General features: G+C 34.1%; 1 protein-coding gene and 1 non-coding gene across 2 annotated transcripts; one reads left to right on the top strand and one right to left on the bottom strand.

The window, feature by feature from the left end:
- Positions 1-13,589: 13,589 nt before the first annotated feature.
- On the top strand, positions 13,590-25,003 carry LOC125370638. The gene is made up of 9 exons (XM_048376931.1): positions 13,590-13,731; positions 14,318-14,584; positions 14,702-15,006; positions 15,385-15,927; positions 16,375-16,630; positions 17,190-17,253; positions 17,614-18,280; positions 23,644-23,931; positions 24,971-25,003. Exons 1-9 carry the CDS (start codon positions 13,590-13,592, stop codon positions 25,001-25,003), a joined length of 2,565 nt encoding a protein of 854 aa, XP_048232888.1.
- Positions 25,004-46,088: 21,085 nt separating this feature from the next.
- On the bottom strand, positions 46,089-46,170 carry TRNAS-UGA. The gene has a single exon. It is a non-coding gene; the product is annotated as a tRNA-Ser (tRNA).
- Positions 46,171-67,930: the final 21,760 nt, after the last annotated feature.

Genomic DNA, 67,930 nt, shown 5'->3' with positions numbered 1-67,930 from the left:
TAAAAATAATTGTAAGAGTTATTTTGAAAGTATAAATTTAAATTTAAATTTAAATTCTACTAATAAAAATTTATAATTTCAAATTCCATATGTGGGTGGTGGTTTTGGGTGCGCACCAAAGTGTTTCTAGTGACCACAACACTGCAAGGCTTTTCAACTTAATAGGAACATGGCAACTAATCACAGAAACTAACACGGAGATGAGAGTTGCCACCCGAGTAATTCACCAAGATACTATTTACTAATGAGTGATGTTTTTCGATTTCATAAGGAAGCTTACGTCATAAATTTAGAGATAGATTTGGAAGCCAACTTCCTTATTTGTGTATCTTTGTCTTTAATTTTATTATTTAAACGTGTTATTTCCTATAAATGCAATAATTATATTATTACACATTAAGTGCTACAGCATATGAGGTCCACGTAAGTTTAGCCCATTTTAGGTTTAGCTCAATTCTCAATTATATTGTCAGCCTAAATTAACTATTCAATTATGTACAAAAAGACTTACCTAGTCTTGTCCAATTACAAATTATGCTTTAATTATCAAATTTTTAATGTACTATATCTTACATGTCAAGACTTGATTTAGTGATCCTATTCTAAGTGAGTTGATTAATTAACTAAACATGGCAAACCTCACTAAGTCTAATTAGATTTTAATTTAAGCCCAAACTTACCAATATGTCAACCTAATAGACTATAAATTGCATGCCAAAGTTTAGGATCTAAGTCTAATCCAATTTTAGATAACAGTTATTTGCCATTATTAAAACAAAATAAAGAAAGTAGTAAATCTATTTATCATAACCCTTCCTACAACTAATAAATTTAAGAAAAATGACTAAACTAAGTTATAGTGTAAAAGAATTGCATAAAAATCCAAAAATAGGGGCCAAAATTGGTGAAGAGCCGAATCGACACTACACAAAGGCGAATTGGCTCTAGGGCTTGATAACGACTGGTTTTACATCTTTTCTCGATCCTCCCTCGCATAGAAGCCAATTTAACATGCACAAGAGATAACAACATGATTAAAACTCAAAAGATGAAGCAAGAATCATAACAAAACAAATCAAATTAAGCTAGAAATCATCAAAAATAATAAAAATCCTAAAAAAAAAACCTAATAAAAGGTAAATAAAACTTCATATGGCCGATCTTAGATTCCAATCATGTAATCTTAGAAATTCAATATGATCACATAATCAAAAGAATAAATCTAACATATCATCATAATTATTCCAATCATTAGCTTCAAAATCCAATAGCAAATTAATTATCATATTCAAAATCCAACATGTTCATACTATTATATCCAAAATTCAACATGCATAAACATTATAGAAATATCTAAAACTATTAAGAACCATAGGTTTGATCACATAAATCATATAAAATATTTGAAAACAATCCTAACATGTTTCTAAAACATAAAATAAAAGAATCGGTTTAGTGAAGATAGGGATGTTAATGATATTGAATTTAGATAACTCTCAAGTTGTCACCGTTGAATGTTGATCTTCAAGTCTTTGGAGATGATGAAGTGGTGGAATCGAAGATTAGTTGAGAACCCAGTGCTACTTGGGTCTGGCAGTTCTTATTTAGTGACTTTTTCTTTTATTTTCTAAACTTATTCTTTTTTTTTAACGTCTGTCAATTCATCTAGATTGCTAGTAATCTGTGCTTAATAATTGTAGCTAACCCTAGACCTAAGATATCATATTCTATTTATAGTAGTAGGGTTAGAAAATCCTAGATGTATTTGATAAGTGTTAATTATTTAAAATAAAAATAATTGATTATCTTTCTCTTTTATCAGATTAATATCTAATAAAATAAAATAAAAACTTTTATATTCAAATAATTATCACTAAAAATAAATATCTAGTAACTATCATAAATCACTTCTAAAAACTTCTTTGCATCAATTTTAGCATTTTAAATCAAAAAGTATGAAAAACAATGTCGAATCTCAAAAAATAGCCAATCGGCACTATGTAGAGCTGATTCAAGCTGATTCGGCTGTATACATAGCCAATTGGCTTGTGAGCAAAAAGTTTGAGAAATTTTGGCAATTTGTCACGACCTGATCTGTGGACGCTAGGGATTGGATAGGCTTAATGACACCGAAATTCGTATCAAGCTTGACTACTTAATTAAATTATAATTTCATTCAAAATACCAAACACTATGTCTACTAAAACTCATCTACAAATACAAAAGAAATCATACTGATTCATCAGCATTAAAAAAATTAATATATTGTCAGGGTGTTTATCGTGCCGGATCGAAATATTAAGTCTGAATGTAAATCCTGCGGAGTATCTAAAAGTTTAAATAATTAGGAATGCAAGAAAAATAATTATATTAAGCCCAAGGAAAAAAAGAGTCGGGCTGCTCAAAGAGTAGAATTGCAGAAGACCTAGTTGTCACCTAAAACATAGATAAATTAAGACTGTTAGTTTCGAAAGTGAGTTAAAATCATATAATCTGAATTAAAAGCAACAATGTATATAAAATTATTATTTAAATAATATAGAACATTATAGAATGATAAAAATACGTGCCATATCATAATTTAGAAAAATACAATTTTAATACATATTAGGGACGAGTACCTCAGCAAAACCCTAAAACCTAAATTCTATTAGCTTTTCAGCTCTCTTTTTCCAATAAGACTGGCGTCCAGAAAGCAAAGCTCGTCTATGGTCCTTAAATCTAGTCTGGTCACTTAAATACCAATACAACTGGTGCCCAGAGAGCAACGCTCGACCAATGACGCTTCTTAGGCAAATCAAAATTCTATAAACCTAGAGAGCTGTGCTCAACTAGGATACATTGTTATGACCCCATTCGTGGGCCCGTGACCGGCACTAGAGAATGGGTAGGCGTAAGGCCACCGAATCCCGTAGTAAGCCTGATACTCACTAACTCAATCAAATCTCATATCAAATTAATATTATTAAAGCCAAAAATTATCTTAACATTAAATCTTACACAATTGAATCGGTCTGCCTGAAGAATTAGGCGAGACCCGAAACTACAAAAAATTACCACTGATACTTCTACTATTACTACTGCGGAGAATCTAAGATTTTACAAATTAACATACCAAATCAAATATACCACCCGATGATGAAGAAGTCAGGTTACTGAGTAAGAGTCGCGGAGAGACTAACAGTCACAAATCTGAAAAAAAAAATTGAGACTGTTAGTCTCGAGAGTGAGTTAAAATCAAATAATCTAGAGACTATTGCAGTCTTTACAGAAAATATTAATTATTCGAATCAATATATCAAACCTTGAACATAAATACAAATCATAATATAATCATATACCATAATAACAAAAATGAATAAATAAATAAATAAAAATATATTTTTATTTTTACGGGACGAGTGGCTCAGTAGAACCCTAACCCCAAATTCTAGTAGCCTTCCGGCTCTCTTAATCCAACAGGTCTGGCGCCAAGAGAGCAAGCTCGATCAGGTCCTTACCTCCAGCCTGAACACTTGAATTCCAACTAAGCCGGCGCCCAGAGAGCGTTGCTCGATCAGGGACCTTAACTCTGGCAAACAACTGAGCTCAGCCCAGAGAGCAATGCTCGATCAGGGCAAACAAATCCATAATAACCTTGTTACATGTCTTTGATCATTACCGGTGCGCACGCGGTCCTAATGCAACCCACCAGGTGGCATGTTCTACTAAAGCCTCATCCCAAATCACATTCAACAAATATAATAATAATCATGGTCTAACAAAATTATTAAACACATATCAAAATAAAGAATCAGAATTTCGAGGAAACAACGTGCGAGATGTGAAAAAATAATAATAACAATTGTGTGAATATAACATTAACTATCAAATTAGCGATATAATATTACTAGTAACAATATTGAAATTTATCTCAGTAAAAAAAAATTAAATATAATTATTTATATTGTGATACTAATAATCATATTAAATATGAATTTCAAGATAGCATATCAAATTAGGTCTGGCAATAGTGTAGAGATTATGTGACTTTAACGCACAGATCTAACGCGTTCCGCAGTCCGGTCCTACGCTCGGGTGGAGCGAGCCGAACAGACAGATCATCTAATCACGGAAAACAATTTATTAAAACGCTGAAACAATCGATCATTAATCCTAGGTCTAGACTCCTAGGACTGAATGTTTAAGAATCCTGATTCGGGAGGATTCTACCGAAAATCCGGTAGAACCTCCCCTACAACACGGACATTTACCCTTCGTAAAAACGGGTCCAGGACCTGCTAGAAAAACACTAGAAATATCCAACAATTTAACACAACGGGAGTCGGATCCTCAAGACTTCACTAATTTCTCGACTCCACCACACAACACAAAAATCACAACTACGGCAGGCAGTCCGACAAACTATTATTTTTAACTCACAAATATCATCTAATACATAACACAATTCAATAGACACACAATTAAACCAAGAATTCCAAAATTAATGGGCCAGAGAAAATTACCGAGACGCTTGATTGCTCGGTCGACTAGCCTCCAGCCGCCGGAGTCCGATCGACGATCCGAAAACACCATCGGACTCAAAACGACGCGCTGATGACGATCTCCGATTCTGATTTTTCGATCTGACACCCGATCATTCGGAGAGATTTGTAGACGATCTCGACCGTCGATTTGCAAACAAAGCCCGATTGCCACGAAACCAGTGCCATTGCAAAGCTTGAGCTGAGGAGAGTCGGGATATGCCCTCAGACCGTTCGTATCTCGCCGGAGCTCGCCGAAAATGTCCAAAAACCTCGGCTGCCTCCATTTTCTCTCTCCACCGTGAATCTCCGTTTCCGGCCACCATTGTCGACACCGCTACCGCCAAAATAAAGCCAAGGCTGAAAGGAGTCGATCGCCACCAAGATCATCTGGCCCACGGAGACGACGCGGCGTGCAAGGAAGTCTCGCGACTTCTCTCTCCTCTACTCACGTGCCGCCATTGCCGCCGCCTTGACGACGCCATTGGCCGGACAACGTAGCACCGGCTCCCTCGCAACGCCTCTCTCTCTCATCCCTTCTTCCCCGATTTTCTTTCTCTCCCCCGACACTCTTTTCTTTCCTTTCTTTCAATATCGACATTAGACCCCCAAACTTTTTTTTATTACCATTTGGTCCCTTAACCTTCTTAATTACTTACAATTTCATCCTGCAGAATTTCCAAAATAAATTTCCAATTTAGTCCTAACACACAATTAAATTAAATAACCAATTTGCTAGATATTTTCCAACTTAAAATTAAATACCACTAGCTAATTAAAATACCAATTTCTCCAAAATTCTTTTATAAAAACATCCTTTACAATTTCTATCATAATTCTCCAATATATAATTTTATTTATATATATGCTATATATATATATATTTGGGGAAAATTTGAATAACCAAAATATAGTTATTTCTCAATAATTTACTTAATTAATTTCTTAAAAATTTAAACTAATAGGATATAGAAAGAATGACTCCTTTATTAGTCTAATATTAAAATTCAAAATTTACATTTAAATCATTCCAACTACACCAAATAAAGATAAAATAAAATTAATTTAAATAAAAACTCATTATTAATATAATTATTATTAAATATAAAATTTCGGGTATTACATACATCATCGAATATTTCTCTATTACCTGTCTCTGATTTTTACTGATGCGCACACAGTCCTGATCCAATCCATCAGGTGGCATGTTCTACTACTGTCTCATCCCAAACCACGTTTCAATTTAGCATCAACAAAATTAAAGTAACATGCTACACAAACATTTATAATATTATTCAATCCAACAATAAATATTAAAATTAAATGACGTCAGTTATAACGAACACAAATTAATAATGTAGTATTTATAATAATAATAATGATGATGATGATGATAATAATAATAATAACAATAATAATAATAATAAATGTAATGGAAAATAAATAATAATAATAATAATATTGAAAAGAACAAAAATAAAATATAATAATTCTAATACTGCTAATAATAATAATAACAATATTCATTAATCAAATAAAATTTGCATTTAATTTCGGATAACACGTGTAGTAGATTATATGACTTTAACTCACAGTTCTGCAGAGGTTCCTCTAGCTGCTCCTACGCCTCTGGTGGAGCTGGTTGAACCGACAGATTATCTATTTATAAAAATAATTAAATTAATAAAATACTTTATAATTAATCCTAGGCCTAAACTCTTAGATTTAGATTGTCTAAAAATCTCGACTGATCTCGGCTTAGAGATTCTATTGAAAATTCGGCAGAACCTCCCCTAAAATACAAACATCTACTCTTCATATATCGAGTCCAAAACTTGTCAGAAACACTTCTAATATTCATTAATTACTTATCAGGAGTCGGGCCACCAAAGCTGCATTATTTTTCCCGACTCTGCCACACAACTCATATCACAAATATTAATTAACAGCCGACATAAATATTTATTTCACAACTCACTCATAAATAATTTGTTGGTGTCTAAATTAATTATACATAGCCACGATTATCTCCATACCTAATAATAATTACTCGCACAAATAAATTTCATGATATTTATAGTTAAACTAACAATTAATTAAATTAAATTAAATTAATTATTTATAATTAATAATTAATGGAGTTAACATCTTTTAAAATTCTTAAATAATTTTTAAAGTCCAAATAATTTTACCGAGCCTAAAAATCTAAAATTCTGCGCGTCCGGAAAGCATCGGAATACGAAAGTTGGTAAAGCCAAAAGTGTCGGAATTCGAATCTAGAAGGGTCTACACGAAGCTTGAGATACGATGAGTCCGAAAATACTAAAATCACAGCCTAGCTCTTGCTAGAGAATGCGAAATCATGGAGAAAATATTTATGCTCCGGCGACGCTGATAGGTCATAAATAGTTATATTTATTGTGTTTAATTCCTTTGTGATTTGGTTGAATAATGTACTTAATTGTAGAAATTCTGTTTATTCTGACTTAGGTAATGAAATATTAAGGATGAAGCAAAATCCAGCCTAAAGATATATTTTAAGTCATCATTTATCAAAAACCTAGTCTTTTGGAGGAAGTGCAGAAATCTGCACAGAAGATCACTGTCGACAAGGCGTGACCACGCCTTGACCCATAAGCTCAGCAATCATGCGAAGACTCATCACAACAAGGCATGACCACACCTTGCGTCCCATGAGCTGCTAAAAGATGCAAAGGAGAGCTTCGAAATTTTCAGAGTTTTCATTGTGGTGGACCTATCCCTAGTTAATCTCCTATATTTTTGGAAGTGTTGGATTAATTGAACTTTCTTCCATGTATTTAGGGTTTTAATTTATTTAGATCACTTTTAATCTTATCCTTTCTTGTAGGGATAAAATTAAATAGGAAGCTTATTTCTTTTTTATAAGGATTCTATTAGGGTTTAGGGTTTTACTTCCTATATAAGGACGGCTGGAAGTACCTTTAAACATTCATATTCTTATTCTTCTTCTACTCTCTACAATTCTTGTGAATTCTTACTCCACCATGAGTGGCTAAGTTTTTAGTTTCTAATTCAAGAGTGAATAAATTTCAATTGTGATTTTGTGAGACTTTGTGCTTAATAAAATTCTTCTTTAATTCAAGTATTCTTTATTTCTTATTCTTATTATTTATGAATTATTGATATTGATTGAACTGACGACTCAACTTTGATATTGATTTTTCTATTGCTAAACTTTGAGTTTGTGATCCGTAATTGTCAGGAATGATTGACACAAGTAGCAAGGAGCTGGCTCATGTGTCTGTGATTACGGCTTATTCGAATTACATAGCTTGCATGATAGGCTCTAGGGAAATAAAGGAACAAGGTTATTTCAATTGCAGTTATCTCAATTAAATTAATGTTGGTTTAATCATTCTCATTATTCTTAATGCTATCATTAAGTTGATATGGAACGCTATCGTGCCCAGTTGACTAATGATAAGTCTTGATTTGGTTGTTGGGTTTGAGTCAATTGTATTAGGAGAATTACACTTATTGCGGCTTTTTCGAATAAGTAGACTAAGTACTTGAATAGAAGAATTGATATTTTAGCCTATGATCATGATTACAATTGGATGGAATTAGCACTCTTGAATTGGAAATTTGTTAAGATTGATTTTTATTTACTTTAATATTCAGCCTTCATTATTTTCTGCTTATTTATAATTTTGATTCAAACATTCAAAATCCCCCCTTTTATTTTACTTTGAAAAGCTATCCACATTGGTTCCCTTGGGATTCGACCTGATTTCACTATTTCTACAAGTTAGTTTAGGAAAATCAGTAATTTATTTTGAAGGGCTTCGACAACTGATAGGCTAAATTGTGTTAGCTACAATCTAAAGCAGTGTACCTATCGATGCAGTCTAGCACTAATGGCGAGTATGAAGGTCGTATTCCTCGGGAAAGTGAAAGCCTAGAGTTACTCCTTTGTTCTTTGTTATATTAACCTAAAATGAGTGATGAATACTTTCTAAACTAACTAATAGGTACAATCTAAGTTCTAAGGGAGATGCAAGAGTAATTGATAACTAAAATAACTAAGGCAAGAGAGCAAACCCAAAGGGAACCTAAACTAGTTGGTAATCAAACAAAAGATAAAGGATTGTTGAGTCTAATTATGCTACCCTTGGATGAATTCTTAACCGAATTCGGTTCTCTCTCAAGATAACCGAATTCTTAAATCTAATAACCTAAAGTTGGAATCTCTTCCTAACGATTGATTCTTAAATTAGCATTAAGCTTTAATCCGCCTCTATTAAGTTTTGTTAATTCTTAATCCGACTAGTTAATTATCCTTATCTCTAAGCGATTATTAACTAGTTCTTGCTATTGAAAATTCCAATTGCCAAATGGACTTCTCAAACACACAAAACAATCTAAACACACAATTCACAACGTCTCATGAACAATGCATTATCTTATTAATACTGAAAGTAAGAAGAATACAAAACTAACCTAAACAATCCAACAATATAGTACTAAGCCAACATAGTAAAGAAATCCCAATGGATTTAATCAATCTAGCTAGTCATATTCATTATCAAAATACACAAGAATTCAATTACAACAATGAGTAAAGGTAGAGAAAACCCGATTACACCCTTGGATGAGAGTAAACAACCCCAAATCCTTTTGCTCAAATTGAATCGATTCTTGTTCCTCTTGCTCGATTTGAAAACCAATCAACGAACCTCGCCCAATCTTCAATCTTTGAAGGGAATTCGATTGAAACCTTGATCCAAGTCTCTTTTTCCCTTGGTTCCAGCTCAGAAAACCCTTAGAGAGAGAAAAATTAGGGTTTGGGATGTTCTCCCCCGCTCTCCTTTCTTTCTTTCCTCTCTTCTTTCTTTTAATTAGTTTCCCCTGTCGCCTCCAACATGGCTGTGTTTCCAACACGGTGTGATGTTCCTGGCCGTGTTACTCTCTGTGGCCGTGCTCCCTAAGAACTTATTTTTCTTTGATGTTTGATGCACCCAACACGGCTGTGTTGGTGCCCGTGTTAGGAACACAGCCAGTGTTGAAACCAACACGGCCTTGTTCAGCTTCCTCATGCTCGTACTTAACTTGTTTCGGCAGCTTCGGCGTCCAATTATGCTCAAATTCTTCCCTTTATCATCCTTTGACTTCTTTTGGACCTAATGCACACAAACAGACGCATAGGGTGAGTGTTGGGATCAATTCACATCCAAATGTCCATAAAATCAATCTTAAAAGCCCCATTTAGATGTGTGTATTTTACGCACATCAAATAACCCCATACTTAGCTCATTGCTTGTCCTCAAGCAATCAAATGTAAAATAAGGAAAATAAACCACTAAGGAACAACACTTAAACTGACAAACAAGCTAGAGAGCTCCTGCACATATCCTTAACAAGCGTAAGTCAAACAAAAAGAAACGAAGCAATCAATTCAATCATCACAACCAAGATGCTATTGATTCACAAAATACTATCTCAACAAAATTATTGAGAACCAACTCCTCACAAGATTCACTCTAAGTCACTCAAAATGTTTAAAGGATAGTGTTAAATCGCTCGATGCATCAAATACTGCCTTACTATATGCTTGCTCTTAAATCCTACTCCTACCACTTATGGAAAGTCAACAACCATGTCAAGAGGTCTTTATAAGGGTTGTAATGGGGATTAGGTAGGGGTAGGTAAATTTGGTAAGATGTTGAATCTATGGTGTTCTGCAATGAAATACATGACATGCACACAAGCCACAAAAATTATAAAGGATAAACAATGAACAATAGTCCAAGGTGGGAAATAGGAATCAAGTCAAAATGGGACTCACTTACTTTCTTTCTTTTCATCACCTTTGCCTCTTATTCTTCTTTTTATATATTTTTCTTCTTTCTTTTTTTTTTCTTTTTTTTTTCTTTTTTTCATAAGGGAAGAACATTCACATAATAGAGTGAATTTCTTTTTGGATTGAAGTAAGCTGCTACAAGATTCCAAAGCTATTCCCAAGATAAAAATTTCCAATAAAAACAACTCACGTGCAAAATCATAACCCAAAGCAGAATAAAACTAAGTGGTAATGGAATATGACTAAAAAAAATGGTGAAAGAAGGGGTTATCTACAGAATCAATAAACGAATGAAGGCTATTTGGCTAGAATGAAAAACCTAAGTACCTCTATCATACCAAAGTGTTAAACTCTCCTTGTGGCCCTCATAAGCATTACCGAGCACGTTCTAAAAGTAAAGACAGTAATTGGCACTCTCAACAAAAAATAAATACAAGCATATAAAGTGTATACTTATAATTTAGGCTCAATTTCTCACAAGTGTGCTTTTGAGTAGGTTCCAAACAAAAATCATCAAAACAGAATTAAATAAACCAAAGCAACTTAGTGCAAAACTCAAACTAATTATCTTACATTCTTTCGCAAAACTCAACACTATCGGTTTTACCCGATCACATGGATATAAATAGGATTTCAAAAGCAAGTCAACAGTAAGAGCATGGAAACAAAGTGAAAAATTTTCAAAATTTTACAAAAAATTGCACAAAGAATAAACAAATAACTAAGATGGGATAAATATCACCCACCCCACACTTGAAGGACACACTATCCCTAGTGTACAAAATATAAGAAATGCAAAAGGGAAAAGAACTAATACTGCCCTGACTATGGCTCCAGAGTGAAAAGAGGTGCATCATTAGGGATATCGTATACCGCTACCGTGGTAGAGGAGTGGCTGCAAATAATAAAATAAGGAATTAAAATCGAAACTGAAACAAAAATCAAATAAAATATGTAAACTAAAACTAATAAAATGTTTCAAAAATGAAATGTTAAATATTAGAGATTAAAGATAAAAATTGGGGTGCCTCCCAAAAGCGCTTCTTTTTTATGTGATGAGTCTTCTTAGCTAGACTCATGGTGAAAAGTAAACGGGCATGATCGACGACCATCCATCCTTCTTCCAAGCAAATGGCTTCAAGTATCCGCTTAAAGGGATAATCGTCAACTCCTCTCCGGACCGCTGTCAAGCCGCCAAGATATGATGGGCAAAACTCGCTCCTCGTATAATTGAATGTAGTCATGATGCTGTAGGGGCTCTTCCAATTTGAAAGCTGGAGTTTCAACAATTGGAAGGATCGATGGTTGGGCAATTTCTTCAGGAGTGTTGATGGTTTTCTTTAGTCCTTGGCTTGGTTCACTTGCTAGAAGAAACTCGAGCTCCTCCAAGACTTCTTCATTGGATAACTCGTGCTCATCTTCCATCATCGAAGGGACTTGTGGAAAATCTACCAACAATTCCTCTAACTGCAACTCAGCATCATCAACTGTACATTCCTGTTGATAGTCTTTCAGAGGAATTATGTTCGCCTCTTCCTTTTCTGGTTCCATCTCCATGTTCAAGAAATCGTCCTGCACAGAAGCATCATCGTCAAACATAGTAGATAATCCAGAAAAATTCTCACTGGAACGTAAAGTGATGGCGCTCAAGTGTTCCTCGGATTCAGTAGCGTTTGATGGAGTTTCCAATTGCTCTTTAGCTAGTAACTTGAAGATCAAGGCTACTTGATGCTCCATGTTCTTAATTAAGGCTTGTTGACTTTCAAGTACCCTCTCTGTTTGTAGGAATCTATTATCAAGACTTGTAATGAACCTCATCATCAGCTCCTCCGACACTAACTCTTCATCTTGAGTTGATGGTGCAAGATTAGGCTGCTGAAATTCTGGTAGTTCTTGGCCATCTAAGCTCCATCCAAAGGGTGAATGAATGCTCAACTCTTGATTGTAGGTGCTTCCATACGAGTCAATTGGCCAACTTCCCATATAATTCACCTGTTCATAGTTATAAGAACAATGAGCAACATCACTATATAATGGACAATCATTACTCAAATGTAAACCACAACAAAATTCATAAAAAACTTGAGATGAAAGGATAGGAGTGGAGAGTTGATCGGTAGCCCTGCAAAATGATTCCACTCGAGCTTCTAAAGATGCACGGGTATCCCAATCTTTAGCACTCTCTTGGTTCCTGATCCCATTTTCCAATGCGTCATACAAAGAGTTTGAGTTTAGCATTGAACCTCCTTATCATTCACTATCTGAATCATAAACTTAAACTAAATAAATATGTACAAATAAAATAAAAATAAATAAAAATAAAAATAAAAAAATGGCTAAATTAACAAATAGCAAATTTTCACTCTAGTTTTCAAACATTCCTCGGCAACGGCGCCAAAAACTTGATGTGTGCTACTTGTGTTAGCTACAATCTAAGGCAGTGTACCTATCGATGCAGTCTAGCACTAATGGCGAGTATCAAGGTCGTATTCCTCGGGAAATTGAAACCTTGATCCAAGTCTCCTTTTCCCTTGGTTCCAGCTCGGAAAACCCTTAGAGAGAGAAAAATTAGGGTTTGGGAGGTTCTCCCCCGCTCTCCTTTCTTTCTTTCCTCTCTTCTTTCTTTTAATTAATTCCCCCTGTCGCCGCCAATGCGGCAGTGTTGGTGGTCGTGTTCCCAACACGGTGTGGTGTTCCTGGCCGTGCTCCCTAAGAACTTATTTTTCTTTGATGTTTGATGCACCTAACACGACCGTGTTGAAACCAACATGGCCATGTTCAGCTTCCTCATGCTCGTACTTAGCTTGTTTCGGCAGCTTCGGCGTCCAATTATACTCAAATTCTTCCCTTTATCATCCTTTGACTTCTTTTGGACCTAATGCACACAAACAGATGCATAGGGTGAGTGTTGGACCAATTCACATCCAAATGTCCATAAAATCAATCTTAAAAACCTCATTTGGATGTGTGTATTTTACGCACATCAACAACCCGTTCAAATTTGGCGCCATTGCCGGGGAGCCTATTTTAGTTTCTCATTGATTAATTTATTTGTTTATGACTCATTCTTCTCAAGATATTGATTGCAGTTTAATCCTGAAATTGAGAAGACAACGTGTCGATTAAGAAAGGAGACCAAGCAAAGAAAAAGTTGTCTCATAGAGGAGTTGGAGATAGATTTGGCTATTGGTGACACGTCTATCTTTCAAGAAGTTACAGAAAACATGGCGAACAGTACTCTCAAAGAGCTAGCTGCACCGGATTTAAATCAACAACCTTTATGCATCACATTTCCTAATATTGCAGTTGATTTTGAATTAAAATCTGGTTTAATTCACTTACTCCCTTCCTTTCGTGGATGTGCAGGTGAAGATCCTCATAAACACTTGAAAGAATTCCATATTGTATGCTTCGGAATGAAACCACATGGTGTGACCAAAGAGCAAATAAATCTTAGAGCTTTTCCCTTTTCTTTAAAGGATAAAGCAAAAGATTGGCTCTATTATCTACCTTTCGGTTCAATAACAACATGGAACGAGATGAAAAGATTATTCTTAAACAAGTTTTTCCCTGCAACAGCAGCTGCCAACATCAGAAAAGAAATTTGTGGCATAACACAGTTCATTGGAGAAACGTTGTATGAGTATTGGGAAAGGTTCAAGCAATTGTGTGCTAAATGCCCACATCCTCAAATCTCTCTGCAACTCCTAATCCAATATTTCTATGAAAGATTATTGCCAATGGATAGGAGCATGATTGATGCAGGAAGTGGTGGAGCTTTGGTAGATAAGACGCCTGAAGAAGCCAAGCAATTAATTTCAAACATGGCCGAAAATTCTCAGCAATTTAGTACAAGGGCTTGAAGCTACAAGGAGAGTTAATGAGGTAAGCACTAAAAATCTTGAAAATCAAATTTTTAATTTAACTGCTTTGGTTCGTCAAATGGCTGTAGGGCAATTACAAATGGCACAAGTCTGTGGAATATGTTCGTTGCAAGGACATCCCACCGATATGTGTCTAACATTGCAACAAGACTCAATGCAAGAAGCTAATGCTCTAGGCGGATTTACTAGTCAATCTCAAAGGAAGTATGGCCCCTTTTCTAATCATTACAATTCTGGATGGAGAGATCACCCGAATTTGAGCTATGGGAACCAAGGAGGACAACAAAAGTATCCTTCCCAAAATTTCAATAGACAACCTCAAGCTTCTAATTCAGGTATGTCCTTGGAAGATATTGTTACAAATCTTGCTAACAATAATCTTCAATTTTAACAGGAAACAAGGTCAGGCATTCAGAATTTAGGCAATCAAATAACTCAATTGGCTATGTCAGCTAGTAAATTGGAGGCCCAAAATTCTGGAAAACTACCTTCACAACCAGAAATAAATCTAAAGGAGAACGTTAGTGCAATTTCTCTAAGAAGTGGAAAGGAGATTCCTTCAGGCTCGATTCCACTTAAGGAAAGTGAACTCAGCAAGGAAAATGAAGAAGAAGCTTCTTCCAAGACATCACGTAGGGTAAAATTTGATCCTCCCCTATCTCTTTCATCTCACACTCTAATGCCTCATTTTCCTAGCAGATTAGCAAAACCAAAAGAAGATGAGCAAGAAAAGGAGATCTTGGATACATTTAGGAAGGTGGAGATAAATATCCCACTATTGGATGCTATCAAACAAATCCCTAAATATGCAAAGTTCTTGAAGGAATTATGCACCAACAAAAGAAGAATGAAGGAAAAGGAGAAAGTAGTGGTAAGTAGGAATGTGTCAGCAATCTTGCAAAAGAATATGCCAGAAAAATGCAAAAATCCAGGTATGTTTTCATTACCTTGTGTTATTGGTAATACGAAAATTGAGCGTGCCATGTTAGATTTGGGAGCTTCCATTAATGTCATGCCATTTTCTATTTATCAAAATTTAAAACTAAATGACTTGCAAAAAACTGGTGTAGTGATTCAATTAGCTGATCGTTCTTTCATTCATCCCCTTGGTGTTGTTGAAGATGTTTTGGTGCAGGTCAATGAGCTCATATTTCCTGTCGACTTTTACATTTTGGAAATGGATGGTAATTCTTCATCAAAATCAGCTTCAATTTTGTTAGGACGACCATTCATGAAAACTGCTAAAACAAAGATCAATGTAAATGAGGGTACTCTCTCCGTAGAGTTTGATAGAGAGATTGTTAAATTTAATATTTTTGATGCAATTAAATACCCTAATGATGTACATTCTCTTTGCCATATTGATGTAATTGATCCAATTGTGCAGGAAGTTTTTGCAGAAGAAAGTGTTGATGACGAACATGAATTAGATGAAAATTTAAATTTTGAAAGAAATGATTATGAGATTGGTGAAGAAGAACTATTCTCAGTAACAATATATGAACCCACAAATCTCAATGCTGAGATATCTAATACTAATGACAAAATGTTACCTTCAATTATGCAGGCACCAAAACTAGAGCTGAAAGCCTTACCGGATCACCTAAAATACGTGTATTTAGGTGACAAGGAAATATTGCCTGTTATCATCTCAAAAGGACTAACAATGAAACAGAAAGGAAGATTGATTGAAGCTTTGAAGGAATATAATGTTGCAATTGGTTGGACATTGGCTGACATAAAAGGCATTAGTCCATCAATTTGCATGCACAGGATTTTGCTAGAGGATGATGCTAAACCATCAAGGGAACCACAAAGGAGACTAAACCCAACCATGAAAGAAGTTATCATGAAAGAGATACTCAAGCTATTAGATGCAGGTATAATCTACCCAATCTCAAACAGTAAATGGGTAAGTCCAATTCATGTTGTCCCTAAGAAAACTGGAATGATTATGGTAAGGAATTCAGACAATGAACTTGTACCAATGCGTGTGCAAAATGGTTAGAGAATGTGTATAGATTTCAGGAAGCTTAATCAAGTAACTAGAAAAGATCATTTTCCCCTACCTTTCATTGATCAAATGTTAGAACGATTAGCGGGAAAATCTTTCTTCTGTTTTCTTGATGGCTTTTCAGGATTCTATCAAATTCCTATCTCACAGGAAGATCAAGAAAAAACAACATTCACTTGTCCTTTCAGAAACTATGCTTATAGGCGAATGCCTTTTGGCTTCTGTAATGCTCCAGGTACATTTCAAAGATGCATGATGAGTATTTTTTCTGAATATATTGAGAAATGCATTGAAGTGTTTATGGATGACTTTACTGTGTATGGGGATTCATTTGATGAATGCTTAGAAAATTTAACCAAAGTTTTAAGGATATGTATAGAGACAAACTTGGTTTTAAATTATGAGAGATGTCATTTTATGGTCACCCAAGGCATTGTATTAAGGCATGTGGTCTCCTCTAAGGGTATAGAAGTTGATAAGGAAAAAGTAGACATAATTGCAAATTTACCATACCCTACCAATGTTAGGGAAGTGCGTTCTTTTCTAGGACATGCAGGATTTTATCATAGATTTATCAAGGATTTTTCCAAGATCGCTTTGCCATTGACAAATTTATTGCAAAAAGAAGTTCAATTCGAGTTTGGGAAAGAATGCAGAGAGGCATTTGTAAAACTTAAAGATTTGTTGACAAGCACGCTTATTATTCAACCACCTAGATGGGAAAATCATGTGCGACGCAAGCAATTATGCAGTAGGAGCAGTTCTAGGGCAGCGGATTGAGAAGAGAAGTCATGTTATCTATTATGCTTCCAGGACGTTAAATTCCGCACAATGTAATTACTCCACGACAGAAAAGGAGCTTTTATCAATTGTCTTTGCTTTAGATAAATTTCGATCTTATGTGCTTGGTTCTAAAGTTATTGTATATTCTGATCATGCAGCTTTAAAGTATCTTTTAGCAAAGAAAGAATCAAAACCAAGGCTAATTCGGTGGATTTTGCTTCTTCAAGAATTTAACTTGAACATCAAAGATAGAAAAGGAGTGGAAAATTCTGTTGCAGACCATTTGAGTAGGTTGATAAGAGAAGAAGATGACCTACCCTTCAATGACAATTTTCCTGATGAACATTTGTTCCAACTCAAGGGTATGATTCCTTGGTACGCAGACATGGTAAATTACTTAGTCACAAGAAATCTACCTCATTGTCTTAGTAAGTCTAGGAAGGCAAAGATAAAGAGTGAATATAAGTATTATGTTTGGGATGAACCCTTCTTATGGAAATTTTGTTCCGATCAAGTGATTAGGAGATGTGTGCCTGAAAATGAATTCCAATCTATTTTAACATTTAGCCATGATTATGCATGTGGTGGACACTTTGGACCTAGACGGACTGCTAGGAAAATCTTAGATTGTGGTTTATATTGGGAAACTTTGTTTAAAGATGCATATCAATTTTGCAAAAGTTGTGAGAGATGTCAAAAAGTAGGAGCACTAACTCGAAAGAATAAAATGCCTCAAGTTTCGATTCTCATATGTGAAGTATTTGATGTGTGGGGGATAGATTTTATGGGTCCTCTATCCTCTTCTTGTGGTTTTTCATATATACTTTTGGCGGTAGATTATGTATCAAAATGGGTGGAAGTTAAAGCCACCAGAACTGATGATTCTCAAACTGTTGTAGGTTTTATCAAGGCTAATATCTTTAACAGGTTTGGAATTCCAAAAGCAATCGTCAGTGACCAGGGAACTCATTTTTGCAATAGATCGGTTGCAGCCTTGATGAAGAAGTATGGAGTAAATCATAGAACAGCCACCGCATATCATCCTCAAACCAATGGACAAGCCGATCTTTCCAATAGAGAAGTCAAATCCATCTTGGAAAAAATGGTGAGTCTGGGAAGAAAGGATTGGAGCCTTCGTTTAGATGGTGCTCTTTGGACATACCGCACAGCTTATAAAACTCCCATAGGAATGTCCCCTTATCGGTTAGTCTTCGGAAAAGCATGTCATTTACCGGTAGAAATTCAGCATAAGGCCTATTAGGCAGTTCGACAATGCAACATGAACATGGATAAAACAGGAATGTCAAGGCTACTACAATTGTAAGAATTAGAGGAGTTGCGATTAGATGCATATGAGAATTCGAGAATTTACAAAGAGAAATCCAAATTACTCCACGACAATATTCTTATAAGGAAACAATTTAAGATTGGTCAAAAAGTATTGTTATATAATTCTCGATTGAAGCTTATGCCTGGTAAGTTTCGTTCTCGATGGCTCGGTCCATTTGTTGTTACTAATGTGTTCCCCTATAGTGCAGTGGAAATTAAAAGCTTGGATTTGAACAAAATTTTCAAAGTAAATGGTTATAGATTGAAAATATTCAAAGAGGGCGAAATTGTTCCATGTCTCGATAATTTTCCCCTGGATTACCCCACTTATCTAGATGACTAAGACCTTCCCTCACTCCATCGAGTAAAACAACATTAAACGAATTGCGCTATTGGGAGGCAACCCAAATGTCTTATTTTTTTTTTTTACTTTTTATTTTATTTTCTAATTTTTTTAATGAAAAATTTCAATTTTTTTTGGCAGGAGGCAAAATTTGGATAAGGCGTGACCACGCCTTGTTTCAAGCTGTCTTCTGTTTTGTTTTGAAAAATTGCACCTCAAAATTACAGAAGCTCGCTTCTTACAAGGCGTGACCACGCCTTGTTTCAAGCTGTCTTGTATTTTGTTTTGAATAACTGCACCTCCAAATTACAGAAGCTTGCTTCTTACAAGGCGTGACCATGCCTTGTTTCAAGCTGTCTTCTGTTTCATTTTGAAAAACTGCACCAAAAAAAAAATACAGAAGCTCGCTCTTTACAAGGTGTGACCACGCCTTACTTCACACACTCTTCTATCCATTTTTTATATTATTATTATTATTATTTTTAATTTGATTTCAAAAAAAATGAAGAAAAAGAAAGAGATAGTGCGAAGGTTCCCCAACAAGCCCTATTGCTTCCTCTTTATTTTTTTTCCTCTGTGCAGCAACAACGACTATTCACAAATCGATCATGGTACGCCTTAAGACTACCGCCCGAAAGAGAACCTCCACTCACCGGCGAAGTAAAGCGACATCCTCCAATTCCGGCGACGCGACTGCAGCTCCTCAAACAAAACATAGCGAAGCATACCACCCTTTAGATGCGACCGCCGTTCCTCAACCAAACCCTAACAATGCAGACCCACCTACGGAGACGATACCTTGAGAGTCTAACGCGACAGTCTCGCCCGACATCGGCGAAACCACAGCCCCACCCACTATCGACGCAAGAGTTCGTCCCGTAGCAACGGACCGCTCGGGGTAAAATCTCTTTAAAGTAACTCGCTTAGGGAAAGGGAAAGTTGTCCTACCACCATCTGAAGACGAATTGACTGGATTCTTAAAATTCACTACTAAAGCGAGAAAGGACAGGTACGCTGATGTACGAACGCGAGCGATTTACCCAAGTAAGTATGTCGACACCCATTCTCTTGAGACACTGGATATAAAATAGGATTTTGATACTTTGATAGCTAGTATGTGGTGGAAAGCCTTAGTGACTGTTAGATACCCCACATTTGTTAAATTGATTAGAGAATCTTACACATCCTTTCAGTTCGAGACACCAGAGAATTTCACATTTGATAGTCCTAGGGTTGTGCGATATAGACTCCTAGGCAATGAATTTAAGCAATCCATTACTGAATTCAATTTGGCCCTAGGATATATTGACATTGAATTTTCTCTAACCAGTCAATACAAGAGCTCTGCCATAGATTTTGTTGATAATTTTGATCAGGCAAAACTTTAGAAGATCATGTCTTCTAACCCAATGCATTACGATCCTAGCAACTCCAAAGGTGGGTATCTTAATAAACCTGAATGGGTTTACATGCAACGATTTTTAGCATTCAGCTTTTCTAGTAGAAAAGACACAGCCAATGTATGTAAAAGAGCTGAACTTTATTTTATTTGGTCCATGTTGCATAATAACGCAATCAATTTGGGTTTTTGGTTGGCTTCCGCGAGTTCAAATTTAGCCGACTCAGTAAAAGCATTTATGCTTAGGCTTTTTAATTACTCATTTGGTTGTTCGCCTTCAATTGCTTGATCTCGATAATACTAACTTACATATTGCTTGCGAGATGGAACCATTGGACATCGCCTGCTTGATAAAGATGCACGTGCTTGTGGAGCATAATGGGGCGTACTCTTTCCAAAGGCCTTCTTTGCACGGTCAAGGCGATCCTCCAAGATCTAGGAAATGATCTTGCCCAACAAGCAGTCGTCGTGATCCAGAGGGTTCCACTGAACCAGATTTTGAAGCTCGATTGGACAAGATGGAACGACAAATTTCAAAGATAGAGAGAAATTTAGACGCCTTAATGAAACACTAGGGAGTTCAACCCCCCTGCCCTCCATCACCATAGACTACTCCACCCAAGTGGCTCGCAAATCAGGGGAGTTTCATATTTCTTTTCATTTCTTTTATGAACCATTTTCTTTTTGATACATTGAGGACAATATATAGTTTAGGTGTGGGGGAGGAATATGATAATTACATGATTTTCTTTTCTTTTTGAAAATATTTTTTTTATGCTTATAATTAGGTATCCTTTAATTCATATGTGCTATTTTTTTTTTGCAACCTTGAGTTTTATTTTGATAACCTGGAATACCATGTAAGTTAGAAATACATTTTTTGTTTGAATTTCAATGCATGAAAGGGGATAAGCATGATTAGTGTTTCTTTAAAACTATCCGAAAGTATCTCATTAGTTTATTGATTGAAAAATGCACAAGACTTGATACAAATGCAAACATTCAAGTGAGCTTTTGAGCCAAAGAGCAGTTCATTATATTTTGCTCTAATTATTTTTTCTTATTGAGTGTTATCAAACTAGTATGATTATTCTAGAACTTGCTTCTGAGTTCTTGTTGAGACCACATTTTTGGTTTGATGCTTTAATATGATAAGGGCAATTAGGATTAACCTATCCTTAGACTCTTAAAATACCTACCCTGTTGATTTCCCTTTTAGTTAGCCACTTTGAGCCTATTTTCCATTTTCTTTTTTATTTTTAACATATGTTGTTTAACCTAAAACCTTTTGTTTGCTACCTCTATTTTTCTACCCTTGTCAAGACAAGAAGGGAAGTGTTGCATGGTACAATTGAAACAAAAAAAATAGAAGAGACAAAACAAAAAAAAAAGAGAAAAAGAAAAAAAAAGAGGGAAAGAAAAGAAAAAAAAGTGAGAAAAGAAAGTTGATATTTATTCCTTTCATGAAAGAGGATAATTGGAGAAGTATTCATCAAATATATTGAATTGAATTATTACATGTTATTTCTCCAAGATTTTTAGTGCTAATATAAAATGTGGGAATAAATCTCAAAGTTTTTGTAGTATGTTTCGTGGATGTGGCATAAGTTATCATGCAAGAATCTAATCTTTTTGTCTTGATTATGAAACATCTCAGCTCTTCCTTTATCACACCCTTTCCTAAGCCCCCATTACAACCCTTGTAAAGTCCCTTTGATTTTTACATCTAATTCATGTATAGTGATGGAGACTTCATTCATTAGCAAGCCTATGGTAATAACATGCTATGTTTTGATTCCGAGAGTAAATGCACCCTAAACACTTTGAGAGTATTGAGTGAAACCATGTGAGGGTGTTAAGTCTTGTTGCTTTGATTTTGATGAATTATTGAGATACTTGTTCTTTTTACAAAATTTATCCTATGAGTGCTAATCTCTTGATTGTCATTATTATTCAGCTCATTAATGTATGTTTAACTTATTCGGTATTTGAGGAGACTAAAAGAAATGAAAGGAAGGTTAAAAGGAGAATTGGTATGTTGAATTGAAGTATGCTTGAGGACAAGCATAAATTAGGTGTGGGGGAATTTGATAGGTTATAAATAGTTATATTTATTGTGTTTAATTACCTTGCAATTTGGTTGAATAATGTACCTAATTGTGGAAATTCTGTTTATTCTGACTTAGGTAATGAAATATCAAGGATAGAGCAAAATCCAGCCTAAAGACATGTTTTAAGTCATTATTTATCAAAAACCAAGTCTTTTGGAGGAAGTGCAGAAATCTGCACAGAAGATCACTGTCGACAAGGCGTGACCACGCCTTATAGCCCATAAGCTCCGCAGAAATCTGTGCAGAAGACTACTGTCAACAAGGCGTGACCACGCCTTGAGTCCCATGAGCTACTAAAAGATGCGAAGGAGAGCTTCGAAATTTTCATAGTTTTCATTGTGGTGGACCTATCCCTAGTTAATCTCCTCTATTTTTGGAAGTGTTGGATTAATAGAACTTTCTTCCATGTATTTAGGGTTTTAATTTATTTAGATCACTTTTAATCTTATCCTTTCTTGTAGGGATAAGATTAAATAGGAAGCTTATTTCTTTTTTATAAGGATTCTATTAGGGTTTAGAGTTTTACTTCCTATATAAGGACGGCTGGAAGTACCTTTAAACATTCATATTCTTATTCTTCTTCTACTTTCTACAATTCTTGTGAATTCTTACTCCACCATGAGTGGCTAAGTTTTTAGTTTCTAATTCAAGAGTGAATAAATTCCAATTGTGATTTTGTGAGGCTTTGTGCTTAACAGAATTCTTCTTTAATTCAAGTATTCTTTATTTCTTATTCTTATTATTTATGAAATATTGATATTGATTGAACTGACGATTCAACTTTGATATTGATTTTTCTATTGCTAAACTTTGAGTTTGTGATCCGTAATTGTCAGGAATGATTGACACGAGTAGCAAGGAGCTGGCTCATGTGTGTGTGATTACGGCTTATTCGAATTATATAGCTTGCATGATAGATTCTATGGAAATAAAGGAATAAGGTTATTTCAATTACAGTTATCTCAATTAAATTAATATTGGTTTAGTCATTCTCATTATTCTTAATGCTATCATTAAGTTGATATGGAACGCTATCGTGCCCAGTTGACTAATGATAAGTCTTGATTTGGATGTTGGGTTTGAGTCAATTGTATTAGGAGAATTATACTTGTTGCGGCTTTTTCGAATAAGTAGACTAAGTACTTGAATAGAAGAATTGATATTTTAGCCTATGATCATAATTACAATTGGATGGAATTAGCACTCCTGAATTGGAAATTTGTTAAGATTGATTTTTATTTACTTTAATATTCAGCCTTCATTATTTTCTGCTTATTTATAATTTTGATTCAAACATTCAAAATCCCCCCTTTTATTTTACTTTGAGAAGCTATCCACATTGGTTCCCTTGGGATTTGACCTGATTTCACTATTTCTACAAGTTAGTTTAGGAAAATCAGTAATTTATTTTGAAGGGCTTCGACAACCCGTTCAACGCATTATCACCGACCGATGAGAGAAAGCTGCCCGGAGGGAAATTGTCTAGGGGGGTTTTTGATGGTTGGGAGTTAGAATCCGGTATTGAATTTGCAAGGAAACGATGGGATGAGGCTGATTTGACAGTGGCAGCAAGGAGGAGCAATTCCCTCCTCAAGCTCGACATCGACGGAGAAGAAGAAGAAGAAGAAAAGAAAAAGGAGGAGGAGAAGGAGGATGCCGGCGTAAAGGAGTGGATAGAAGGAAGTTTTGGTGGTTTGTTGGAGGTACAAGCGGCAAAAATGGAGGTAGGGAGGAGGAGAAGTCAACGACAAAGGAGAGAGAGGAAAAAGAAAAAGGGAAATGTGCACAAGGGCCCATTTTGTAATTTTTCCAATAGAAATTTATGTTTAGTTCCCCCCTTAAAAAGACTTACTAGAGTAATATCCCCATTATTGTTCATTTTAATTATTTTACATACACATATATACTTACATCTTTAATCTAATATCCTAACAATTGAACACTAGTTTAAACCCATAATAATAATTATAATTATATAAAATAAATAAATCTTTAATATTTAGTATAAATCAAATCTAAGTTAAATAGAAAATAAGTATTTTTAATAAGCCTAGTTTAAATAATATTTAACTCACTCACTTAAAATCACAAAACTATATTGAAATTTACTCAAATTCAATATATTACAATTATTGGATAATAATTAGACGATACTCATATTATTCGGTTTTTAAAATAATTCTTCGATATTTAATTACTCATGAAAATATTAACTACGGGTATTACATAATTTAATTCCTAAACTTGAAAAAACTACCGTTTTACCTCTTAAAGTTAATTTTTTCTAACAATTGAGTCCAAATTGATGCTAGAAAAGTAAGTTTAATTTAATTATTCTCAACCCTAACTTGGAGTCGCCGATCTCCAATCTCTTAAGACTCGAGAAATGCATTAACTTTCATCATTAATTTTTCCATTATTCCCTCGATATCTGAATCTGAAAAATGAGTGCTAACACCATAATTATAAATATTATAATTATTTAACTATTAAAAATAATTTTAAAATAAAAATTATTTATTATAAAATATAAAAAATAATTATATTAGATCAACTTAAAGTAAGTTATCATTAATAAATCTTGATAAGGATAATAGTGTTCAAATAAATAAATAAATCAAATAAGCTATCAACTGATAAGAAAAAACTCTGAAATAAAGTTGATACAATCAACAATTTATGGGGACTAAATTAGCTATATAGTTGTTGTTTCTTAAGTCTTTACCAAACACTTTAATATAGCTGCTCAGTGAGAAAAAACTATCAGCTGCATAAAACCTCTTAACTAAATACTCTCTAATTATTTTACTCACAACTTATAAAATTTTACTTTTTTTCAGCTATATAAAATTCTAGTTTAGAAAAATGAATTGGAGTTAACAATTCTCAGTTAGAATCTTAAAAAAGAAAACCTTATTTTCTCTAGGATATACATTAATATCGACGGGGGACTAATTGTGAATACTATTTTTACTCATATACTATTGTCTAGCAATCAAAATGTAGTTTAGCTCTATTGAAATTTTGAAGTAAATTAATATTAAAAACAAGAATTAAAACAATTGATACATTTATTGATGTGTGTCGTGAGCACCAAGATTAAATTGTTGATCTCACTAAAACTATAGTAGAGGCAAGTCCAGGTCGAACCCTAGAGACTAATTCTTTACTAATATTATTAGAGTAACTATAGTTTGAAAACTAAAACAAAAAGAGGTTTTATTGAATATGATTGCAAAGTATATTGAAATAAAAACTGAAAATAAAATAATATACAACTTCAATCCAACGGAAATTGATTCGATTAACTTTTTAAATTGATCATTGACACTTAGAGTTTCCATTCCATTATTACTTAATCAGAAATTTATCTCAAGCAAGAATAAATCCTAATAATTCCTACACAAATTAATTCAAACCCAACATCCAAATTAAACTTTATTTCTAATTTACTTGGTATTAAGCAATCCTCATATAATTATGAATAACATTAAAATCTAGGAGATGACTAAGCTAATTAATAACCTACCGAGGGCGATGATTAATTAAATCGTTCCTAATTCTTTTAGATTAGCACGTAATCTAGTTGCTTCTAAGTTAAAGTTCACAACAATTACGGATTATGATATCAACAAAGCATTCAATCACTATAGATCTCTAACTAATTAGCCACTTAATTATATATTTAAGCAATTATAAACAATTATAATAAAGAAATAAAAGACAATTAAAATAAAAATAGAGTTTAGATTAAGAACTATGTCTCATAATGATCAAATCAATATGAAGATGTTCGCTTGAATTGAAATAAAGAAACTAACCATACATAGTGATTAGGAACTAACTAAAAGTGGAAAAGAAAATAGTTTAGCTACTTCTCTAAATGCAAAAGCTGCTGCCAAAAATACCAAACCTTAAGTTATAGTAATCTATTTACAGGACAATACAAGAAAAACCTAAAAGATAACTCATTAATGTGTCTCTTTCCATTCGTTACTTTGCAAGCTGTTTTAGAATCTCGTAGAAATCAAATTTGGAAAATTGTAGCTATTGCAAAGTAGTTCATTTTAGGCTTTCACCTTAATTTGATCTTTATAGCTCTAGATTAAACCTAAACACTAAAACTAACCCAAACAGAAACAGACTACATAATTTCTGACTTCGACCTAAGTTTTCGCATCCTTAGCAACTTGATATGGAGTTGAGTCCTTTATAAGAATTATAGCTTATGAATACTCTACATAGTTGATGAATACCACTTTTCAATTCTGGACCTTTAAGATTATAAAAAATCTCACTAAAACTCATGCAATCAAATTTGCATAATACTGAAATTCACTATTTTCTTCCAATTAAGCACAAACTCCTTTAAATAATTCATACATACATAAAACAACCTAATAAGCTCTTAAATTTAAAATCAATAACAAAATCTAAATATAAAGAGAATAAATATATTGACTATTATGTTCTTATCAAATTCTCGCACATTTAGCTTTTGCACGTCCTCGAGCAAAATTGAAACTACAAAGCAAAAGGAACAATTATAAATCATAAAAAGCTACATTGTAAAACATCACAAACTGCATAGATCATTACTATTAATATTCTTTAAGGCACTATACCTACTAAACTTATATTTGCAGCCATAATATTCTCAGTCCATTCAAAATCTTGCAACTAACACAACTAAGACATGCATAATCTATTCATAAACTAATCTTCTTTATTATTACAAACCAGAAAGCAAATAAGGATCTTGCTTTTTTTTTTTTTCTAAAGAGTGAGCACATTTTCTGTGTTTTCTCACTTTGAGCAATGCTTCTTGTCACATGTGTTTATGGATTTTTTTATTTCCACCATATGCTTTACACATCAACTTATTTTTATTTTTCTCCTATTTACTTAAACCTGAATTTAGAACTAGCTCAAGAGAATTGCATCCAAACAAATCACACAATCTTAAATCATGCTTCATCACTCAATTCTCCAAAAGAAACTTCTCAAGAAATATTATTTCAATCAATTACTAAGATTCAAGTAAATTTAAGCCATTTATAAGAGATTTTTACTAACACAAGCCAATGGTATTTATTAAAATTAAGTCCATTTAGAACCCATACAACAAGTAAAATTCTAATCAATAGCTAAAAGTATAACTCATAATTGCATGCTACACATGACATATTTTCTATTTAATAAAAAACTCCTAGAAAATATAAAACAAAAGCACATAAATCAACCAATAAAATTCTTTTCTACACTTAAATCTTACATTGTCCCCAATGTAAGGCACAAAGTCTCAAAAGAAATAAAAATAAAAAAAAAACATGTAAAATATAAAGAGTTAGGAAAAGAAAAATCAAATCTAGTTTTCCTTGGGTTGCCCCCCAAGCAGCATCTTTTATTAACGTCATTAGCTCGACACAATTATACTAATCACTCCTTGTAAATAGGATCTTTCTCTTCTTCACTTGTGCATTCATAATAACCTTCATAAAATGGCTTGATTCTATGCCCATTAACCTTGAACACTTTATTATTTCTAAGCTTCTAAGCTCAAATACACCATAAGAAAACATATTAGTAACAACAAAAGGTCCAATTCAACAAGAATGCAACTTACTAGGCATTAACTTCAATTGTGAGTTATATAATAATATTTTATGCCCAATTATAATTTCTTTTCTCACAATCATCTTATTATGAAATGCCTTGGTTATCTCATTCTTTACCACTTTCGTAATTTGAGAATTCAATCTCCTTTGAGGCTAAATAGTTGCTTTAGATCCCTTATCCAAAAGAATTTTATGCATGCAAATGGAGGGGCTAATGCCTTGTATATCGGTTGTAGTCCAGCCAACAGCTCTCTTGCGACCACGTAGCTCTCTAATCACCCTCTATTCTTGTAAATGTTGTCACGACCCCACCAGTGGGCCCGTGACCGGCACTAGGGAATAGGTAGGCTTAAGGCCACCGAAACCCGTAGTAAGCCTGACACTCACTGATTTAAACAAATCTCATCTCAAATTAATATTATTAAAACCACAAATTATCTTAATAGCTACATTCTACATAAATACTTCGGTCTGCCAGAAAAACTAGGCGAGACCTGAAGCTCAGAAAATTTACAACTGATACATTTACTATTACTACTGCGGAGAATCTAAGATTTACCAATTTACATACCAAATCAAATACATCACCCGATGATGGAGTCAAGATATCGAATAAGACACGTCCGAATACGAACTGAAAAATATGTGGAGCATCTCGGGTTAGAGTGAGTTAAAATCAAATAATCTAGGGACTATTGCTTCTTCTCATAAAACATAGATTATTCAAATCATACTATAATCATACCCTACTATTTCCTTCACATAAAATATTAATCATTCGAATCAAAATATCAACCATGCACGTAAATACAAATCACATTATAATCAAATACCATAATAAATAAATAAATAAAAATATATATTTACTTTTACGTGATGAGTGGCTCGGTAGAACCCTAAACCCCAAAATCTAGTAGCCATTCGGCTCTCTTAATCCAATAAGACTGGCGCCCCGAGAGCAATGCTCGACCAGGGACCTTACCTCCAGTCTGGTCACTTAAGTATCCAAATAAGAAATCTAGTAGCCATTCGGCTCTCTTAATCCAATAAGATCGCCCGAGCAGCAATGTTCGGCCTGTGGACCTTACCTCGTCACTTAAGTATCCAAATAAGCCGCTACCGAGAGCAATGCTCGACTAGGGACCTTACCTCCCATGAATTTACAAATCAGCCCGAGAGCCGCCATGCTCGACTGTGGCAAACCCATAAATATCTTATTACATGTCCGTGATCATTACCGCATGGCAGTCTGATGTAACCCATCAAAGTGGCATGTTCTACAAGCCACATTTCCCAATTCGCAATCATCACATATAATAAATATCATTATCCGATGAACTCAACCAACACATATCGGAAATAAAGATTAAAGATTTAAGGTAAAACAACGTGCAATTTGTGAGGGAAAAATAATAACGCTTATCTTATTATAACATACTAATAATAATATTTATATTATTTCAAATATTAATAATCAAGTGAAATCATTTATCTTGCGATACTAATAATCATATTAAGCACAAATTCTAAATAGCATATTAAAATCGGACTAGCAATATGGCGCGCAGATTAAATGACTTTAACTTCTCCAAAGCCAAGCGCCCTGGGGTGGAGGAAGAGCTGAATTATCTAATAACAAAAGACATACAATTAATAGACATTCAAAATTTTTCCTAAACTTAGACCCTAAGGTCGACCGCCTAGAATTAAATTGGACTCGAGGATTACCGAAATTTGACAGAACCTCCCTAAATTACGGATATTTACCCCGTAAAACGGGGTCCAGGGACTGCCAAAACATATCAAACATGCTGGAATTTAATAACACGGAGATAGACCCACCGAAGACGCATTAATATTTTCCGACTCCAAAACACCACAATCCAAACAATTTAATTTGATTTATTTTTAAACTACCCAACATAAAGCAATTAATAGCCTCAATAACATTCTAATATTATAACAAAATTTTTTAGAGTCTAAAATAAAATTATACCGAGTTAAAAATTGAAATATTTCACGCGTCAGGAAACACTAGGGTTCAAGCCAGGTCAATCACAACCCCGGATCGTCGAATCGCCTTCGAGAGCGAAAGTCCAGAGTACGAGGAGTTTTGGCGAGGTAGGTAGGAGCCGGCGGATCGGGGCGAAAGTCGGCTGCTCACGACACTTCCAAAGGTCCGGGATTTTCGGAGGAGGGTTGCTTCCGGGGTTTTTGGGGATGGGGAGTCCGATCGGGCCGGTTACTGGAAAGGATGTCGGCGGAGGCCGAATCGACGATGGCCCTCTTGCTCGTCCTGCGGCCTGCCGCGCGGAAGGAATGAGGAGGGAAGTGCTGCTGTGGCGAGCAGCGAAATGGGTGTCTTAAATGGCGAGGAGAAGGGACGGTCGGCGGGGAGAGGAGAAGGGAGAAAGGCGTGAAGGCGTGGGGGTGAAGGGGAAGGATAAGGAAGGAAGGAAAGAGAGAGGAGGAGAAAAAGGAGAGATTTTTTATTATTATTATTATTATTATTTTTTTAAATATATATATATATATATATATATATATATATATATATATATAATTATTATTATGTACAACTAGGGTTACATTCTACCCTCTTAAAAATCAATTACATTTTAAAGAAATGGCCACACTCCTAAGGCGATCGAAACTAATTAGGAACCTCTCTCATCTCCAACCCGGCTTCCGAAACTTTTCCTCGGCAGAAATAAACCACAAGACCCATCGACAAAACCCTTAAATAAAAGCGAACACGAAATCCGCATGATCCTCACTACACTCCTCGGAAACCAAATCTTTACTTGCTTCCTTGCGAGGATCCAACACGAGCAAAAGATCGAAAATATACTTCCTCAACTCGGACCTACGAACAACTGGATTTAACCTCGGAGAACATTACTAATACTTGGCGGCAAGTCCAACTTACATGCCACCTCACTAACTTGCTTGAAAGCAAACCAAGGGTTCTCTACAACCTTATTTTCTTACCAAACCACATCACTTATGATATACCATCCATCTAGATTCCATATAACCGAAAAACTCATGCCATCCCGACACAGATTCCTCTTTGACTGAAATCCAAAAGCCTCCCTTATAATCTAACATGGCCCATGACTCTGAGACTCACTCTCTCAACCGACTCGACTCATCCGGAGAATTCTCAAGCTAACACTATTTACTTTGAAAATTACATCTTTACTTACTTTATAATCATCAACGATAAAAACTTTATTATCTTAGAAAATACTTTTATAAAATCGTAAAATCTCTAGCCATTTTTTCTTTATATAAAATTCTACAATATCGCTGCAGTGATGATGCCCCCTATCAACAAGGGTTGCAATGCACGATGTATGATGCATGTCCTAAAATGAATTTATGTATGCCAGTTGAAATGCCATAATGCATTCTTACGGGTAGGCGCAATATTGTATTTTAAAACACTTGTTCTACTTAGAAAAATAAATAATGTTCGTTTAAGTTTCTCCGGATTTCCGAGCATCCGAAAACACTCCCGCCACCTTTCTTAAGCTTCTTTAACCACAATACTCAACCATAATACCGACATCCGCTCGACTTCCGGGAACCTTTACCTTAGCGCTACTCAGATAGCGATGCACGATAGCGAGGGTCCATACACGGTGACACGCGCTACTAAAGCCTGCGGTGCCCACGCGACCCACAATCAAAGCTTCAGCGTTGACCGCACTAATCACTTGAAGAAACATCACGAGTCTATCGCTTCGGATCCTCCCATCGCTACAAAGCACATTCTCGGCAAAGTAGCAAGAGACAAGCTTCTGAGAAACTCTCAGCAAGCGAGAGGTGGCGAAGAAGGAGAGATTTTTTTATTATTATTATTATTATTTTTTTAAATATATATATATATATATAATTATTATTATTACAACTAAGGGTGTTACAAATGTATTAACTTGCTTGGAATAATAATTGGAAGTGTATTATTTTTTTCCAAGTACATATACTTCAAATGGTCTGGTATAGGCTTCAATTTTACATTCGGCGTCTGCACCACAAAAGACAATAACTTTTGATGCGAAGATGGTATATCTAATTTCTTAACTTTATACCTCTTTAGAGCTGGTGGTAATGATTGTAAAGCCATAATTGCTTCTTCTACTTCAAGATTTAGCTCTAATTCATTCTCAATTTTCATTAGATTTTGATTAGGCACCACTTCAAGCTCATCCTCTTCATTCAAATCAAAAGTATCCTGCGCCAACTTATCAATAACATCAATAGAGTAAGCAATTAGATCTTTTGTAGAACATTTCATAGCATCAAAGATATTAAATTTAATAATCTCGCCATCAAATTCCATGGTGAGTATTCCATGTTTTATGTTAATCTTTGTTTTAGCTGTCTTGAGGAAAGGTCGTCCTAATAAGATTGGTGTCGAACTAGATGATCCAATATCTTCCATTCTCAAAATATAGAAATCAACTAACTAGCTCATTAACCTGTACCAAAACATCCTAAACTACCTCTTCAAGGCCTGCATTAGAATGGTCAGCTAATTGAATAATCACACTCGTTTCTTTCAAAAGACCGAAGTTCATAGATGCATAAATAGAATATGGCAGAACATTAACTGACACACCTAAATCTAGCATGCAGACTTAATCTGAGTGTTAAAAATAACATAAGGGATAGTAAACATACGTGAATCCTTGTACTTCTTAGGTAATTTTCTTTGAATAACGGCATACACATTTTCTCTCATATTTATGTTCTCATTACTCTTCAATCTTCTTTTGTTGGTGCATAACTCCTTGAGGAACTTATCATACCTTGAGATTTGCTTAATAGCATCAAGCAAAGATATATTTACTTCTATCTTTCTAAAGGTTTCAAGGATCTCTAAATCTTTCTCTTCCTTCTTTGATTAGCTAATCTACTAGAAAAATGAGGTACAATAAGGTTAGAAAAATAATTGATAATTTTTTTAGAATATACCTCAGCATTTGCATTCGTCACATTAGAGCCGAGGTCTCGTTTTGGAGCAATATCTTCAACAATGCTATCCTTTTCTTTTTCTTGTCTCTTCTTATTTGCATCTTGTAGGGTCTTTTTCTTTATTTCTCTTCCACTTTTTAATGTAATGACACTTGCATTCTATCTAGGATTCACCACTATTTGAGATTGTAAGTTGCCCAAACTTTAAGCTTCAAGCCTACTCATTGTGGTTGCAAGCTGACAAATTTGTTTCTCAAAATTTTGTATGCTTGCCTTGGTTCCTGTTGAAATTTCATAGTATTATTAGTAAGACCTTTCACAATAGCATCTAGAGACATACATGAATTTGGAGCTTAAGCTACTTGTTGTTTATTTTGGAAAGGAGGTTGATACCGCCCTTGACTAGCTTAATTCCCATAACTTAAGTTAGGATGATCTCCCCATCCTGGGTTGTATGTATTAGAGTAGAGGTCATAATGGCATTATTGTTGTCTTGGAAAATTACCTATTACATTAGCTTGTTAGACACCTTCATCCTCTTGCAAAGTTAGACATGCATCAGTATAATGTCCCGACATAGCACATATCCCACATACCTTTGCTGCTGCTTGTATATTACCTAAAACCATTTATCTAAACAAAGTAGTTAAATATGAAATTTGACGTTTAAGGTTAGATGAACTTACCTTATTCATCTTCTTAGGTGTATGATCCATCCTCATGCACACAACGACTCGGAAGCGGTCAGGCAACGGTGAGCGTCGTGGCAAGATAGGATGCTTGGACAGGAGGCGGCTTCTGAGGGCTTCTAGGATGGCGACACTTTAAAAGTGCAACGGGATACATGAATGAATCAAATTACACATCGAAATGGGACGAGGAATGGTTGATAACATATATGTAAAAAGTTGGAACTAATCACATGAGGCGCCTTTTGGTTGTTTGGCCGTGGAGTTGGAGGAACTCCAAAGTTAAACGTGCTTGGTTCAGAGAAATTCTAGGATGGGGGACCTCTTAGAAAGTTCTCGAACTCGCCAAAAGGATAAAATCGTGAAGCTAATGGGGGCCAAAGCGGACAATATCTCATGTGATCTGGTTCCGGATCATTACAAATGGTATCAGAGCAGGACCCCTCTAGTAGATGTGTGGTTCGAGGACTAACCAGGTCGAAGCTGGTGGACATGTGACAGCCTGACCTAGAGAGCAGTCCGACGAGGGCGGAAAGTGAATGCCGGGGCAAAGATAGGATGTCTGGACAAGGAGCGGCTTCTGGCAGGCTTCTAGGATGGCAACACTCTAAAGTATGTCGGTACATAAATGAATCGAATTGCACATCAAAATGGGGCGGGGAATGGTTGATAACATATATGTAAAGAGTTAGAACTAATCACATGAGGTGCCTTTTGGTTGTTTGGCCGTGGAATTATAGGAACTCCAAAGCTAAACGTGCTTGGTTTAGAGAAATTCTAGGATGGGGGACCTCCTAGAAGGTTCTCGAACCCGCCAAAGGGACAAAACCGTGAGGCCAGTGGGGGCCAAAGTGGACAATATCTCATGTGATCTAGTTTTGAGTCATTACAATGCTAAATTGTTGAGAGTTTGTTGCTATGTTAGCAATTAAGTTCCTTGTCGCTTTTGGAGTTTTATCTACTAATGCACCTCCACTTGCAGCATCAATCATACTTCTTTCAATTAGCAATAAACCCTCATAGAAATATTGAATCAACAGTTGATCGGTAATTTGGTGCTGAGGATAGGTAGCACACAACTTCTTAAACCTCTTCCAGTACTTATAAAGAGACTCTCCATTATACTGCCTAATACCATATATCTCTTTTCTTATGTTGGTAGCTCTACAGTTAGGGAAGTACTTCTCCAAAAATAGCCTTTTCATCTCGTTCCATGTCTGAATTGATCCTGAAGGAAGATAAAATACAAACAATCCTTCGCCAAATCTGTCAATGCGAATGGGAATGCCTCTAGCTTAATGTGCTCTTTAATAACATTTTGAGGTTTCATACTTACACACACCATATGAAACTCCTTCAAGTGCTTATGTGGATCATCACCTATAAGACCACGAAATTTAGGCAACATATGTAGTAGTCCTGATTTTCATTTAAAATCAACTTCTAAATTAGGGTATCTAATGCATAAGGAATGCTTATTAAGATCAGGAGCAGCCAACTCCTTCAAAGTCCTATTATTATTCATAACCATCTCTTCCTTTTTTGAATCACCAGATGAATTGATGGAAAGTAAGTCGACTAAACTAGGAGATGCAATAATTGCTTGCTCAGTTTTTGTAGTTATCAATTTGGCTTGCCGAGCTGCTTTTCTCAATCATTTAGTAGTCTTTTCAAATTTTGGATCAAATGCTAAGCCACTAAATTGAGAAGTTCTAGTCATAAACAACAAAATAAAAATAAAATAATATATAAAAATAAAAAAGTATAAAACTTCAATAAAATTAATAAAATGAAAACTAGTCCCTAACAATGGCGCTAAAATTTGATGCATGTTGTGAGCACCAAAATTAAATTGTTGATCTCACCAACGCTATAGTAGAGGCAAGTCTAGGTCAAACCCTAGAGACTGATTCTTTAATAATATTATTAGAGTAACTATATTTTAAAAACTAAAATAGAAAGGGGTTTGTGGAATATGATTCTAAAGCAAATCGAAATAAAAACTAAAAACAACATAATAAACAACTCCAATTCAAAGGAAATTAATTTGATTGAATTTTTAAATTGATCATTAACACCTAGAGTTTCTATTCTATTATTAACTACTTAGCTAGAAACTTATCTCAAGCGAGATTAAATCATAATCTTCCCTACACAAGTTAATTCAAACCCAACATTCAACCCTTATTCCTATTTTACTTGGTAAGTAAGCAATCCAAATATAATTAGGAATAACATTAAAATCTAGGAGATAACTAAGCCAATTAGTAACCTATCAAGCGATGATTAGTTAAATCATTCCTTGTTTCTTTTAGATTAGCACGTAACTTAGTTGCTTCTAAGTTAAATTTCACAGTAATATGGATTATAATTTCAACAAAGCATTCAATCACTAGAGATCTCTAACTAATTGGCTTAGTTATATTAAGAACCGTATCTCACAATGATCAAATCAATACAAAGATAATCCTTTGAATTGAAAAAAAAGAAATTAGCCACATATAATGACTAGAAAATAACCAAAAGATGAAAAACAAATAGTTTAGCTACTATTCTAAAGACAAAAGCTACTGCCAAAGATACCAAACCCTAAGTTATAATGATCTATTTATAGGGCAACACAAGAAAACCCTAAAAGATAACTTATTAATGTGTCTTTTTCCATTCTTTACTTTTCCAGATGTTTTAGAATCTCGTAAAAATAAAATTTGAAAAGTTGTAGCTCTTGAAGATTAGTTCATTTTAGACTTTGAATCACCTTAATTGGACCTCTGTAGCTCTAGATAAAGCCAAAACACTGAGACTGACCCAAATAGAAACAAACTACACAATATCCGACTTCGACCTAAGTTCCTGCATCCTTAGCAACTTGATATGGAGGTGAGGCCTTCATAAGAATTATAGCTTCTCAAGTCTTTTACATCTCTTCTTAAACCCACTCACTTAGGTCATGCATGAAGATGAAAAAACTATTAAACCAAAGGATCTTGTAGATCAATCTATAGTATCCTAATCAATCCTCAATCCCTAAGATGTGATCAATTCATAAATAGTTATCTATAATAAATTTATGAAAAAAATCTCAATCAATTCATTAACTTATCAATTGAAATAGATGATTAAGCAATCAAAGGAATAAAAAAACTCATTGGAAAATATTTAATTGTATAAACTTTGAATCAATCCATATAATACAAATTAGGGTTTATCATAATCCAAATAGCAAGAAGATTAGTTCCTACACATTGCAATAAAGAAATGAAGATTAGAAAAAGAAGATCTCAAACTATTCATAGATGATAGGTGATGAAAATCTCCAATCTCTAATCTTCAATCTTAGAAAATAAAGGTGAAAATAATGTTCTTCCTTGAAAAAGTACCCAATCAAAGCCTAAGAAAATGAAAGAAAAATGAGTTCTCTAAGAATTTCTCTCTCTAGAAATGAAATAAATATGGAACCCCTTTCAAAAAACCCTAAAAGTTCCTTAAATAGTTAAATTTAATGATCCACATAGGTAGCTAAATGGTCGTGTGGCGTCCATGACTTTTGTAGCTTTAGTATGTGTCTCTTTCTGTTCTTTACTTTGTGGGCTATTTTAGGATCTCATATAAATTGAATTTAGGCTTATATTATGCATCAACATTGTAGCTCTTGAAGATCAGTTCATTTTAAGATTTTGAATTACCTTAATCAAACCTCTTTAACTCTAGATAAGGCCTAAACATTGAGACTGACCCAAAAAAAAATGAACTGCATAACTTCTAATTTCGACCTAAGTTTTTCATCCTTATCAATCTAATATAGAGTTGAGCTATGCATAAGAATTATAGCTTAGAAAGTCCTCTCCAAAGTTGATGAAGACCACTATTTCATTATGGACCTTTAAGATCACAAAAAACCTCACTAAATTTAATGCGACTAAATCTGCGTAATATTGAAATTCACCATTTTCTTCCACATGGGGGAGCACATAACCTTGTAAGTTTCCCATGTGGAATCTTATTGCAATCTGCCATTCATAATCGACACGGGAAGGCCACACGGCCATGTGCTCCCCGTGTTAGACTAAACTTTGGATAAATATGCCTTTTCTTTGCTCGATTCTCATGCTTTTCGATTCCATTCAACTCCTTGACATGTATTATCCTTAAAGCGCCTAAAAGAATTGAAAACCAAGCTTGAACAAACAAATCAAACTCAATCAAAGGTAAAATTAATATAAAATAAAGCTTAAAAGTAAGTGTCTTTCAACACTTCTCAAATTTTCCCACACTTGAGCAATTGCTAGTCTTGAAGCAAATTGAATGGAATTACAAACAAAGAAATGACAAACTCTTTCTCCAATATCAAGGTTAATCATTTATATCATCACAACCTAGAATCATTAGCCAAGAATCGATCCTTAAACAAAATACCAACATCTAGGACAATCTTATAATAGAAAGCAAAGAAAATTAAAAACTTGATATCTAAAGTTAGGGACATGAGCATTCCTTCCAAACAACTCAAAATTTCAAAAAGAAAAATAGAGATAAAGATTTCCCCTAAGCACAAAACAAATTCTCATAAAGCACAATTACTTATATCTCTATTTTTAGAGATCTCTACATATTCGAAATTTTCATTCTAGCACTTTGACGCAAGTGTACATATTAGTGAAGCTGCCCCCCAATTACTCAACTAGAGTCATAAATCCAAACAACTACTCATATTCTCGGATTTTCTTTAATTTATTTTTTCATTTCGAACCCTTATGAGAATAGCATAATAGAATAAAAAACTCTTAACATTGTATAATTTTTTCAAGTTCATATTTTTTTAGACATCTCAAAAGAATAAAAAAAGTATAAAGAGGTATTGGATGTGTCCACTCGATAAATTAAGAGAAATTTAAAAATTTATACTCATAAACATAACCAAAATTTCAAGATATAAAATAATGCGACAGTATCAATCAAAAACCTAAGCATTGATACCAAGTTCAATTCATCATTCAAAGCCAAATCAACTAAACCACAATTCAATAAACTAATCAAATTAATTATTTTGAACCTATAAATTCGAAAGAGAAAAAATCATAACAAGTAATTAATTAAACTCAATAAACTTATAGGAAATCAATCACAAATGAGAAAAGACAATAATAAACCTTTCTCCACACTTAATCGACACATTGTCTCCAATGTGTTTGGTATACACCACAAACAAAAAATGAAGGAGGAACTGTCCTGAACCGAATCATTTTTGTTTTGATTCCAGAATCAACAATAATTCATGTCATATCTACTTCCATTTTAGACATAGTATTTCTTGAGATGATCCAAGTTAATTGGCTCAGAGAACTCATTTCTTTCTAAGTCTGAGATCTTAGCGGTACCTTTAGACAAAATATTGTTTCCCACGAGACTATACTGTATTCAATGACAACTTTACTAAGATAATAAATCGCATACTCGCACATGGTATGCTATCATGGTATGCCTCCTATGGCTTCCTCATCTATCTATGGCTATAAGTATAGGATCAGCTTGCCATCCTTTCGCGACTTTTAGTATCCACAGGCTTCATCATGTACTCTTTAATTCCATCGAAGGCCTTCTGACAATGCTCATACCACACAACGGGTTGATGTTTCCTCAAGAGCTTGAAGATAGGTTCACAAACCATTGTGAGCTTAAAAATGAATCTGCTAATGTATTGTAAGCGTCCCAGCAAACCTCTGACTTCTTTCTGCATCTTCGGTGCTAGCATCTCTTGAATAGCCTTTACCTTGTTCGGATCGATCTCTATACCTCGCTGACTCATTATGTGCTCTAACAGCTTCCCTAATATAACTTCGAATACACTCTTTTTTAAGTTGAGTCTCAGGTTATACCTTTCCACTCATCCTAAAAACTTATCAAAAGCTTGGAAATGCCCTTCCCTTATCTCGGACCTTAGCGTCACGTCATCTAATACACCTCCACCTCCTTATGCATCATGTCATGAAACAATGTAGTGGCTTCTCTCTGATAATTTGTTCCTGCGTTTTTTCATCCAAAATGCATAACCTTATAGCAATACATTCCTATTCGATGATAAACAACATCTTCAGCTTATCCAGCACTACCATCATGATCTGATTATACTCGGAGAACCCATTCATAAAGGAGCACATCACATTCGAGGCAGCACTATCGACTATTACATCTATGTAAGGAAGGAAAAAGTCATCCTTAGGGCATGCCTTATTCAATTCCTAATAACCCATGCACATCCAGAACTTACCATCCTTTTTCGGGACTAGAACAATGTTTGCCAACCATTCAGGGTAGTCTACCACATTAAGGAAATTGGTCTTAAACTAATCGAACTCTTCTCATATTTTCTCTGCCCATTCATGCCTTAATCTTCTCATCTTTTGTTTAACTAGCTTGATGTGTGGATGAGTCAGAATATGGTGCTTTGCTATTTTCCTATCTAGACTTGGCATGTCGTCATAAGACCAAGCAAATACCATTTTTATTTTTCTATTATTCTTTTGAGTTCTCTCCTCTCCTCAAGAGTTATATCATAAACTATTAAAATGTTCCATAGATTTACATCTGTGCCTAAATTAAATGAATCAATTTGTATAGAATTGATGTCAAAGATGCACATGTCATTATTATCAAAATGCACACTGCCATCAGAAAAAAAATCACACAAGTAAGCAAAATCGTTCATATCATTGATCTTAGAAATGAAAAAAAAACATCATCCTCATAAATGTCGTACGTTATTACATCATCATCATCAAAGACATGAACAATATTATCCTTTATAAAGAAGCTAGCTCTTCTTGACTCATTTTCTCCAGTGGGGCGATTAGTGCTTCCAGCTTTAGCTCCTCATCTCTTTACAAGAGTATCGATCGCCCAGTAGGGCTTGTACTCTTAGAAAAATATATTTTTAGAGTCTTATCCTTTAGTTTGCCCTCATCTTCCTCTTCAGAATAACCCCATCCATGCCGAGTCTTCTAACCTTTAAAGTTCGTCAGCTCCGCGATACCTTCCTGATTCTTTTCCAGCCCCATTCCAGGCATGAAGTTAATCTTCTTGAACATGCTGACTACTTTAGGATCCATGTAGTCCTCATAGAGAATAGCAACTTGGAATCTAGTAGGGACATCTAGCTCCTTGACAGCTTCTTGGATAGTCGAGACAACCTTATCACCTTCAGCATTGATAATGACGATCTCACCTTCATGAGGGACTTTACCTTCTAATGCATAGTAGAAGAAACTCCTCCTAGGGCATGGAACCAAGGCCTTCCCAATAACATTGCAAAAGTTAGTGGGATGTCCAGGACTGTGAACTACACCTAGGATTCGATAAGACCCTTCTTCACCAATGTTGAAAACATTCCTTCCATATCTTTCTTTATTTCATTATAGGCCCTTATAACTATATCTAATGGTTTCAGGTCTTTCGTAGTCATCCCTAGCTTAGGGAGCATGCAAGAAGGATAAGTTGATGGCTGAACCATCATCCACCATCACACATTGAGTTATCTTCCCTTTGACCTCTATTACTATGTAAAGAGCCTTGTTGTGGTCTTTTCCCTCAAGTGGCAGGTCCTCATTCGAGAAAGTGATCATCCTGGTAGTCTTGTAAGATACGGTGTTGATCATTTCCTCAGGGGTAGCTGTTGTGCTAATGCTTATACCAAATCAGGCCTGGATTAGAGCCTTTCTATAATCTGATAAGTGCATCAGCAGCTTCCAAATGTCAGTTATTTTCTTCTCTTTCTTCCACTGCTATAATAATCCAGTATCTCCATCTTTAGGTGCTTGCTTATCTTGCTTCAGTTCTTGCACTCCAACTTCCTTACCCTTACCCGCTGGCTCAGTTTCCTTATTAGAGTCGATGTCTACCCAGATTTTCTTAGCCTCGGTGTCTTGGACTTCACACTCATCTGTAGAGCTTTACTAGATGTCGATAGTCATGATCAACTTCTTTTCCCCTTCTTTCCAAACCTTCAAAAGACAAGGCTCACAAGTTGCTTGATCATCATCTGACCCCCAACCACTTTGCATAATATCCTCAATTCAAATGTCGGTCGAAGGAGGCCTTGAATATCGAACCTTGAAGTTGAATTTGCCTGAAGGCTGCCCTAGTAGGTCTTCACACTCATACCAAGGAAGTTGCTCAACTTGCCATCCCCCATAGTAAATCAAGTCTTAAATCTCATAAATGAGACAGTTGCATTGGTATGTCACATGCCCAAAAGCTTGGTAATACTCACAATACTGGTCATTGTGAGGCCTAGGACTGTCCTTTGGCAATTGAGACTTTATTTTTTCACTCTATTTTAGATGACGGAACACCATAGACAGTGGCACTCCCATCTCGGTGAAGGCTCTTTGTATGTGGTTTGTTTCTGGTTCTGGCTTGGGGTGGGGTATGTCTTTGAAAGAGTTCATGACCTCCTCTTCACTGAAGTCAAGGTTGATCATGAACACTTTTTTTAGGGGTTGTGTGTTGATACAGTTTGATAAAGGATTTCTACTAGTGCTAAGTTGGTTAGGATCAGCCAGTTTTCCAGCATCGATAAGGTCTTAAATTTCATGCTTCAGCCAGATACAGTTGTCAGTGTGGTGGCCGGGTTCTTGGTGGAATTTATAGTAGGTGTTGGGTTTATAACCGGGTGCGTTAGGGTTTGGTGGGTTCTTAAGGATAGTTGATTAGAGTAATACCAGAGCAATGCCATTTTATACTAACCTCTCGAAGATTTTAGAGAGAGGTTGCTTGAAGTTGGAGAACTTCCTCGGTTGTTGCATAATGTTCACATCGAGGGTCATGCTCCCTCCAGCTTAGTAATTCGCCCTTCCACCGGTTCTCATAGTCTTTCTTTTGTCATTTTCAATTTCTTTTACCTATAGCCTATCGTCGTACGAATTTATGAAGGTCTTTGGGTTCATCATCTGCAACCTCTCTTGGAAGAACATCTTGGACCACCATACAAACTTGGAAGTGTCAATTTACTTGGTTGACTCGAGATCCCTAATTGACACTTCCAAATGAGTAATATAATTATATTTCACATAAATCACGCCATTCAGCTTTGATGAATTTTTTCAAACCTTGGTACTAGTTTACAACGAGTCCTTTAAGGGACAGCGCAAATAGCTTGACAATTTGGGTTCTACATAGCTGAGTAGTTCCCATGATTGTTACATATTGTTTCAGATGAGCTTTCGGATCATCAGTCCCATTGAACTTGTTCATCTCGGGCATTCTAAACCTTTGATTTCCAGCATGCCTTGTATTTTTTCAAGCCTAGAGCTCAAGCCACTTACAGCTTCATCGGTGGTGGTCTCCCTTTTAGCTTGGTTTAGCATAAATTCATCAAAGTTCCAAAATTTTTGAGGCATTCCCCTCCTAGTTAGGTCCTCAGCATTGGCATCAATAGCGACATAGTAGTCTTGGCAGCAACTACAATCTGGTCAACAGTAACAAGGGGATTAGCTGATGCAATAGGAGTAGCAGGTGGGGCTTGATTTGTAGCCATCCTAGCCAAGAGTTGTTGGAGCTCTTCCAAAATCACACCCCTCAAATCATCGATTAAGGCATTCTTAAGGATCTCAATATCTTGCTTGTTAGCTCTTTCATTTTCCATTTCAGATGTAGCTTCAGTAGCTCGACGCCTTGGTCTTCCAAGGTGTTCTAATACGGCTCGGATTCTCAAAGAAATTGGTACTCTTTATAGCCTCCCACTATCTTGCTTCTTCCGACCCATAAGAGAATCTATATGGCTAAAAAGTAAGGGGGTTAGTGTGATGCATGATGCACGTGTGATGCACAAGGACGAAAAAAGGTTAGCAAAACACATTAATATACAATTCATCTTTCCAACCTTATTACTTCTCCACACGGTTCATGGTGAGTCTTTCTTCCCTAGAATTTTGTGTTTAAACTTTCTATCAACAAGGGATAGTAAGCCCAACACGCATGGCATAAACTCTCAAAGCAGATTTAAGACAAATAAGGTAATGTTTCCCAATATAAGCATAAGAGCCTACATATTTCGGGCTTAGGGCCTGATTCCACATGTTTTAGGCCAAGGCCTTTAATAATTAGGCTTTAGAAACTTATAAGGAGAAACATCTCATATAGCAAGCAACGAAGTTCCTAAGGGAGATTTCTACGGTCATTACCATGGGCTGAGTCTTTGGTAAGGATAAAGGCTCCTATAAGTAAAGAGTAGTCTTCCTTGGCTCGTCTCTGCACTCAATGGTCCATGTGATAAAGGAAATTCAATCATTACTTGTGAGTGATAGTTAGCTAGTGTCACAATTCTCAAGTATGAGTGGAACCAAAGAACCACTAATCGACGTCATCGGGGTTATAAGGACCAAAGTGTACACTGTGTGAAAATAGTGTAGTGATACAAGAATAATCCGTTAAATAATAAAATTAAAGACAAACTAGAATTAGCTTCTCTTAACCCCAGCGGAGTCGCCACTATAGGCAGTGGTTTCAGGCGTGCACCTAAGTGTCTTTAGCGACTATGATACTGCAAGACTTTTCAACCTAATCGGGAACACGCTAACTAGTCATTGAGACTAGCACGGAGATAGGAGTCGCCACCTGGGTAATTACTGGGACACCTTTTCTAATGAGTGGCATTTCTCATATTCCACAAGGAAGCTTATGCCACAAATCCATATATGGATCTGGAAGCCAACTTTCTTATTTATGTATCTTAGTCTTTAATTTTATTGTTTAACAAATTATTCTCTATAAACACAATAGTTCATATACAAGCATAACAAATAACACATATAGCTCACTTAAGTCTAGCTTATTTTATTAAACAAAGCCCATGTTAAGATTATTAATCTAATTTACTAGTTAATTATGTACAAGTCCCTCCTAGTCTAATCTAAATATAAGTTATGTTTTACCAAGCCTATATGGACTACTTATTATGATAAGGTCCAATTATGTGATCCTAAACCTAGTACAACCCAATTGCCTTAACTAACGCATGACAAAAACTCACTAGGTCTATATTGATTTTAGATTTTAAGCCCAATTACAATTAGTTAGTCTAGTGGACTATAATCTTCATGTGACATCCAATTTTAAGGCTTAAGTCTATGTGGTCCTTTTTTTAGCTAATCAATCATACTATACTTATTTAATCACACAATAAATAAAAATAAGCAAAAATAAGATGGAAGAAAATAAATCTAATTATTACAACCTGTCTACAACTAAAGAGAGGAATAAGAAGGCTTAAAACTAAGTACAGTACATGTATAACTCAAGAAATACATCAAAAACTAATAAAAATATGAAAATGAGGGCTGAGGTGAGCTAAGCCAAACTGTTGTGGGTGTAGAGTTGATCAACTCAACATAAAGCCAATTGGCTCTGCATTGAGCTAATCGGCTCTAGGGTTTCTCGAGGTTGGTTTCCACAGCTTTTGCAATTCTTACGTCCCAGAACCAATTTCATATGCACAAAAGATTAAAAAATTAATTAGAACAAGAAAAAGATAAGATAAAAGATATAAATAACATTAGATTAGACTAGAAATCCTAAAAAAAGTCATGCAAATCTTAATAATTTGAACATACAGTAGACAAATATGAAAATTTTCATACTTTAATTATATAACCCTAGAAAAGTAATCTAATGACAAAACTATAAAGGAAATACAAATCCAATCATATAATCCTAATCATTTGACTAATCAGATTCAAAACCCTATGTGTTCTTATTATCAGATTTTAAACTCAATAAAATCAACAACATATTAATCCATAAGAAATCCTAATCTAATCACATTAAACATAGAAAATAAAAAATAAAGGAAACCTTAATCATATTTCTAAAAAAAATAGAAGATAGAAAAACCAGTTTATTGGAAGAGTGTTGTTGATAATGATGGATGTAGGGGAATTCTCAAGTTGTCAACATAGTTGAGTTTTGCGAGTCTCAGGAGACGATGATGTTGTTGAATCGAAGATCGGTTGGGAATCCAGTGCTGGTTGAGACGTGGAAAAGCTTATCTCATTCACAAAAAGTTTCCAAATCCAGGGTTCTTTCTTATTGACTTTGCTCTTTAGTTACCAAATAACTCTTTGCTTCAAAATGAACGTCTGTTTATTATCACAATAGCTTCTAATCGATATTCTTCTCCCTTAATCTTAGGACTTCACTTTTTATTTATAGATGTAAATTTTTAAGAAATCTTAGAGGAGCGAATAGATTTTAATCACATTTAAAACTCTTTTTAAAGAATCAATTTTTCTTTATCAAATAATTATTAACAATATCCAATAAATAAATCAAATCTTTAAAACTCAAATAAATCTCATTAAAATCTATTAATTATCCTTAAATACTTTTTAGAAAATCATTTTGGATGTAAAAGTGTCGAAAAACAACGTTGAACAAAAAAAAAAATACAAATCGGAACTGTGTCGGCTCTGCACATACCCGATTGGCTCCACTTGCAAGGGTCAGAAAAGCTAATTAAAATAGAAAGCCTACAGTTGGGCTCAAGTTTTAGTTTGTAAATTCAAGAACAAAAAATAACGTCGACAGCAGGGTTCGAACCTGCGCGGGCGAAGCCCAACAGATTTCAAGTCTGTCTCCTTAACCACTCGGACATATCGACATTTCTTGATATAGATTCTTATAAGAATATAATTACTATGAGGCTTTGCCACAAAAAAACTTATATTTTAGCTAATTATTTTTATTAAATAATTAATTATCTGTACAAAGATTAGTGACGGACATAATGTCAAGAAAGAGGTTATGCTAGAAGAAGATAAATATAATTTCCAAGATATTTTAGCTTCGGTCACTAATTTAAAGATGTGATAATAATTTCTTAAAAATATTATTCTCATATTGAATTACTTTATATATATTTTTGAACTGATGAATATTTATGTTTACATGATTGGGTTGAACATATATGACTTGTAATTTTTGTAGTGGCCTATGAAATGAAAGGTTCTCTATAAGACAATTTAATAATTGTAGGGATAGTTCTTATTCTAAATATTGTCATTTTGCACTTTTTTAACAAAATAAGTATTAATTCTAGATATCAATATGATGTCAAGTACAACAATAAATGAAGGCAGAAACATGAATAAAAAGATAAAATAAATAAATTATGATATTCGCAACAGTAAATTAGCAAGGAAATAAAGATTCACCTGAATATGATACTCGTCTTGTTATTATTGCTTTCCTACTAAATTTTTATATTTTGCTAGGAATAATTTCAAAGAAGCTCAACTAGATTACGAACTGGGCAATTCCTGCAAATAATAAAAAATTACAAAGTTGAAGTTTTTACACAGTATTATAAAAATATTGAAGTATTTGAATAACATTGAATGTCTATCATTATTTCTATAAATAGACTTTCTTATACAAATAGAATTCTATTTTTGTAATCCTTTACATCTATAAATAAGTATAAAAATTAATAATATAATATATATTAATAGTTCTCTATTATACTCTTTTTATTCTTTATTATTATTATTATTTATTTTACAGTACATAATTGTTAAAAGAGGTTAAAAGTAATTTCTTTTATTTGTGGAGATAGATTAACCAAAATTAAAATTGTGGTTAAAGGGCACTTTGGTTATTTGAATTGATTTTAAAATATAAATAGGACATGTGTCAACATATAAAAAGTCAACATATCAGATTATCCTAGGGTGTCGCGGTTTCGAACGCACACCCAAACGTTTTTAGCGACTATAGCACTACAAGGATTTTTAATTTAATCGGGAATATACTAACTAGTCACAGAGACTAGTACAGAGAAAGGGAGTTACCACTCGGGTAATCGCCAGGATATTTCTTCTAATTGCATGGTATAATTAGATTTCTTAAGGAAGCATCGCCACATCCAGAAATGGATCTGGAAACCAACTTCCTTAGTTGTGTATTCCCACCTTTAATTTTATTGGTTAATAGCCTATTTCCTATAAATGCGATAGATAAATTTTACACATAACAATACAGCATGACAAAAGTCCTCCTAATTCTAGCCTAATTTTAGTAGTCACGCCCAATGCTTACCACTTTTTAACTTAATTACCTACTTTTTGTATACCAAAGCCTCTTTTAAATACTTATTCAGATGAGTCAGATTGTTATTAAATATGGCAAAGCTCATCTAAATCTAATTCAATTTTATGATTAAGTTCAAGTTACCATTTCTTTAGCCTAATGGACTACCGATTACATGCCAAAATTTGATTTTAAGCCTATATCTAATGTGGGTTGATTTTTATTTGGCAATCACACATCAATAAGATGTTGTCCAATATTTACAGAGTATAAAAATAAAGAAATGAAAGCAAAAAATAATAAAATTACATTCTTCTTACAACTACTGACTGGAAATAAATGAAAACTAGCTAAAACATGCGAAAATCCCACAAATCAGGGCAATCTAGATTTGAACTACCGATTAGTCAGATGTAGAGCCGATCACCATGAGCTTAGTCGGTCGGTAAGATGGCATTCGGCGACAAATTTCAATAGTTTTATGATTTTCAAAATTTTTAAGCTCCAAAAACATTAGATATATAAACATGCATAAAAAATCATAAAAACAATTAGCAAAATGTTGAAATCAAATGAAATAAAGCAAGAAAGAATCAAAATACAAAGATTAAACCCTAATATATGAGAACAAATAGTAGCAAGTCAAATAGGCAGTGATTTAGCTAAATAGAAATAGAGATGAAATCTAATCACTTAGCATCATGTCAAAATAACTAATACTCAAATGAATATCAATAATGAGGGAACTAATAAATCCTAAATATACTTATGACTAAAAGTACAATTGGCTCAAACAGAAAAATATCAAATGGCAAATGCAAATAAGGAAACTATTCTAAGACATAACAAAATGATAGTTTTCATTAAAAAAATAGATAAGAATATTAATAGATCTTAATCATAGCAAAATCCAATTAAAATCCCCAAACATGCCAATATGATTAATTATCATAAAAACTAACAAATATAAACCCTAATCATATGAAAATCATCAGAATGATACTCATATGGTCAATATCATGAAAAATCTAAATCTGATAATGTGAGGCATATATTGAACCTAGATCTAGCATGTAAAACCTAATCTTGAAAATCTAACAGATATAACTAAGTTAATAAATTAAAAAATGAAGCAATAATCATAAGAAAATAAAATAAAGCATGATAAGATAATGAATAGAGGAACCCTCAGGTTGTCACTATATTATGTAGATCCTTAAGTCTCAAGAGTAGATGAAGAGGTTGATCGAAAGATTGGGTAGAGATCTAGAGTGTTTAGTGGGTTAGTGTTTGCTTTTCTGAAATCTCGATAAGCTCACCAAAACTCACCAGTTGTTCTGTATCCAAGAATTACCAGTCCCCCTATCCTAGGATTTCCTTTTCTATATATAGAGAAGATGGGGGAAAGCTCTAGAGGCCAAGATAATCATCCATTTAGTTATCGATAATTCTTAAAAATTATTGATAATTAAAGGGATTTCTCAAAACCCTTTTAATCAATAAATGCAGACTTTTTAAACAATTAGGATAATTATCGATAATACCTATTTAAATAGAAAATAATCCTAAAGCTAAATAATTGTCAATAAAACTCTTCTAGAAAGTTAATTTTAATAAATATTAACGTCTAAAATTGGAAAACACCAAAACAACAATGTGAAAAAATTGAGTTTTGGGCCAATCTACATTGTGTAGAGCCGGCTAGCTCTGTGTGGAGCGATCGGTTGTATGTAGAGCCGATTGGCTCTAATAGTTGGCAAACTTCTGAAATCTTTCAATTTAGTCCCTGTAGTTGACCATTTGACTAATTTTGATACCAAAACTGACTATTCTAGTCAATATAGTCCAATTGGATTTTGAAAAATAATATTTGGCTTAGTTACTTGTAGCCCTAATCGAGATCCTGACTTTTTTCAACTCCGTAAGACTCGGGAGGAATAATAATCTTTCATCATCGAACTTTCTAAAACTCTCTCAATATCTAGATTCAAAAAAAGGGTGCTTATAGTTTGCCCTCGGTTTGTCTCGATTTATAAACATATAATAAATAGAGACAAATCATAAATATCAAGAATACTATAAAATGATATAAGAGTTGTAGCTTCGCTTTATAGGCCCGTGACATCTTGAAGACCTCCCTCCAAGTAAGCTGTGTGAGAAAAGTTCCTCCAGCTTTCTAGTGTAGATTTTCTATATGGCTTTGATTGAGGGACTTCACCCGTCACATATTCACTATGGACGATGATTTCTGGGATGCACCCAAGTGTCTTTAGTGACTATGGCATTACAAAGCTTTTCAACCTAATTAGGAACACGCTAACTAGTCATAGAGACTGGCGTGGAGATAGGAGTCGCCACTAGGGTAATTCACCGGGATACTTTTACTAATGAGTGATGTTTCTCAATTCCATAAGGAAGCTTATGCCACAAATCTATGAATTCAGAAGCCAACTCCCTTATTTGTATATCTTTATCTTTAATTTTATTATTTAATGGGCTATTTCCTATAAATGCAATAGTTATATTTCTACATATTAAGTATGCGACTTTTCTTGTAATTTTCATGCCCAAAGCCAATTTTACAAGCATAGAAACTCAAAAAATGATTATAAACACAGAATAATGAAATAAAAATGGGCAAAACAAATTAAAACACATGGAAATTACATAAACATAAAGAAAAAGAAAATAAAACTAGTAGAGGAGCAAAGCATCTTACATGGCAAATTCTAGATTTGAACATATAGCCCTAGGACTCTCATATAATTACATAATAATTCATAAAAGGACATAAATCATATAATCCTAATCTTTCTAATCTTTAGATTCCAATCTAGCACATGGCATATTATCATATTCAATTCCCAGCATAGATCATATTATCATTTTTAAAATCCAATAAAATCAAAACATGTTAATTCAAGAAAAACTCTAATCTAATAATGTAAATCATATGGATCATACAAAATCACTAAAGAAACCATATCCTAATCATGTTTCTAAAACATAAAATAAAAGAACAAGTTTGCAAAGATGGGGATGCTGATGATGTTGGATTTGGAGAACCCTCAAGTTGTCACTATTGAATGCTGATCTTCGAGCCTTTGGAGATGATGAGGTAGTGGAATCGAATATTGGTTGAGAATCCAGTATTGATTGGGTTTGAAAAATCTTTTGTCGTTCCAAAAATAAGTTTCCAAATCTTTAGTTCTTACTTAGTGACTTTCCTTTCAACTGAAGCTTTAATAATTGATGTATGTCACTCTCGTAATTAATAAGTGTAGCTAACCCTAGACTTAGGCCATTGTCAACATCCATTTTCTAGATTTAGATATCAAGGGAGTTATAGAAAATTCTATGATGAAAGTTACTACCTTCTCAAGTCTCGAGAGACGAAGGATGGGCGAAGCCGAGGTTGGGTTAAGGTTAATCGAACCAAAATTTCCTTTTTAAAATCAATTTCGACTCAATTGTCAAGAAAAATGAAGTTTTGAGAGCCAAAACAATGAATTTTGCAAAATTAAGGACTTAATTGCAAATTCTCATCAAAGTTCCCTTGTGTAGAGCCAATTAAGGTTTTTTCCTTCGACATCGTTTTTTATTGATATTTTTACGTCCAGATACAGATTCTAGAATGTAATTAATGATAATTCATGGACTTTTTATTCAAGTCTTAAGGGATTAATATTAGATATTTATCAACTTGTTTTCTAAAAAGTCTGAGATTATTAGTTCCTTTAGGATTTCCTTTGAAACTCTATAAATAGAAAAAGATATCTAGGGTTAGGGCTAACAAAAGAGGACAATAAAAAAACTGGAATTAACAACCAAAGAGAAAAGACAAAAGTTAAGATCGATTTGATAAAAAAAGAAAAAAACTTACATTCATTATTAGGCAAAGGGGTTTAAGTCACTAAGAACTAACTTTTTTTTAGAAACCTTTCTTGAAGTCGATAAAAGCTTTTTCAATACCACATCCAGCACTGGATTGCCAACTAATCTTCAATTCAATTGCTTCTTCATCACCATCAACTATAGTGACAACCTGAGGGTTCCCTAACATGCATCCATCAACATCACTTTATGATTAATATGATTAGATTAGGGCTTCTATGAATCTGCGTGTTATTGATTTATTGGGTTTTGGAATCTGATAATAAGAACATTAAGATTTTCAATATGATAATATGCCAGCATTAGGATTTTGAATTTGATTAATCACATGCATAATATTATATGATTAGATTTCTATTTTCATTATGATTTTATAATTAAGTTAGTTTATTAGGATTATATAATTAATCTACCATCTTTGTTTATTGTGTTTTTAGTTTTTAAGGTTTTTGTTTAGCTTTTAGAGTTTCTGGTTCAATCGATTGATATTTGCTATTTTTATTTATTTTTATTTTGTTTCTCGCACATTTTAGTCATTATTTACCTTTTGTACATGTTAAAATCGGCTCTAGAATGTGAGAAATACACAGAAAATTAAAAAAGCCAGCTTGGATGCCCCAGACCGATCGGCTCTAGAACGTGAGAAATACACAGGAAATAAAAAAAGCCAGCTTGGATGCCCCAAACCGATCGGCTCAATGTAGAGCCAGTTGTCTATATGTTGACCCGATCAACTTTATGTCTTTAGGCGATCAGCTCTACACCTTTGCCCCAATTTTTGGCTTTTTGCGAGTTTTTGATGTATTTTCATCGATTTTGTGTACTGTATTAGATTTTAGAGCTTTTTTCTTTGTGATTTTAGTTGTAGGCCGGGTTATAATAATTAGGTTTATATTTCTACTCTTTATTTTTATTTTTTCATGATTTAATGCATAATAAATAATTGTAACATGACTATCTAATTAAAAATGGACATTTAGACTTTATGTTAAAATTGTACCCAACATGAAAATTATAGTCCATTAGGCTAATTAATATTAATTGGGCTTAAACTCTAGAATTGAAGTAGACTTAGTGGGCCTTGCCATGTTTTAGTTAGGATTGGGCAATATTAGAATAGGTTCACACAAAATGGGGCTTGTCATAATAAGTAGTCCAGTAGGCTTAAAGGTTGGAAATCAGAACATAACTTGTAATTGGGCTAAACTAAGTGGGCTATGTACATAATTAATTAGTAATTTAGTTTAACAACTCTAATGTAGGCTCGGCTTGAATAAAATGGGCTAGACCTAGATAAATTATGTGTATTATTTAGTATGCATGTGTATGAACTGCTGTGTTTATAGGAAATGATTTATTAAATAATAAAATTAAAAACTAATATACATAAATAAGGAACTTAGCTTCCAGATCCATTTCTGAATTTGTGGCGTACACTTCCTTGTGGAATTTGAAAAATACCATTCATTAATAAAAATGTCCTAGTGATTATTAGGGTGGCGACTCCCATCTCTATGCTAGTCTTTATGACTAGTCAGCGTGTTCTCAATTAGGTTGAAAAACCTTATAGTGTCGTAGTCACTAAAGATACTTGGGTACTCACTCGAAACCACCGCCCACAGTAGCGATTCCACTAGGGATAAGAGAAGCCGATTCTAGTGTATCTTTATCTTTAATTTTATTATTTAATAGATTATTTTTGCATCACTACACCATTTTTCATACATTATGCTCTTTGGTCCTTATAGCCCTGATGGCATCGATTAATGGTTCTTTGGTTCCACTCGAACTCTAGAATTGCGACACTAGCTAACCATTACTCACAAGTAATGAGTGAATTTCCTGTGTTGTATGGACCTTTGAGTGGAGAAACGAGCCAAGGAAGAACATTGTTTACTTATGGGAGCCTTTTATCCTTACCCTATGACTCAACTCATGGTAATGACTGTATTAATCTTCCTTAGGAACCTTATTGCTTGCTATATGAAATGTTTTCCCTTATAAGTGTCTAAAGCCCAAATGTTAAAGGCTTTGGGTAAAAAATGTGGAATTAGGCTCTAGGCCCAAAATATGCAGGCTTTTATACTTTTACTAAGAAACATTGTCTTGTTTGTTTTACATTCACTTTGAGAGGTTATGGCATACGTGTCGAGCCTACTAGAATCAACGAAACACGCAAGGACAGACTCGACCTTAACTCCATAGTAGCTAAAGAAACTAACATAGGTCGAAGGAAATCTAAACCTAGGCTCTGATAACAACTTTGTCACGACTTGATCTGTGGGCCCGTGACTAGCAATAGGGAGTGGGTAGGCTTAAGGCCACCAGTCCTATATTAAGCCTTACTAAACGATATTCAATAAAGTGCATATAAAAATGTAATATTAATCTGGTCTGGCATGCCTTACACAAATCTCTAACTGGTCATTGATAACATTTCACATTTTGTTATAAACCAGGTTAAAAATAACATATCAAAAATACTATTGCGGAAAATCTAGAATTCTTAAATTATTCAACATACAAAAGTTTGGATTCATTACAATAGGCATATGATGGAGAAAAAAGTCGGGCTGTCAAAATACAGGACGATGAAGAACTCTAACTGTCACCCAAAATAAAAAATTTAAAATTGAGATTGTCAGCCTTGAGAGTGAGTTAAAATCATATAACCCTATAACTATTGCAGTCTCCTCAATATAATATTTATTAAATTAGTATAACATGTCGTTTTATATTAAAGTATGTGTCATGCCATAATTTAGAAAGGAAACACATTTAAAGACTTATGGGACGAGTGGCTCAGCAGAACTCTAACCCCAAATGCTAGTAGCATTTCGGCTCTCTTATTCCAATGAGTCTAGTGCCCAGAGAGCATTGCTCGACCAAGGACCTTCCTCCGGCAATCAAGCTTTCACAGCCTAGAGAGTTATACTCGACTAGGAAAAAATCCAAAAATAACCTTTGTTACATGTCTCTGATTATTACCGGTGCGCACGCGATCCTGATGTAACCCATCAGGTGGCATGTTCTACTATCGCCTCATCCCAATGTCACAATCACAATATTTATAAAAAAATCATAAATAGAATAATGACAGGCCAACATAAATTACTCAACTAAATAAAATTACTTATAATAACGATAATGACAATCATATTAAATATTAATCATTAAATATCGTATTAAATTTAGACATGCTAATGGTACAGTGATTATATGACTTTAACTCACAGTTTTGTCGTGCTCTGCAGTCCGCTCCTATGCCTCGGGTGGAGCTAGGGGATGGACGAATTATTTATTCACGAAAACACTCAGTTAATAGATATTCTTAAATTTTTCTAGGCCTGGACCCCTAGATTAAACTGCCTAAAAATATTTCAAACTCGAGAATTCTATCGAAAATTCGGCAGAACCTCCTCTGAATTATAGACATTTACCCCCCATACAACGGGTCCAGAACTTGTTAGAAATATTTCAAATATTCAGAAATCAACTAACGACAGTTGGGCCACCAAAACTATATTATTTTTCCCGACTCCGCAACACACCACAAATCACAATTAACTAAATCCAATTAAATTTAAATTATTTATAATTAATAATTAATAGCAACAATATTTTTCTAAAATTATAACATAATTTTTGACATCCAAATAAAATTATACCGAGCCGAAATTTCAAAATTTTGCGTGTCCAGAAAACACTGGGGTCCATAAGCCAATCCTGCCCACAATGTCGGAATTCGAATCCGGAAGCGTCTACGCGAAGCTCGAGTTTTGGGGAGTCTAAAAATATAAGAGTTTTGACTAAAGTCTGCCGAATCGGGGCCAGAGAGTTTCAGCTCCGGCAAGGACGAACAAGCTGCTGGAGGGATTTCACAGTTAAGAAGCTCGACCTAGGGGTTTCCGGTGGTCGGGAGCCCGATTCTGACGTAGACAGTGAAAAGGAAGAATGGTAGATGTTGCTTCGACAGGAGGGAGGCTTTTCAGCGTCGGCAGCGGAAGGGAGGGAGAAGGGGAAGGTGGCACGGTGGCGGGAGGAAGGGAGGGGGCGTGGCTGATCATCATCTTGGCGAGCATGTAGAGAGGAAGAGGGGGGAAAAGGGAGAAGATGGGAGGAAAGGGAGGGGGGAGGAAAGAAAAAGAGAGGGAAAATTATATTTTATTATTATTATTATTATTACTATTAATTTTATTATTTATTTTATTTTAATATTCTTCGGGTATTACAATTATGAAATGGAAAATGTGTGTATGCATGTATGAAATGTACTAACTAATATCCTTTTGGGTTATCATCAGAGGGACCACGAGAGTTTGTAGAGGCAGGTGGATGACCGACAATATCAAATTATGGCCCAACAGTATAGGATTGACACCTTGATACTTCAGCTGTCTAAGCAGACTTAGGGGATGGATACTGACTCTGACAACGAGATGGGGGATTCGAAAGAGAACCCCGACTTTTGATTTCAACACCATTCTTTATACTTGTCTCTTTGTTAATTTTGTAGAACTTTGACTTTTGATATAAAGATTTAGGCATTTTAATTCATTCTCCATTATCAGTTTCATTTTAATTTTGCACATTCTATACTTATATACAATGGAATCCGAGAAAATGCCAAAAAAAACCTCAAAATTGGCCCAAATTGCATGATTTAGACCACAAAATTGATCAACTTTGTGCTAATCCAATTTGGCTTTGCAATGACAAAATTGGAATAAAACACTGATTTTTGGATCTTTGAATACGCGTGCACCCCTTATGCTTCACCATATGCAATTCTCACTTCCAAAAGTAAAAAACATGACTCAAAAAAGTGCCAAGAGCCTGCAAATATTTCTTAAAACCCTGACTGGTGATGAATGGATCAAACTTGAAAATTTTCATTTTTCTTCCTTCAAAGCCATCAGCATACCAAGCTTGATTATGGGTGTCTTTTATTCTGCTGTCAACTTTTGGTGCCCAAAAGGCCATGTCTTCATATTTAATTGAAGAGTTCTCTGTCATTCTTGGAAGCCCTATAGATTCTTCTTATCTGATTACTTTGCCAAAGCCTAATGATCCTTTTCCTAGCAAATTAGTGGAACTATTTGACATGCCCTAGCCAAAGTACTTTTCTATTCTAATAGTGAGTATATTACCCTTACTTCTCTAATCTCTTGTTATGAGAGAAAGGAAAGGGGTACACTCGCTTGGATCTAGATGCCGGGCTTTTGCCTTTATGCCCAATTTCTGTTGATTTCTCCCTAGAGAGGGAGATATCAGGATTGCTGGCATCATTGATCAAATGGAGCATGGAGCATACCCAATTCCCATCATCTGGGTTAAAACCATTATTGGGTTAGACATGTATAAAATCCATCAACGGTTTGGTGGCAACCTCATCCTTTTGTAGGTATGCAATAAAATCTCTTTTCTTTTATTATCATTTTTGCCTAAGACACCCTTTCAGGTTTTCAAGTTAGCAGGCTTTTGAATTAGCTTTTGCCTAAGTCGCCCTTTCGGGTTTTTAACTTAGCATACTTTATTTTTGCCTAAGCCAACCTTTTGGATATTCAACTTAGCTTTTCTCTTCTTTTTTCTTTTTATTTTTATATTTTACAAATTTAGTTGCACGAAAAACTTCAGATACTAACCATCTCGATGAACATCGATAAATACGAGCCGAAGCACGTGCAAGTTTGATCCATTATTACCTCACGGAACCATGATGGCTAGATTTCTTAGATAAAAAGCATTGCAGACACACTCATTCATTAGACTTGCCCTTGTGGAGGATTAAGCATGTCATGCTCATGGTGTATGGTGATTGTGTACCCTTAATCGAACTACAGGCATCCACCTTGTACACACCTTAAAGACTTTGCCGCTAGTATGGGCAGAAGCAACAGATTTTCAAATTCCCTCCTGAATTTTAAAGTTTCCCACTAAGAGAGGATTTTCTAGTTAAGATGGAGAGACTCTAGCCCCGTCGAGACATAGAGCTCAACCTTGACTTCGAAGGTGATCTGACCACTAATGATAATTTCAAAGCTTGGGTCGAGCTTCAAATTACCACTTCTCCTAGATTTGCAAGGTTTAAGAGGACCTGAGAGCTAGCTGTTGATTCTAAGAATACAAATATGAATGCAATGAGGAGGAGAAGATGAAAATATGCTTATTCTAAGATATCATTTACTTTCCTTAGGACTTTTGCTAGTTTCTCTTTCAGTTAGTGCGTAGAGTAATAAATAGACATATCTATGTTTGATAAAACTTCTAAATAATTTATTCATTTAGTATAGGCCCAAATAGGCACATTTTGATTTCTTATGATACAACTCTTGTCATCAGGCAATCTTATTCAGATTTTCTAGTTGATTATTTTCTCTCATTGCTTTATTTTTACCTAACTAATCCTTTTTCAGGTTTTCTGATCAGCAGGCTACTTTTTCTATTATATTTTTATTTTATTTTTATATATAATATTTATTAAGATGATCGAGGTTAATTGGTCCAGAGAAATCGTTTCCTTCCAAGTTTGAGATCTTAGCAACACCCTTAGGCATAATTTTCTTTACCAAGTACGGGCCTTCCTAATTAGGCCTGAACTTCTCTCTTGGGTCAAATGTAGTAGGTCTCGTGTGTTTCAACATTAAATCATCGGCTCTGATCTGCCCTGACTCTACTTTCTTATTGAATGCTCTGACTATCTATTTTTGGTACAATTGCATGTGGTATAGGACTTTCATCCTTTTCTCATCAACTAGAGCGAACTGCTGGTATCTCTGCTCAACCCACTGATATTCTAGTATTTCGGCCTCTAATACAACTCTCAAAGATTTTAACTTCAACTCAACTAGCAAGACCGCTTCAGTCCCATAAATCAAAAATTATGGAGTCTATCATGTCAACGTCCGCTAAGTTTTTTGATATCCCCAAAGCGTGAAAGTAACCGAAATGACTAATCCTTATGATTCCATATAATCTTCAAAAGTATTTTCTTCAAGTTCTTGTTGGCTGCCTTTGCTCCTCCATTTGCTTGAGGTCTATACGGAGAAGATTTGTGATGTTCCATCTTGTATTCTGCTAACAGGTCTACAGCTTCACCCATAATTTGCATGCCATTATCTGTTATAACATGATATGGGACCCCACATCTATAGATCAAATTCCTTTCTATAAACTTGGGCATTTGTCTTGCCCCCATGGTAGTGAATAACTCGATCTCAACCCACTTAGAGAAATAATCAATTGTCACTACTATGTATCTATGACCAATCGAATGAGGTTTTATCTCTCTGATAATGTCAATTTCCCAAGACACAAAAGGCTATGGGGATATCAAATTGTGTAGCTCAATCGGAGGTATATGACTCAAGTCACTATACAGTTGGCACTCACGACATTTCCTTATCAAAGCTATACAATCCTTTTTATTGTTAACCAGTAATAACCTTGATGCATAACCTTTTTGCTTAACACTATGTCGTTCAAATAAAGCCTGCACACTCCTTTGTGCATCTCTTCTCTGACTACTTGTGCTTCTGCCTTAGTAACACATTGAAGTTAGACTCTTGAAATCATTCTTTTGTATAGCACTTCTTCATAGTTGAGGTAGTTTCTAGCCTGTATCCATAGCGCACACCTTTCCTTCGTAGTCACCTCCTGAAGATATATACCCTGTTTTCTAAAAATCTTTTTAAATCCTAAAATCAAGGCTTCTCTTATGGTCTCGTATGGACTTGTATTATTCGGTCTCCATGATAACAAGGTGCTCCTAACTTTATGATCACTAACGGCTTCATTGGAAGTTAAGAAGGGTTGTCCCAAATCGACGATAGGGTAGCCAGCGCATCCGCCATCTACTTCTCATCTTATGACAAGTGTATGAATAAACACTTAGAGAAGTTGCAAACTAAAGTCTTGAGATAATTAACATATGGAATCAACCTTTCTTTTTTCATGTCCCATTCCTGGATGGCTTGTTGAATCACTAGCATGGAGTCCTTGTAGACCATTAGTTGCTTCGGTCCTACTAGCACGATAACTTCTAATCCAAATAAACACGCTTCGTACTCTGCCATGTCATTTATCACTTTAAAATCCAATCTTTTGGACATTGGCAGCATTTCTCCTTCGGTGTGATCAAAACTACTTCTAACCTTGCACCTCTTGTGTTTACAGCTCCATCAAAGCACATCTTCCTTTCTTGAATCTCGATTACCCCATATTTTCATCAAGAAACTCTAGATCTCAAGACTCATCTCCTTCAATTACATTTTGAGCTAAGAATTTTGTTATTACCCTCCCCTTGACTACCTTCTTGGTAACATACTTGATGTTGAATCCCGTTAGGAGCACTAACCATCTAGCCAACTTTCTTGTAAAAGATGGAGCTTCAAATAGTTATTTCAGTGGTCTATTTTTAAAATTGCTTGTACCCTATAAGATTGGAAATAGTGTCTCAACTTCCTTATAGCCCATATCATGTTTAAACACATCTTTTCTACGAGGTTATACTTTGACTCACAAGGCAACAATTTCTTACTCAGATAATAGACCGCATGCTTCACGTCATTAGGTCCACATTGTGCTACCATTGCTCTCATGGCTTCTTCTTCTAAAGCCAAGTACAAAATTAATGGCTTTTGATCTTTCGGTGGCTTTAGTACTGACAGCTTCATCAAATATTCTTTAATTATGTCGAGGCTTTCTAATATTGTTCATTCCATACAACTGGCTGATCTTTCCTCAAAAGTTTGAATATAGAATCACAAACCGTCATGAGCTTGGAAATGAACCGATTGATATATTACAGACATCTCAGAAACTCTCTAACACCTTTCTTTGTCTTCGATGCTGATGTCTTTTCAATAGCTTTAACCTTGTCCAGATCGATCTCTATTCCCCATTGACTTACTATGTGCCTTAATAACTTCCCTGATGTTACTCCGAATATGCTCTTCTTTGGATTAAGTCTTAGGTTATACATTTTCACTCATCCTAAAAACTTATTAAGAGCCTGAAAATGCCATTTCCTTCCACCTCTTTATGCATCATGTCATGAAACAAGGTAGTGGCTACTATCTGATAAGTTGCCCCTACGTTCTTTAGTCCACAAGGCATAACCTTATAGCTGTATGTCCCCCATTTGGTGAGAAACGATGTTGTGAGCTTGTCCACTACTAATGATCTAATTGTATCCAGAGAACCCATCTGTGAAAGAGTACATCACATTCAAGACAACACTATCGACTATCACATCTATGGTGTGGAAGAGGAAAATTGTCCTTAGAGCATGCCTTGTTCAGATCTCAATAATCCACACACATTCTAACCTTATCATCCTTCTTTAGGACTGGAATGATGTTTGCCAACCACTCAGGATAATCGACTACGTCGAGGAAATTGGTCTTTACCTGCTTAGTGACTTCTTCTCGTATCTTCTCTATCCATTCTGGCCTTAATCTTCTCATCTTCTACTTGACCGGCTTGATGTGCGGATGGGTTGGGATATGATGCTTTGCTATCTTTCTGTCTAATCTTGGAATATCATCGTATGACCAAGCAAATACTGTTTTTCTTTTTTCTGTTATCTTTTCAAATTCTCTCCTTTCTTCAAGAGTTGTATCATGAGCTATCAAAGTATTCCTTGGATTTGCATCTGTATATAAAATAAATAAATCAATTTGGACAGAATTAATGTCAAACATGCACATGTCATGATTATGAAAATGTACACTATCATTAGGAAAACATCCTACAAGTAAGCAAAATTATTATTTATATTATTAATCTTTTGAAATAAAAGAAACTTTATCCTTATAAAGATTGGACGTTATTACATCATCATAAAATATATTGACAATGTTTTCTTCTATCAGAGTAGCTAGCTTCTATTGACTCAGCTTCTTAGGCAAAGCGATGAACTCTTCCAACTTTAGCTCCTCTACCTTGGTAATGAATTTCTCACTGACTTCCTTAATGCTCAGTTCGATCATCTTGTCGACAATCAGACTATTAAACATCTCAATTCCCGACATCTTAGCCCCAGCTACTGTAACAGGTTTTCTTAAAGTGGGGCTTGTACTCCTGACAATTATGTCTTTTAGAGTCTTACCCTTTAGTTTGACTCATCTTCATCCTCACGGTAACCCAGCCCGTGTCGAGTCTTCTAACCTTTGAAGTCTGACAGCTCTAGGATACCTTATTGGTTTCTTCCTAGCCCCATTCCAAGCATGAAATCCATCTTCTTGAATATGCTAGCTACTTTAGGATCTAGGTAGTCCTCGTAGAGAAAAACAACTTGAAATCCAATAGGGGCTTCCAGCTCTTTTACTGCTTCTTCAATGGCTGAGACAGCCTTACCACATTAGGCGTTGATAGTCTCTATTTTTCCTTCATGAGAGAACTTGACCTTCTGATGCACAGTGAAAGATACTCCTCCTAGGGCATGAAACCACGATCTTCCCAATAACATTGCAAAAGTTACTCCATCTAAAATTCAATAAGACCTATCTTTACCAATGCTGAAAAAGTTCTTTCCACGTCTCTCTTTGTTTTGTCATAGGCTCTTATAGCCATATCTGATTGTTTCAGATCTTTTGTAGTCATCCCCAACTTAGGGAGTATGCGAGAAGGACACATTAATAGCTGACCCATCATCCACCATCATAAATGTAGTCCTTTTCCCTTAACCTCTACAGCTATATAGAGAGCTTTGATATGGTCTCTTCCTTGAGTGGCGAGTTTTTATTTGAGAAAGTGATCATCTCGGTGGTCTTGTTAGTTACCATTTTGATCATCTCCTCGGGGGTAGTTGTCATGCTAATGCTTATATTAGACAAGGCCTAGATTAAGCCTTTTTATAATCTGATGAGTGCATCAGCAGCTCCCAAATGTCAACCATCTTCTTCTCTTTCATCAGTTGTTCTAACAACCCTGCATCCCTGTCTTTAGGTGCTTTCTCAACTTGTTTCAGCTCTTGGACTCATGTGTTGTCACTCTTACCCATTGGCTCGGCTTCTTTGTCTGAATTACTGTCTACCCAGATATCCTTGGCTCTAGTGTCCTATACTTCACACTCATCCCTAGAACTGTACCGGATGTCGATGGCCATGGCTAACTTCTTTTCACCCTCCTTCCAAACCTTCAAAAGACAAGGCTCACAAGCTGCTTGCTCATTATCTGACCCCCAACCACTGGATACAATATCCTCAATCTGAATATCGGCCGAAGGTGGCCTCAAATAGTAGACCTTGAAATTTGCCTAAGGGCTGAACTAGCAGGTGTTCACAGTTATACTGAGGAAGTTGTTAAACTTGCCATTCCCCATAGTTAATCAAATTCTGAATCTCGTGCTTGAGATAGTTGCACTGGTCCTTCACATGCACGAAAGCCTGGTGATACTCACAATACTGACCATTATAAGGTTTAGGACTGTTCTTTGGCAATTGAGGCTTGAGTTTCCTACTTCATTTTAGGTGTTGGAACACCATGGATAGTGATGCCCCTAGCTTGGTGAAGGTTCTTTGCAGGTTGTTTGGTTATGTCTTTGGCGTAGGATAAGATATGTCTTCGAAAGAGTTCATAATATCCTCTTCACTAAAGTAGAGATGATCATGGACACTTAGTTTAGGGGTGGTGTGTCAATGTAGTTTAGTAGGGGGTTTCTTCTGGTACTAGGCTGATTTGGATCGGTTAGTTTTCCGGCATCGATAAGGTCTTGGATTTCGTGTTTCAGCCGGATGCAGTTGTCTATGTGATGCTCGGGTGCTTGGTGGAATTTGCAATAGGTGTTAGGTTTGATGGAATTTGAAGCCTTTCAACCCATCCAAGAAGAATATTTCGCACTACCATACAAACCTAGTCCTTTTCAAAGGGCTTGTTTTTCATCAACCCAACCTTATTCCTCCACCTGGTCAAGAAATTAGAGAATGACTCATTTGGCTTCTATTTAGTGGACTCAAAGTCTCTAATTGACACTTCCAACTGAGTATTATAGTCATATTATTTGATGAAAGAGTTACACAGATCACGCCATTCAGCTTTGGTGAGTTTTTCAAGACTATGATACTAGTTTACAGCAGGTCCTTCCAGCGATAATACAAACAGCTTGACAATTTAGGTCATACTCAATTGAGTAGTTCCTATATATTACTTCAGATGAACTTTTAAATCACCAGTCCCGATGAACTTGTTTATCTTAGGCATCCTGAACTTTGCAAGTTGCTTTGTCTTCACCTGTCAATACCAATTCTTTGAAAATATAGGTCGGGTCTAAACCTTTGATTTTTCCAACATGCCTTGCATCTTGTCAAGCCTAGCGCTCAAGCCACTTACAGCTTCATTAGTGGCAAGTGCAGTCTCCCTTTTTGCTTGGTCAAGCACAAAACCGTCAAAATCCTAAAAGTTCTAGGGCACTCATCTTCTAGTAGGGTCTTCAACATTGGCATTGGCATCAGCGACAATTGTGACAACAGTAGCAGCGGCAGTTTCAGTGGTAACCACAGCTGGATCAACAGCAACAGGAGGATTAGTTGGTCCAATCGGAGCGGCAGGTAGGACTTGATTTCTAGCTATCCGAGACAAAAGTTGGTAGAACTCTTCCCAAATCACACCCCTCAGATCGTAAAATGATAGCATTCTTGAAGATCTCAGCATTATGCTCGTCAACTCTTTCGCTAGCCATTTCAGTTGTAGCTTTGGTAGAGGCTTGACGCATTGGTCTTCCATAGTGCTTTAGAACAGTTTGAATTCTTGGATGGGTACTCTTTCCAGCCATAGACAAAGGCCATATAAAAGTAATTAAATAAACGACATAACTGATTATATCAAGATTAAATTCAATACTGATTAAATTTTTAAATTTTAGGTTTCTTAATAATATGAGTTGTATTTATAAATTAATAATAAATATACAAACAATATGCATTGTTTTAAAATTAAAATTATTATTTGATCAAAAACTTATTAAGTAAATATCAACTATGTTTTATAATTAATGTGAAAATATAATTAATCTGTTATTTTTAAAAATAATTTCGCATGTAAATCAGAGTAATTTTATGAAAACAGAATAATTAGTTACTTATTAAGATTTAGCTGAATAAATATTTGTCAAAAATCTTTTAGGGTTTTAGTGCATATAAAGTGCTAATATTTAATTAATGAATTTTCTTTTTATCATTTGAAGAGGAAGTCAACTTAAGTTTATAGAAATTGAAAAAAGTATTACCATTGATCAAATATTTTACATACTGTTTCTACCATTTTACAGGTTAATTACTTTAAAATGGTTTGATTACAATTTACAAATAAAAAGAATCCAAAAAAAAAAACTAACCGGAAAACTTAACAATTTATATATAAAAGTTTTAAACATAAGATATTTTTAATACATGTTATTGTTTTAAGGAGAAAATTATTATTACTTTTTTAAAGATTGCCATAAGTTATAGATCTAATTCTGCATTTTTAAAAATAAATTAATAATTCTTTAACGTTTATTTCCATCAACTATTATCTCTCTTCGTCTGTTTCTCTATTAGTCAATTTGGTCAAAAAAATTCTTAAACATATTATTAGATATTAAATTTATTTAAAATTAAATTTTTATTAAATTTGAGTAATAATAAATTTAATTCTAAAATAATTTTATCTTAATTTTTAGCAAAGATAATTATATTAATATTTTTAACTCTAGTTACTAACTAAAAATATTTTAAATTTTGATTTGGTGTTTTAAAAAAAATTGCTCTTTTTCCCACTTTATTGTTTAATTTATTTTATCTTTTTCATTTTTATCTTTTGTAATTATTTTTTTCATATTTTTTTAGTAAAAAATATATAATTAAATAAAAAAAGACATTAATCATTATAAAAATAAAACTACATCGCTCTATAAAATGACAAACTAAATGACATCGCTCAATCATTGGTAACAATGTAGCTCGATCTCCGGCACTAGTAGTATTAGGTTTGGATAGATTTAATTCTTTATTGTAATTAAATTAGAGAATCTAAAAATATAAAATTTTAATTATTGCTTCTAGAAATTAAAATTAAATTTTAAATTTAAATAAAATTGATATTTAATAATAAATTTAAAGACTAGATAATTTTAATTATTAATTAAATTTTTTAACTGAATTGACTGATAAATAAAATATAGAAAAAAATAATAGTGAGAGAAATAAAAATTTAAAAAATATTAGTTATTTTAAAAATTACAGAATTAGACTTATAAATTATAACAATTATTAGAAGGTAGTAATGTTTTTTCCTTATTCTAATATATAAATTTTTTTATTACATATTTATTTTTAATACACTATTAATTTTATATTTTAACTTTAAAAATAAGTTGCGATTTCTTTCACTTTATTTTTCTTTATTTTGTTTTCCATTTCTAATTTTTCGGTTTGATTTTATCCCCAAGAAACCCAAACAAAAGGTTAAGCGTCATTGCTTGGAGCCTTTGAAAAGACAAGAAGCCGTCTCCCGTGTCAGGTTCTGTAGACGCAATTAATGCTCTGAGTACCACTGTCTTCACTCAAATAAATAAGCAAAAATATCTAATAAGTTATATAAATAAAGATATTAAACGAAATAAAAATAATAGCAATCCAATTTAAGGTCTATCACTTCAGAAATTATTTATGTGCATCGGTGGAGGTGTCTCCGGTTAGATTAGTCGAACAATGGGCACATTTTTAAACCACATAAAAATATTTAATTTAAAACTTGTATTTAAATTATTTTATGAGTCATTCAAAGAAGAAACAATTTAAAGCACATCGGTTATTAATTTTGTTAATTTTAACTTTAGAATTTATATATATATATATATATATATATATAAACTTAATTTTGAAATAAAATTTTTATATATATTATTTTTGATATATTAAATTTAAATTTATGTGTAATTTTATAATTTTTTATTAATTTATTAATTTTTAATTAAAAACTGAGTCCAATTCTAAGAAATAATATATTGATTATATTATATGAACTAATAAATAGTTTTTTAATCGGATAATAATATTAATTTTATTCTAAAATTAATATAGAAATTATATTTTAATATATTATATTAATTATTAAATTAATTTTATAATTAAATAATAATTTTAATTTTAAAAAAATATTTTAAATAATATTTTTTATATATATTTAATAATAAATTAATTTTTTAATAATATATAATATAATTCTAATCCTACAAATAGTAATATCAATTATGTTGATATATTAATTTTATATAAAATAAAAATTAATTAATAAATAACTTCTAAAATAATTTTTATACTATTGTATTAGTAAAATTTTAAGATTTTAAAAAGATTAAAGATATTTAAAAATAGTTAGTTTGCTATTATTTTTAATATTTTATAAATTAATGTTAAATATTAAATATTTTATTAAATTCTATTTATCAATTTGATATTATAATTAAAATAACAACAATAACCGTCCAATGCACGGTTAATCGACTAGTTATATTTAAATATTTTAATTTATATAATAATATTTTATACTTAATTAATTTTAAATTCACAAAATAAGATTATTTTTAGCCAATTTTATATTATAATATATATTAATAGGTATGTACATAAAATATTATTTAATATTAAATATATCTTAATCAATCAATTTTAATAGTTGAAATAATATATTGCACTATTATTGTTATTATTTTAATTATAAAATCAAGTTTATAGCTAAAAATTAAATAAAAGTTTTAATACTCATTAAATTTAAAAATTTATTTTTAATCATGAAAGAAATTATTAGAGTTCTTTTGGAATTGAGAATCTTAGTTTTGATAATGAAACTGTCGTAGATTTTTCAATAATTATGGTGGATTTTAATCATTATTTTTTCAAAAAAAATTTGAATAATTTTCCAACTTTGGCTATATATATTAGAATAAGAGTTAGTAAGAATCTATCAAATTTATATGGACAATAAGATTTTATCAAATTTATTTGTTTATATATATTTTTTGTATAAATATTAAAAGATGAATAAATACTAGCACTATAACCATAAAATACCACAAATACTACGTACCTCATTGTTTGGTGTGATTTTTGTTGAAGTAAGTATCTTAACTTGGTTAATTAATTAGTTATTTATATGGTCATCTCACTATTAACTATTACTTCATTTATTTCTACTCTTTTTATTCTCACACTCTTTCGCTGCAAGTTTGCTCCTAACATTTAAAAGATATCATACACCTCATTAATTGTCTTTTCTAACATAGCACCCCCATATCAACCATAGATTGATATTATTGTATCAAACCATGATATGGGTTTGGCAATAAAAATAATTTGCAGAGATATATATAGAGAAGAGTTCTCCACAAAAATAAGTCTTTATAAAAATAAGTACATTCAAGATAAGTCTATCTAATATATAATACTATATATATT

Source organism: Ricinus communis, chromosome 7, assembly GCF_019578655.1.
Source record: "Ricinus communis isolate WT05 ecotype wild-type chromosome 7, ASM1957865v1, whole genome shotgun sequence".
NCBI classification, from domain to species: Eukaryota; Viridiplantae; Streptophyta; class Magnoliopsida; order Malpighiales; family Euphorbiaceae; genus Ricinus; species Ricinus communis.
This window is presented reverse-complemented; position numbering and strand designations above follow the sequence as displayed.

Excerpts from the sequence above, each read along its gene's own strand:
- LOC125370638 (XM_048376931.1), top strand. The coding sequence starts at position 13,590 with ATGGCGAACAGTACTCTCAAAGAGCTAGCTGCACCGGATTTAAATCAA. Across the intron at positions 13,732-14,317 it reads TTCCTTTCGTGGATGTGCAG|GGCAATTACAAATGGCACAA; the intron begins GTGAAGATCCTC and ends AAATGGCTGTAG. Across the intron at positions 17,254-17,613 it reads TCAAAACCAAGGCTAATTCG|CCATGATTATGCATGTGGTG; the intron begins GTGGATTTTGCT and ends TTTAACATTTAG.